The sequence below is a fragment of the Lathyrus oleraceus genome, chromosome 7, assembly GCF_024323335.1.
Source record: "Lathyrus oleraceus cultivar Zhongwan6 chromosome 7, CAAS_Psat_ZW6_1.0, whole genome shotgun sequence".
In the NCBI taxonomy this organism is placed as follows: domain Eukaryota; kingdom Viridiplantae; phylum Streptophyta; class Magnoliopsida; order Fabales; family Fabaceae; genus Lathyrus; species Lathyrus oleraceus.
Window position 1 is genome coordinate 2670657 of NC_066585.1, and position 72089 is coordinate 2742745.

General features: G+C 36.6%; 5 protein-coding genes across 6 annotated transcripts in view; 1 reads left to right on the forward strand and 4 right to left on the reverse strand.

Moving 5' to 3' along the window:
- LOC127105224 (translocon at the outer membrane of chloroplasts 64) overlaps positions 1-5866 on the reverse strand; it is a 6577-nt gene extending 711 nt beyond the window's left edge. Inside the window, exons 1-12 of the mRNA NM_001427014.1 lie at positions 5501-5866; positions 5256-5408; positions 4998-5122; positions 3722-3847; positions 3158-3340; positions 2843-2987; positions 2538-2706; positions 1876-2010; positions 1466-1666; positions 838-965; positions 713-764; positions 260-329 (exon numbers count right to left, since the gene is read on the reverse strand). Coding sequence (NP_001413943.1) covers positions 260-329; positions 713-764; positions 838-965; positions 1466-1666; positions 1876-2010; positions 2538-2706; positions 2843-2987; positions 3158-3340; positions 3722-3847; positions 4998-5122; positions 5256-5408; positions 5501-5712 — 1699 coding nt within the window. The 5' untranslated portion in view covers positions 5713-5866. The remainder of the gene's footprint in view (positions 1-259; positions 330-712; positions 765-837; positions 966-1465; positions 1667-1875; positions 2011-2537; positions 2707-2842; positions 2988-3157; positions 3341-3721; positions 3848-4997; positions 5123-5255; positions 5409-5500) is intronic.
- Positions 5867-25139: 19273 nt separating this feature from the next.
- On the forward strand, positions 25140-28034 carry LOC127105228 (ADP,ATP carrier protein ER-ANT1). Its single transcript, XM_051042392.1, has 4 exons — positions 25140-25376; positions 25639-25925; positions 26448-26819; positions 27343-28034. Exons 2-4 carry the CDS (start codon positions 25662-25664, stop codon positions 27652-27654), a joined length of 948 nt encoding a protein of 315 aa, XP_050898349.1. The 5' UTR covers positions 25140-25376; positions 25639-25661; the 3' UTR covers positions 27655-28034.
- Positions 28035-28524: 490 nt separating this feature from the next.
- LOC127105227 (tubulin beta chain) lies at positions 28525-30818 on the reverse strand. The gene is made up of 3 exons (XM_051042391.1): positions 29842-30818; positions 29471-29740; positions 28525-29361 (listed from the first exon to the last, which is right to left on the reverse strand). The coding sequence occupies exons 1-3, from the start codon at positions 30233-30235 to the stop codon at positions 28688-28690; spliced, it is 1338 nt and encodes a 445-aa protein (XP_050898348.1). The 5' UTR covers positions 30236-30818; the 3' UTR covers positions 28525-28687.
- Positions 30819-31153: 335 nt separating this feature from the next.
- LOC127105226 (pentatricopeptide repeat-containing protein At2g01390) lies at positions 31154-33968 on the reverse strand. Its single transcript, XM_051042390.1, has 2 exons — positions 33145-33968; positions 31154-32722 (listed from the first exon to the last, which is right to left on the reverse strand). The coding sequence occupies exons 1-2, from the start codon at positions 33941-33943 to the stop codon at positions 31716-31718; spliced, it is 1806 nt and encodes a 601-aa protein (XP_050898347.1). The 5' UTR covers positions 33944-33968; the 3' UTR covers positions 31154-31715.
- Positions 33969-47274: 13306 nt separating this feature from the next.
- Positions 47275-48649, reverse strand: LOC127105229 (uncharacterized). 2 transcript variants are annotated; one of them, XM_051042395.1, is made up of 2 exons: positions 48483-48649; positions 47275-48165 (listed from the first exon to the last, which is right to left on the reverse strand). In XM_051042395.1, the coding sequence occupies exon 2, from the start codon at positions 48161-48163 to the stop codon at positions 47450-47452; it is 714 nt and encodes a 237-aa protein (XP_050898352.1). In that variant the 5' UTR covers positions 48164-48165; positions 48483-48649; the 3' UTR covers positions 47275-47449. The 2 variants fall into 2 exon arrangements, with proteins under 2 accessions (XP_050898352.1, XP_050898351.1); XM_051042394.1 differs by having other exon boundaries at positions 47275-48169; positions 48483-48648.
- Positions 48650-72089: the final 23440 nt, after the last annotated feature.

The following is a 72089-nucleotide window of genomic DNA, read 5'->3' on the forward strand; positions in this document are numbered from 1 at the left end:
GAGTTCCATAACAATTAAAAGAAATACTAGAAACCCACAAACAGAAATCGATGGATCAAATTAAACCCAATGAGTGAGAGTGAAGTTAAATCATATATTTTAGATAATTTTAGAACCAGGTGAACTTTACCAGAAAACAAATATGTGGCTAACAATGCTTGCAGTTAGTAGCTACAGGTTGGTACACAATTATGAAACCCCTTCAGTTTTCTTGAAGAAATGAAAAATTATAAACAAATTTGAGAATAAAACATCTTACCATCAATTGCTTCTTTGTAGTAGCCTAGCATCTCTCTAGCCGTACCTCTGCGAAAGTAGGCCTTCACATTCTGTTCAAAATAATAATTAAGAAAGGACGTTACTGAAAATGCTCTTGGCAATCTCGTTCAAGAAAATATACAATACCCAAGAATGAGAACTAGTATTAAATTGAACTTTGTATGAAGAGTAAAAATTGAACAATAGCTCGAAGTATTGTTTTCCTTGCATTTTCCACACATATCCAAAATCTAATTCCTACTCCTTTTCTCCATGTTTTAGTTTCCAAGAGCAAAAACTATAGAATCCATTTATACAACTCAAATTGTTTTTATTCTTCACAACTGAATACTGATTCAATTATTACAAAGTCTTAATTTTCATCAAACATAGCCATCAATCAAAATAATGCAATAAGCTTCCAAGGATAAAATTCTTTCAAGATAAGAGTTACCTTTTTGTCAAAACTTATTGCTGTTGTACAATCTTCCTCAGCTTGAAGATAACTGGATTAACAGGAAAAAAAAGCATTAGTTTGCAGGAAACTTCAAGAGAAATAGACAAAGAATGACACACTACCTGCCCAGTTCTAGATATGCTTGAGCCCTGTTACTGTAGTATGTTGCATTATTGCCGCAAAGTTTGATAGCTTCGGTATAAAATCCAATGGCCTTCTGCCATTGCTTATCTTTGTAGGCTTGATTTCCCTGAATCGTTGAATTATGAATCCAAAAATAATGAGTGAAAAGAATAAGCATAAAAGGAACTGAGAATTAGCGACAAAACTATCAGATGCACCATAGTAAAAAGGGCAACATAATTATAGGGAAAAGTCAAGGATAAATCATAACACCTCAAAGAAAGCATCAACCTTTTGACATAAAAGATGCTTATGGAAGAAACAAATTTTAAGTTAACTTGAATGCATGGTTTATCCTCCAGGAGAAAGTAAAAACATGCCAAGATCGGAATTTATGAGCTGTTTGCAAAGTAAATGTCTCTGTATGAATATGGTGGGACAACAAAAGAGAGATCATAGATGCTAAAGAGACAGGCTGGGTAGTTTGTGGACTAAAAAATTAAAGAGTTATAGTTTTATAACAATATAGTTTTAAATGTTACTGGTGTCTGGTGATTTAGAATTATAACAATTGCAATAAAAGAATAGGTAACTGCTGAAAACTTTCTGATGTATTTACAGCAATACCTTTTCTTTCGAAATCTCAGCAGATTGTTCCTTGCTAACAACACTTTTTGAGGATTTACTTGGGGCAGCAATATCAGCCTGCTCTTGGAGAACTGTATACATGGTCTTAAGTGTGTCAAGCAAAAAGCGATCACCACCATGCCGAGCTATCAAGGACACTGAAACAGGATTCTTGTCAAAAAATCCCAATGGTACTGTGACCTGAAAGGATAAATTAGGAGAATATGAACAAAAGATGCATTACCACCGCAATTACCAAATATTTTACCCATTAAGTGCAGAGTAGTAAATTAAGTTCTATCACTAATGAAAATCAATCAGAGAGTGCAATGATGTTGATTGAGGAAACAAGTTTTGTAAAAAAAACAAAAGATAACACTAAGCAAATTTCATGAGGGTGAAATATTTACCTGACAGCAACCTGATATGCTAGCAATACTTAGCAGGCTCAATGCACGGCTCTGATAATCATGAGATAGGAACTCCTTTCCACCTAATTTTGGAGGAGGATCAGCTACAGTAGGGATCACCAAAACTCCTTCGTCCTTAAGAGCATTAAAATGTATTAAACTCAGAACCATTATATTTCCCTTTTTGGAATATAAATATAAATTACTAAAATATTAAAAAGAAAACTTTATAAGAATTAGTCTAATGAAACATAAATCCATTAAAAGTATCCACTTCAATAAATTGTATTTAGAATGGCTTCTTCCCAATGGATACCCCAACACACTTTAACTCATAAACAACTACATATTTTAATCCTCCCACAACACACTTTGTTTGTCTGTGAATATATTCTTGGTGAATTTTTATAAAAAGAAAATAGGAAATAAAAATTATTGGCAGTCCATACAATGGCAACCAACAATGTTCCATTCACCATTAGTTAGTTGAAATTCAGCACAGCGTTTAACAATCATATTAAAATTCACCAACTATGATATGTGAATGTACTCGTCTGTTTTTTTAAGAAAGCGAGAAGGATAAAATTAGAACAAGGAATCATGAAGATTGACTTTAAATCAAAAGGATTTAAGATAAATAAGGAACAGCGTAAAATGATTACCTTCAATAATGAGTTTACAGCAACACGCAACTCACTTCTAACAGATTTAGAGTTTTCGATCTCTAATTCAGACACCTCAAACTTTTCATGCAATTGTGCTGAAACAGCTGGATGAAGATCAGGTTTTACTATGCTCATCCACTCACTATGTGTATGTTCAAATTCATGTCTGAACAAATAGAGTGGCAAAAAAATGATCACACTATGATTCAATTTGAGGCTTCCGCAATAGTCATAATACAAAACATGTACAAAACAAGTAAACCACGTAATATTGGCAAAGTATAATGGTATTTCCAACTAACCTTTGTAAAGACTGCATAACATTGGCGAGCAATTTTAATGAAGAAGATTTTAGTACGCCATTTGATTTTTGGATGGAACAAGCCTTCAGGCTGGAAACTTTAGAACTTATATAGTCTTCAAAATTAATATGCTTCAATACTTGCTCTGAAGATAATTGATATTGAAAAAAAATTAAGAGAAAGCAATATAGTAAGAACAAGCACAAATTATTCAAAAACAACAACATGCCAACACACAAAATGAGACTGAGGCAAGAGCTATCAATGATTAACCAAAATGATAGGGATAATATTAAACTGAAAAGTGCACCATACTTCCAAAAAGCTTCTCAGTAGCTTTGATCACCACTTGAGAAGTCCTGTCAAGAGGAACATTTAGGTGTTGAAAACAGTCATCGGCTATAATTATTTGCCTGGGATTGCGTTGCATTACAAATGGTGCTTGTAAAAGTATATGCCCAACTCGACGCAATACATCAGGATCCTTTGCAAACCAACCTGAAAAGAGCATTTCGGGGGTAAAATGAGTTTCAAAACTGTAGCAGATGGTAGCAGTACAGCATTTGTATATATAAAGCCAAGAAAGTGCCAGTAACAATATGAAGAAAATTTAAATAAACGACTGTAAGAAAAAATCTGTTTAATCCTCTTCCTGGTATGGTTTAGTTTATCTTACGATTTTGCGTTCAAATATTTATAATCAAAATATTCTCAAAGAAAGCATCTAAAGAAGTCCCTACAAATTAATGAAGTCCAAACTTGCACTTAATTCTTTATACCATGCAAATATACTAATCATTCGAAGTAAATAAATAAATCAGCAACTTAAGCATAGAAGCCCATATATGAAACGAGAGTAAATAATGGAATCAATCATACCAACAGTGTCCAGACTTGTTGAAACGGGTATGATTCCAACATGAGAAACAGCACCGTGTGAAGGTCGAAATCCAAGTATCCCACAGAATCCAGCAGGTACTCTCACCCCTCCAGAAGTATCAACGCCTGTAATCACAATGATGTATCAAAACATTTGAGTTATATTTGTCCGGGCAACATGTGATTTCATGTTTTGATTACCTTATTCTGCAGTCATGAAATTATTGCAGCATCCCAAGACAGAAAAAGTATTTGCACAATCCATTAAACATTTAAATGTCTGGATTTAAAGTTCATTCTAAACATTTGAACACAACAACAAAAGTGTTTTCCTGTAGGGTGAACAATACTGATTGAACAATATTTTAATGCCTCGTCAAGAATCAATGATAGACCATTTTAATCTGAATTTCTCTTAATGGTTAAACTTATAGTTTATTTTGGTGGTGTCACTTTATCTCTAACTATTGGATTATCCTCCATATGTCTTCTGTGCCATTGGGAAGTCTGGATTTCCTGAAAATCCAGGAGTATATGTGTGTTGTTGTTGTTCATTCAATAATAAAACATTCTTTTCATTCCCAGTCAGAAGTCAGAACCAGTTATTATCACTCCTTAATCCATTCACCTTTTTGGAACTCATAGTTCACATACAAGTAATATGTCAATTTGGAACATGTGTAGACACCAACAAAAACCATAATTGACTAGTAATCTTTTTCTTTTAAATATGATTAGCAGTCATGTATAAAATGCAGTGCTGAACTTGCCATATGTCAATCTTGAGATGTAAAGAGAAAAAAAAAATTAAATATGTTTTTTGTTGTCCCAAAAAAATTATCAAAAAAAATTCCATCCCCATAAAATACACTTTTCAATCCTATTAAATTGTATTGCAAGTAATTTTAATTATTAGTTATTACATTTTGAATTTCTTCTGAAAATACACTTACTATATTTCTTGCAAGCATGTTTAGCAAATTATAAAAAATCCCTCCACAAAAAATGAATTCAAATTTTGATTTCTAAACTTATACTTTTGTTACTTTCATCTGAGTGTCTTAATTTTAAAAAGTTTAAATCTAATTCATCTCTTTAAAAAGTTAAGCTTAACATACCTGAAAAAACATTTAAAAACATAGGTTTACTCAAAATAAAGATTAAAACTGCTTGCATGATAGTTTTGTTAGAGTAAAAAATGAGATTATATTGTAGGGACAAAAAATGGAATTCTGTAATTTTATAAGATTGCAAATTGAAAAGTTAAGAAGCTGACCCAAAGAGAAATCGACGAAATTAGCAGCAACGGCAACGGCAGCACCACTAGATGAGCCACCCGGTACACGATTCGGAACAGCAGGATTGGTAGGCGTTCCGAAATGCTTATTTTCGCCACTAATGCTGAAACAAAAAATAACACACAATTATTATTATTAGTGTTATTATTAATATCTGATGAAGATGATGACAATAAAATCTAAAAAATCAAAGAAACAGAGTAAAACCCTAGGTAGGGTTTTGGGGAGGAACGAACCCATAAGCCAATTCATCAACAACGGTAGTTCCAATACATGTAGCGCCGGATTCAACAAGAGCGGAGACAGCAGAAGCCGTAGAAGAAGCAGGTTCGTGCGTCCTTGCCCATTCCGGATGCCCGAACGTCGACACATGTCCCTCTATATCAAAACTGTTGAACAAAACCAAAATCAAAATTGACAGAATTCAAATTGAAAGCTCTAACCATAAACAAAAATTAGGTTATTAGAAACGAATACATACATATCGGAAATGGCGAAATTGAGGGAGGAGAGTGGGTGAGGAGCTTTGGGAGGAGCTGGAGGCGGTGGAGGAAGCAACTTAAGCTTTAGAAGAAAAGCGCCGAAATCTTCTTTAACGGCTTGTGTAAGCTTTCTGGTGAGAACGTAAATTCCGGCTAAACCCAAACCGAGTATTACCCATATTTGGCTCGACGGAGAAGCCATTGATTTCATGATAAATAAACTTGTTTGATGTGTGATTGTTATAAATGGAACGACGCTTCCTCTTCACAAGCCGCCTCAAGTTCTTATGAGTTTTATCTATCTAACCTCTACTACTCTATCGCTTCTATCTCCTCGTACTAAGTACAAACCTTGGAGGTATAGTATAAATTAATTAATTAATTTTTCGTTTTATTATTACCGAACTTCACTCTCTCGTTTGGAATTTTTTATTTTTATTATTTATAAATTAAAATTAGCAGAAAATCATAACGTCCATGTTCAATTCAGAAAAATAAAATTGAGAATAACCTTAACTGAATATTAAACTTCAAAATTAATGACATCTTGGTAATTTTAAAATTGAACTTCAAGCATGACTCATATAAAGAAAATAAAGATAACAAAAAAAATTGTGAACAGTGGAAGAGAAGTGATTACCTATAAAAGAAAAAAGAAAATAGTCTATAGAAATTATATAAATAAGAAAAAGGTTTCATTGTAAAATAGAAAGATATGGAAAAGAACATGAAATATAAAAATACCTAGACAATATTATGGAAAGCTTTCTTGAATACCACATTAGTTGTTTGAGCTAAAGAATTATTGTCTTTGTTATGAATTAAGATTTTTAAACCATCATTGCTCTTGACTCTTGACATTGCGACATAAAGTTGATCATGACTGAACACATCTTTTGACAAATATAAACCAACAAAGTCTAAGGATTGTCCTTTAAATTTATTTATTGTCATAGCAAATGAGACAATAATGGGGAACTATCTTCTTATTAGTTTGAAAGGTTAAGGTGATTGAGAAGGTGACAAAGACATTCTTGGGATGTAAATAGTGTTTATGATATTTGTACCTGATATAATCTTAGCTTCGATGACATGATTTGCTAGCCTTGTAACGCTCAATCTTGTACTGTTGCACAAACCTTTATATTGATCTATATTTTGTACTCCCTCCGTTCCTTTTTAAGTGTCGTGTTTTGACTTTTTACACGTACCAAGACAATTAATAATTGTTGTTACTTTTTAAATAATGTTATGTTTTTTCCTACAATACCTTTAACTTTTTAGTAATTTATTTAATCTTTTTCTCTATATATAATAAATGATTAAAGATAACAATTAAAAAATTGTGAAGAGTGGAAGAGAAGTGATTACCTAGACAATATTATGGAAAGCTTTCTTGAATACCACATTAGTTGTTTCAGCTATTGTCTTTGTTATGAATTAAGATTTTTAAACCATCATTGCTCTTGACTCTTGATATTGCGACATAAAGTTGATCATGACTGAACATGTAACACCCTTCTAAAATACCCCAAATATTTAATAACAACAACAGGTATATATCAGAGTAATTACACAAAACAAGGGTGTCACATCTTCGAAAATAACATCTGTCATGCTCTTTTATTATATCAACCATAAAACATTTCAAAAATACGCAGCGGATAGAAATTATGTCAACCAATTAAAACGTATAACATATTACATGAAGAATAGTTCAACAACCGACAATAAACAATTAAAACATCCCGTCCCGATGTTACATCTATCAGAGCATGACCCATAACGGAGACTACACTAGACTCCAAGCACTAGCTTCTACTCAACTCATTGCTCGTTACCTGAAAAATAATTGTAAGGGTGAGTTCCTCAATCGATGTAACAAACATTATAAATTATCATGTTATGTTAAGTAATTTAACTCATTAATCACCCAATGTCAACACAACTCATATACATACTCAAGATCAATACCACTGATACACATACAACAACCCAACAGAATGCAACTCTAATGAGACTCGACTCGTCATGCATGTGGTATCATTCGGAGTAAAACTCCCAACTTAAAATCATTGCCATTTTAGTGGGCATCAAGGCATAAGCCTTCAACTTTCAACTTAAAATTTTGCCAATCCAGGCCAACGTGGTGTGAGCAAAGCTCCGACTTAATGCATATGAATGTACATGGCATACACGACTTTAAACTGTCAACAACATAATAATAATATCAACACAACAACGTTTTCAACAAAAATCAACTTATAATCAACTTTGGCTCATCAAGCCTCCAACTCAGTATTTTCAACAACTTTAACACAACTGATCAACATATTTGGATCAACATTTCATAACATAAACCCAACAAAATTATTCCTCGCAATCAACTAAAATAGGCCAATCACCAATTACGTTCACAACATTAAAATACCAATTTTTCTAATTTCCAACAGTGTTAACCGGTTAACGCCCTGGGTTAACCGGTTAACGCAGGACAAAAATACATTTTCTGGCAAAACGCAACAGTGTTAACCGGTTAACACCCTGGGTTAACCGGTTAACGCAGGCAAAACAGCAGTCCCTGCGCTAACACAAGGCAGAATGCAGAGTTTTCCGCATTTTCCGCCGTTGGAGGACTTCCGGACCTCCGATTCCAATTCCGTAAAAAGCTATACGTTCGGAAATTCACAACTAACCCAAACACATATTCAATTACAGCCTAAACACAGTTTCATCCAACGTAATTTTCCAGCATTCATAATCCCAATTAGGGTCAATTCAACGGCTATCACTACCCATGACATGTTAATCTATAATACCCATTAAACGACGATAAACCCCCCTTACCTGAGTTAATCCGGCAAATCTTTGAGCTTCAAGCCTTTCCGTTCTTCAACCTCTGCTCTTGCTCTTCCCCTTTGCCCTTTTCCACTTTTATATCGCTTCTCTGCTTTTTCACGTAAAACTCTTTACCAACAATGAAAACCCTTTTTCTTATTCCAACTTATATACTTTCCAAAATAATAATAATAATCCAATAATATTTCCAATTAATTAATTAAATTAATAAATATTATATTAATTCAAATTAAATAATTAGCCTTATTTTATTCGGGGTGTTACAACTCTCCCCCTCTAAAAGAGTTTTCGTCCTCGAAAACATACCTCAAGCAAATAACTCCGGATAAGACTCTTTCATCTGACTCTCCAGTTCCCAAGTCACATTGCCACCTGCTGGTCCTCCCCAAGCTACCTTCACTAAGGCAATCTCTTTACCCCGCAACTGCTTCAACTCTCGATCCTCAATCCTCATAGGCGATATTTCAACAGTCAGGTTATCTCTTACCTGTACATCATCTACTTGGATCACATGCGACGGATCATGAATGTACCTCCTCAACTGAGACACATGAAAAACCTCATGCAAATTCGCAAGTGACGGCGGTAAAGCGATACGATAGGCTACCTCTCCTATCCTCTCCAAAATCTGATAAGGACCAATAAATCGAGGTGTCAACTTCTTTGACTTCAAAGCTCGACCAACCCCAGTTATCGGAGTAACACGAAGAAACACATGATCTCCCTCTTGGAACTCAAGTGACTTCCTCCTCTTATCATGATAACTCTTCTGACGACTCTGAGCAATTCTCATCTTCTCCTGAATCATCTTAATCTTTTCTGTAGTCTGTTGAACAATCTCCGGTCCAACCACAGCACTCTCACCGGACTCATACCAACATAACGGTGTCCGACATCTCCTACCATACAAAGCTTCAAACGGCGCCATACCAATGCTCGAATGAAAACTATTGTTGTAGGTAAACTCAATCAAAGGTAAATAACAATCCCAAGCACCTCCCTTTTCTAAAACACAAGCCCTCAAAAGATCCTCTAGTGACTGAATCGTCCTCTCAGTCTGACCATCAGTCTGCGGGTGATATGCAGAACTCAATCTCAGTTTAGTTCCCAAAGCCTTCTGCAAACCTTCCCAGAATTTCGATGTAAATCTAGGATCTCTGTCCGAAACAATACTAGACGGAATACCATGCAAACTTACAATCTTCTCAATATACAACTCGGCTAATCTCTCTAACGGATAATCCATTCTGATCGGAATGAAATGAGCCGACTTCGTCAATCTGTCAACAATCACCCAAATAGCTTCAAAATTCTTAATTGTCCTCGGTAAACCAGAAACAAAATCCATACTGACACTATCCCACTTCCACTCTGGAATAGCCAACGGTTGCATTAGCCCAGACGGCTTCTGATGCTCAATCTTTGACTTCTGACAAGTCAAACAAGAATAAACAAAACTCGCAATTTCTCTTTTCATTCTCGGCCACCAAAATAACCTTTTCAAATCATGATACATCTTCGTAGCTCCAGGATGAATACTCAACCCACTACGATGTCCTTCTTCAAGAATACTCTTCTTAAGTTCGGCAACATCCGGAATACACACCCGATTACCAAATTTCAAAATACCATTTTCATCAACTCTGAATTCACCACCTTGACCCTGATTCACCAGAGTCAACTTATCAACCAAAAGCACATCGGATTTCTGACCCTCTCTGATCTCATCCAGAATACCACTTGTTAACTTCAACATTCCCAATTTAACACTATTGTGAGTACTCTCACACACCAAACTCAAGTCTCTAAACTGCTCAATTAAATCCAATTCCTTAACCATTAGCATAGACATATGTAATGATTTCCGACTCAATGCATCAGCCACTACGTTTGCTTTACCCGGATGGTAATTCAAACCAAAGTCATAATCCTTCAGAAACTCTAACCATCTTCTTTGTCTCATATTCAGCTCTTTCTGATCAAACAAATACTTTAAACTTTTATGGTCACTGAAAACCTCAAATCTTGACCCATACAAGTAATGCCTCCATAACTTCAGAACAAATACCACAGCCGCCAACTCTAAATCATGCGTCGGATAGTTCCTCTCATGAACCCTCAGCTGTCTTGAAGCATAAGCTATAACCTGCTTATTCTGCATCAACACGCCACCCAAACCCAACAATGAAGCATCACAGAAAACCTCAAATGGTTCCGACGAACTCGGTAATATCAGAATAGGAGCAGTAGTTAACCTTCTCTTTAACTCTTGGAAACCTTCTTCACAATTTGAGTCCCAAACAAATGCTTGCCCCTTTCTAGTCAACATCGTCAATGGTAACGCCAACTTAGAAAATCCCTCAATGAACTTCCTATAATAACCAGCCAAACCAAGGAAACTTCGAATCTCAGCAACAGACTTCGGAGCTTCCCACTTAGATACCGCTTCTATCTTAAAAGGATCAACAGCAACACCACCTCTTGAAATCACATGACCAAGAAAACTTACCTCTTCTAACCAAAATTCACACTTGGACAATTTAGCAAATAACTTCTTTTCTCGGAGAACTTCTAAAACCACTCTCAAATGCTCAGCATGCTCTTCTTCAGACTTCGAATACACCAAAATATCATCAATAAACACCACAACGAACTTGTCTAGGTACGGATGGAAAATCCTATTCATATACTCCATAAATACTCCAGGCGCATTAGTCACACCAAAAGGCATTACAGAATACTCATAATGTCCATACCTTGTTCTGAAAGCAGTCTTCTGAATATCCTCGGTTTTCACACGGATCTGATGATACCCAGATCTCAAATCTATTTTGCTGAACACACTTGCACCAACCAACTGATCCATCAAATCATCAATCCTCGACAAAGGATACCGATTCTTGATCGTCACTTTATTCAGTTGCCTGTAGTCCACACACAATCTCATAGTACCTTCTTTCTTCTTAACCAATAGCACTGGTGCACCCCACGGTGACACACTCGGACGAATAAATTTCTTATCCAACAGATCTTCCAACTGACTCTTCAATTCAGTTAACTCAACAGCAGACATACGGTACGGAGCCATCGATATCGGCCTAGTACCAGGTACCAAATCAATCGAGAACTCCACTTCGCGTTCTGGTGGTAATTCATTCACCTCTTCCGGAAACACATCAGGAAAATCACACACCACGGCTAGATCGCCAATCACCAGTTTATCTTTAGCCTCCAAAGTTGCTAACAGCATAAACAACTCTGCCCCATCAGCTACTTCTTCATTCACTTGCCTTGCTGATAGAAACAAACTCTTTCCCTCCTCAATCTCAGGAAAGACCACCGTCTTATCAAAACAATTGATAGAAACTCGGTTAAACACCAACCAATTCATACCCAGAATAACATCAATCTGCACTAGTGGAAGACACACTAGGTCCATCCCAAATTCTCTACCAAAAATACTCAAAGGACAATTTAAACAAACCGAAGTAGTAGTCACTGAACCCTTCGCAGGAGTATCAATCACCATACTACCAAACATCTCAGATATCTCTAACTTAAGTTTCACAGCACAATCCAAAGATATAAAGGAATGAGTCGCACCTGTGTCAATAATAGCTACAAGAGGAAAGCCATTAATATAACACGTACCTCGGATAAGTCTGTCCTCACTGGAGGTTTGAGTTCCGGTCAATGCGAACACCTTCCCAGTCTGAGATTTCTTTGGCTTCTGACACTGACTTCCAATATGCCCTTCTTCGCCACAATTAAAACAAATCACTTCCTTGTGCTTGCAATCAGCTATTGCATGACCAATCTTACCACAACGAAAACACCTCTTTACTTCAGCAGTGCATACATTACTCTTATGACCAGCCTGACCACATTTGAAGCAAACTATACCAGCAGGAGCACCTCCCCCACTAGCCCTCTGAGCCGGAGCAGCTCTTTGCTTCCCTTTTCCAGCTGGAGCATCATACGGCTTGCCACGATTTTGATGTTGCTTGCCTCTGCGGTCACTGACAATCTTGTAATGAGCATTATTGTCTTCTTCAAATATCCTGCAGCTATCAACCAATTCAGTAAAAATGCGTATCTTTTGATACCCAACAGCCTTCTTAATTTCAGAGCGCAGTCCGTTTTCAAACTTGATGCACTTTGAAAATTCAGCACCAGCACCAGTGTAATGAGGATAAAATTTGGACAGCTCCACAAATTTCGCAGCATAATCCGTGACAGACATGTTTCCTTGTTTCAGTTCAAGGAACTCAATTTCCTTCTTACCACGGACATCTTCCGGATAGTACTTTCTCAGAAATTCCCTACGGAATACATCCCAAGTAATGGCTTCACCTGCCACGGTCAACCTCTCGTGAGTCTCTAGCCACCAGTCATCAGCTTCGACTGCTAGCATGTGAGTACCATACCGAACCTTCTGAGCTGGAGTGCAATCCATAACACGGAAGATTCTCTCAATCTCTTTCAACCATCCCAAGGCTGCATCTGGATCATGCTTCCCTTTAAACACCGGCGGATTCTCTCTTTGAAAAGTCGCCAAGCTACGTGATCCAGCATCACCACCAGCATTTGGCAAGTTCTGCACAGCTTGTGCCATTGCTTGCATTGCGGCAGCCATTGCAGCGTCATTCCTTCCAGCCATTTCAACTTATCACTACAACACAACTTAAAAGTTAGACTAGTAACAATTACACAATTGTTAGACAGTAACGACACGACAACTGGCCGGACAGACCGACCTGCTCTGATACCACTAATGTAACACCCTTCTAAAATACCCCAAATATTTAATAACAACAACAGGTATATATCAGAGTAATTACACAAAACAAGGGTGTCACATCTTCGAAAATAACATCTGTCATGCTCTTTTATTATATCAACCATAAAACATTTCAAAAATACGCAGCGGATAGAAATTATGTCAACCAATTAAAACGTATAACATATTACATGAAGAATAGTTCAACAACCGACAATAAACAATTAAAACATCCCGTCCCAATGTTACATCTATCAGAGCATGACCCATAACGGAGACTACACTAGACTCCAAGCACTAGCTTCTACTCAACTCATTGCTCGTTACCTGAAAAATAATTGTAAGGGTGAGTTCCTCAATCGATGTAACAAACATTATAAATTATCATGTTATGTTAAGTAATTTAACTCATTAATCACCCAATGTCAACACAACTCATATACATACTCAAGATCAATACCACTGATACACATACAACAACCCAACAGAATGCAACTCTAATGAGACTCGACTCGTCATGCATGTGGTATCATTCGGAGTAAAACTCCCAACTTAAAATCATTGCCATTTTAGTGGGCATCAAGGCATAAGCCTTCAACTTTCAACTTAAAATTTTGCCAATCCAGGCCAACGTGGTGTGAGCAAAGCTCCGACTTAATGCATATGAATGTACATGGCATACACGACTTTAAACTGTCAACAACATAATAATAATATCAACACAACAACGTTTTCAACAAAAATCAACTTATAATCAACTTTGGCTCATCAAGCCTCCAACTCAGTATTTTCAACAACTTTAACACAACTGATCAACATATTTGGATCAACATTTCATAACATAAACCCAACAAAATTATTCCTCGCAATCAACTAAAATAGGCCAATCACCAATTACGTTCACAACATTAAAATACCAATTTTTCTAATTTCCAACAGTGTTAACCGGTTAACGCCCTGGGTTAACCGGTTAACGCAGGACAAAAATACATTTTCTGGAAAAACGCAACAGTGTTAACCGGTTAACACCCTGGGTTAACCGGTTAACGCAGGCAAAACAGCAGTCCCTGCGCTAACACAAGGCAGAATGCAGAGTTTTCCGCATTTTCCGCCGTTGGAGGACTTCCGGACCTCCGATTCCAATTCCGTAAAAAGCTATACGTTCGGAAATTCACAACTAACCCAAACACATATTCAATTACAGCCTAAACACAGTTTCATCCAACGTAATTTTCCAGCATTCATAATCCCAATTAGGGTCAATTCAACGGCTATCACTACCCATGACATGTTAATCTATAATACCCATTAAACGACGATAAACCCCCCTTACCTGAGTTAATCCGGCAAATCTTTGAGCTTCAAGCCTTTCCGTTCTTCAACCTCTGCTCTTGCTCTTCCCCTTTGCCCTTTTCCACTTTTATATCGCTTCTCTGCTTTTTCACGTAAAACTCTTTACCAACAATGAAAACCCTTTTTCTTATTCCAACTTATATACTTTCCAAAATAATAATAATAATCCAATAATATTTCCAATTAATTAATTAAATTAATAAATATTATATTAATTCAAATTAAATAATTAGCCTTATTTTATTCGGGGTGTTACAGAACACATCTTTTGACAAATATAAACCAACAAAGTCTAAGGATTGTCCTTTAGATTTGTTTATTGTCATAGCGAATGAGACAATAATGGGGAACTGTCTTCTTATTAGTTTGAAAGGTTAAGGTGATTGAGAAGGTGACAAAGACATTCTTGGGATGTAAATAGTGTTTATGATATTTGTACCTGATATAATCTTAGCTTCGATGACATGATTTGCTAGCCTTGTAACGCTCAATCTTGTACTGTTGCACAAACCTTTATATTGATCTATATTTTGTACTCCCTCCGTTCCTTTTTAAATGTCGTGTTTTGACTTTTTACACGTACCAAGACAATTAATAATTGTTGTTACTTTTTAAATAATGTTATGTTTTTTCCTACAATACCCTTAACTTTTTAGTAATTTATTTAATCTTTTTCTCTATATATAATAAATGATTAGGGGTAATTTTGGCAATACTACAATTAACTCTACATTGAACTTTGAAATGACACTTAAAAAGAAACAAATATTTTTCTAAAAAGTGACACTTATAAAGGAACGGGGGGAGTATTAACATTACAGCTGTGTCAACCTTTAGTTTCATGGAATGATTAGGCAATCTAGAAGTTTTCAAACAGTTTAAGAATTCTGGTGTCAAATGTTCGTAAGTATCATTGCCATTAGCTTTGGATCTACCAATGGAATCACTACTTAAAAACTCTTTAACTTCACTTGAAAAAAAGTAGATATCACTACTTAAAAACTCTTTAACTTCACTTGAAAAAAGTAGATAGTGTGTTAACAACACCATAATGAGAATTAATAATATGTAGTGGAAAAAATTTGTGTTCAAAAAATAATCACCTGGAAGAAGATTTGTGATGTAATCATTTATTTCATCAACAATCTCAGTAGTTAATGCTAAAATTGCTCTACTTTGTAGGAAATTTGTATTTGTGCAATTTTGAATGAGATTTTGGTAAGTACTTATAACAATTTTCTCAATGGGGTCTATGTAATCTGTAAGAAATAACTCCGACGGAATTGTAATTTCCGCATAACCATCATTTGATTCAGAAATTTGACAATCCCCTACTTTTTAAATTCATTCAGAGAACAATTGAATATCTGCTACATTAGTAGAGTTAGACCCAATTTGTAAACGCATATTTTTTGTTAGTTTTAGTACCTTGCAATTATCCCATATGTAGGAAGCATTAATGGTTGAATGCACAATATCAGACCTTGTTCCTCTTGGTATGATGGGTATTATTTGTCGAAAATCACTGATGTTGATAGAGAAACTCTTACTGGTGAATGAAAAATGTTTAGACGAAATATGAAGAATGAAATTGAGTTGGAAGACCAATGGTTAGAAATGAAGATTGAAAAATGTTTACCCGAGTAATAGGTTGTTTCAAAATTGAAAGGGATGTCTCCAATGCATGAGCCATTTAGCATAATAAGACAATGTTATTGGTCAATGGTTTAATATTTAGTAAATTACGTTAAGGGGTATTATACAAGTGTAATTTTAATTTTGATTAAAGGATAATTTAGGGTGTTATTAAGCATGTTCCATTATTAGTTAGGTAGTTAATCTAACTTATAAAAGAATTATATGATGAATTCGCCCCTTTAGGCTTAAAGAATCAGGGACAATTTTGACTATTCAATTCAAATTCAAATTCAAATTACATTATAATTATATATTTTGACATTTATTAAGTTATTACAAATTACACTACAATCAATATATTTTGACATTTATTGAGTTACCACAAATTACACTGCGTGAAAAACCCAAAAACCAAAAACTTTTTGCAATGTATTACATTTATGGTACACAACTCACAATACGCCTCAACCACCAAAATTCAGTCTTTTTAAAGACATCATCCCAACTTTATAACACATAATTTTCTATGAATCTATTATTGTGATTGTGAAAAAATCGACACTACTAAACTCAATAAAATATTATTGAGTTTGACAGGGGTAGAACATAAGAAGATGAGAAGAGAAAAAAGCCGACAAGATACCACCACTACAAAACATGCTGAAAACAATAGAGGAAGAAGAAGTTCTAACGGGAAAAAATCCAATCAGACCAGTCAACTTTTTCTTGGAGATCCACCGCTCTGGAATAATTGTTCACCGTTCAAACGACATCCCCTACCTTTCGTCCTCACCGGAACATGCTGCTCGCGCCATCATTTATCGTCAACTCCAATCCGTAGTCACCACCACTGAATGCTATCAAGCCATTGTGTCTCACCCTCACGGGACTGCAATGCTCAATACCAGACTTCCATTGTTCACCATGTCGAGCATACCACTGTATAATATTGAACCGCCGACAAAAATCAAAATGGTAGCTTAATTTTTTTCTCTTTAAATATAAATTCGAAATCGAGTGTGAATCAAGATAGGGTGTTTGAGGTGAGGGAAATAAGTTCGTTAAACAATGAATTATGACACTAACAATTAACATGGTTATTTAGTATGCTTTTATTTTAGTGGATTTATTTTCCATCTTCTATGTAGCTTGTTTCATTCATTATTTTTGTGACTAAGTTTGTTGTGATCATGTTGTAAGGCGATTAGAAAATTCACCTGAACATCTTTGGAAACAATATTACAACTTTAAAGTCGGTCTTATCAATGTGATAAAATAAAATACATGAAAGTGTTATTTATTTGCTTCAAGTCTTAATAATACACTATCGTGCTACCTCTCACGCTCAAAACAGTTAGTTCGTTTCACAAAGCATATACTAAAACTATAGTGCAGTTGTTGGCTCTTCTGTTTTTTATTCTTTCCACGTGTAAATTGTCTGGTTTTGCTAAGCCCCAAAATCACTAAGTTGGTCAACGATCTATGATACAAATAGAATGGTAAAGATAAAGCATCTTCATGAAGTAAAACGAAGAAGACGGTCATGGATAAGCATGGTAAAAAGTGGAAACCCAACTGATTATCCATTATTATGCTCTTAAAGCAGCTCTTTATACAACTCTCATTATAAATCATACTTCACCATTCACATATTTCACTTTTTAAGACCATGGCATTCGTCATAGACCTTATGACGTTCGCCATGAACGTGTAGTGTATAAAAATGAGGAAACCAACTTGTCCAGTCTTCACCCACTTCCCTACTTTTTCTCCACGAATTCCACACGACTTATGGACATTTTCCAGTAGCATATGACTATATATTGATGGTTTTCATCAGATTTCAACATCGAAGTTTGTATGCACAAGTTTGTTCTTAATTTTAAGCAGAAAATACATTCCAATGTGATAGATTGCTCGCATTGGGATAATATCACACCACAGTTCTTAGGATGTTTTATTGTAAGCTTGGATCAAATTAAGTGTGCCCGCATTAGAAGTTGTTTTATGTTCCGTTCTTTGTACTCAAAATTATTTTCACATTAATTCCAGTTTTTCAGATTCTTTATATAATTTATTTATACTTGTTTTGAAATTTATTCACTTGCAATGTTGCTGTTAATTTTCATTACCATGAATTGCATGTTTATGTTTAATACCATGTCCGAGTGGACTCGGTAATAAGATGGCGTAAACCTTTTTATAAATTATTTTTTTGGTTTTGATTTTTAATTTTAAATATGAAATTTTTTGCACGAGAGTGAAAGCATTAAGGTATCGAGTCAATACCACGAGAGTGCGAGGCTTGAACCTGATAGTAAAAATTGGACATTAATCATAAATACAGCGAGAGCGTTTTAGGATTAATTATAACTTATTGGTTTTCAAAAAATATTTTCTGATTAAATGGGTTAGTGAGAGCAAACATATGGTCTAGAAGTATATCTAGAGCCAACAACTGTGAGATAAATGTTTTTAAATTAATATTTTTCTACTGAAAAGTGATTTAATACATTAACAAACGTCAATAAATTATTGAGTCCCAGAGGTACACCGAGATCCACATTCCGGTCTCTCGTTTTTCATATTTTTTCTAAACTTTTATTTTAATTTTAGTTTTAATTTTCCATAGATTAATTTTTCATTGGCCTTAGATTTACATAGCACCAATATATAGCGATAAACTTGATTGTTGGTCCCTATGGATTCGATATCTTTTAAAACTATGTGATACAACTATGCACTTGCAGTTAGATAATTCTATAGACTCACTAAGTCGCGATCAAGATGCATAAATAAATAAAGAGACACACAATATATCATAATTCCTCCCAAACTGAGAGTAGTTCAGTCCCCTTGCAGCCCAAAAGATTTTCACTATAATCAATTGATTACAATTTTCTCGATCAAACTATAAAGAGACTTATCCTCAATCCCTCGAGCAAGAGACTTTATTCCTTGAACAACATGTTCATGACTTCCTGCTCAATCTCATGGAGAGAGACTTAATGCTTAATAAAACCATGAAAGATACTTCTTGCTTTGTCCTCAAGAATGAGACTTCAATGCTCAATTTATCCAGAAAGAGACTTCTTACTCTTATCTCAAGCATGAGACTTCAATTTTCAATTTATTCATAAAGAGACTTATTTGCTCAAGCACTCAATAAGAAACTTCATACATATTCTAAACAACAATTTAGGATAGTAATTACAAATGCACTTGATACTCTTATCAGTGGTGCATAGTTACAACACAGATTCTAATGTCCTTAAGATTTATAAGATTAACAATGATAAGAAATCTTAAAACTATATTGTACAAGCTACAAATGTACAAAAGTGTTCTTGATTATATCAGATCCTCTTTGTGTTGTGTGGTTCTCGTTGACAGTTTATTCAAAGACTTCCACGATATTTGAATCTTTAGTGCATTTATATTTTTCAACCAAAGTCAACAAACCCATGTTGATCAACTTGATCAATCATCTCCAGCACCTTTTTCATATCCTCAAACTTTATTTTATAGGATTATAAAAATAGTCGTTGGAAGATTTGAATCATAACGGACAAGCTTGGTGAAGAAGTATGCCAAGAGAGACGTTGGAAACTAGCATCTGGTTTGAAGCTTTGTCCATTGAATAATAACAACACTCTCAGTACCTTTCAAGGTACTATATAACTACCAATAGGGGTGGACATAAACCGCAAACCCGACCCAACCCTTTAATAACCGGAAAAAAAGAAGGTAATGGGCGGGTTCAAACGGTTTAACGGGTCCAACGGGTGATAATAGCGGGTTCAGTTGGTTTTAAATGGGCGGGCCGGGTATCAAATTCTGAACCGTGGGTACCCTAACCCGCCCAAATAGAAAAGCTAAGATATGTCATTTTGTTACTCTTTTACACTCAGTAGTGATATACTTCACACTCACATCCTCACAATTGATAAAAACCCTAGTTCAACTGCCGCCTCCCCTTCTCCTCCTCCACTTTCACCTTCTCACCTCCTTCATCTTACGCCTTCCTTCTACCTTCATAGTGTTGATGCTATATCTTTTGTTGAAGCTATATCCTTCCTTCTTCTTCCTTTTCTTCTTTGCAAGGTTAAAATTTTAATTTTAAATTTTACAATTCTGATTTTGAGTTTAGAGTTCTAACAATTTTTTGTTTTGATTCTTTATTTCATGTTCTCTAATCTTCCATTTCCAGATCAAAGGTAAGGGTTAACACTAACTTTTGAGTTTTTGCTGTGTAGAATGTTTCTTATGGTTAAGAGTTTATAATAGTTAATCATTTGTTGAACCCAATCTATTAGAATAATAAAATGGTAAGATTGAAGCGATCAAAAATCATAATTTTGTTGTACTCTTTGCCTCTCTACATTCTTTTTCACATTACAATAGCCAGAGAAATATGTTGGTTGATGTTGTTTTTTAATATTGTTTTTTATACCGTGGTTTATTTTTCTATCTGATTTGTTATTGTATTGTGTTGGTATTGGAATGTTTTTATTTTATAGAATAAAGTTTAGATTTTATCCCAGAGGTTGATTTTTAGCTGCATTTTGTCCTTATTGGATAAGGTCTCTGGTGTATTTTGTTATTGGATTATTTTGTTGTTATTGGATAAGATCTCTGATATTAGTGCACTGAATTATCAGAAATCATAGGTCCAAAATTATTTTTCTATTTGATCTGTTGGTATACTATGTTGGTATTATTGCATTGATATTGGTCCAATTATTTTGTTGTTATTGATTATTTTGTTGCTATTGGATTAATATTTTGTAGCTGCATTAAATTGAACCAAGACTCGGTGTATGTAAATATTGGTGCCCATGAATTTTCAATTGTTGAAATATGAAGAACTAAACATATTCTTGTTGTTTATGAGAGCAAGTGGTGCAGGAAGACTTGGATGTTTAAATATTTGGCAAACAAGTTTTTGGGAGTTTTAAGAAGTTTGATTTATTAATTTATATTTAAAAAAACAGGTCACTGATACTTGATTTAAACACATAAATGTTCAATATTATTTAGCTCAATCAATAAATTGCAACTTGAATTTTAAATGTGATATTGTTTTATATTTATCAATTTTTAATAGGTTATACAGAACAATAAAATGAATTGTAGTTTTTAAAAACAACATTGTTAAAGTTGTCTATTATTTATAAATGTTGAGTTAAAAATTTAAATTTTGTTAAAAAGTCTTAATTATATTGGGTCTTAAAATTCTACCAACCCAAATAAACCATCAGAATAAACCCGTAACCCGCTAAGACCCAACCCGCTAAAACCGATTTTTAATTTGGGTGGAATTAGGCCTTGATGTTCCATCCGCGGTTTGGGTTGGGTGGTGCTTTTGGGCCCGAACCTGCCCAACCCGACCCGTTGTCCACCCCTAACTACCAACAGACAGAGCATACTGAAGATGTCACATCATTATTTCTTGAGCCTTGAAAACGAAACTCTAGTAGACTTTGTCTAGAATTCAAGAGCTTTGATAAGGCAAGATTGCTTTGGTATAATGTACGAATCAAATGCTCTTCAATCTTTCAAAAGCTGGGTTGTCATCAAAAGCTGGATCGAGACTAGAGTCTGAAGCCTTTAGATGCTAATGAACAACTACAAGTTATAATCAATCAGAATCTGAATCACTTATTTGTGGATCTGAGTCTTTTGATAAGCTTGAAACCTTAGTATAGTTTGACTTCAGAACCTGCACACTTGAACAACTATTATAAAACCCCATTTTTCTTTAAATACATTATTATCATCAAAACCATTTAAGGGCATGAAAAAATCTTGTTCCAACAAATATACCCCTGACGGTTAAAAAAAGCTAAGTTAATATACATATGGCATTCTAGTCGATATACCTCTGGCCTTAAATGAAAGCCTAAGTTAATATACATTTGCATCCCGTTCAAGTTAACATACCTTCGACCTTAAGAGGTTTAGTTAACTTATCCTCGACCAAGTTAGGGTTTTGAATCTATACAGTACAAACCGACTCATTAGGGTTTTGAATCTATATAGTACAAACCTCAACTAAGGATAAGCTAAGATCCGCTTGGGGTCAGTAATTCTATTTGATGTCCATTCAGACAAATCAATTGTTATCAAAGGAAATCAAGAGAATTATGGGGCTACATAGCAAATTCTAAAATGACTAACATAGTCACAACTAAAACAATCTCATAAGGGCTAGAATATTATTGTCAAAGGATCCGGAAACCGTCAAAACATTACAAAAGATATTCGTAAAGGATGACTAACGACAAAACGATTATAAAATAATATTTCGATAAGAACGATCTCTAGTTTTAATTACACCATAAATTCTCGAGCATTGGACCCCAACTCACCTTGGTCATGTAAAGAATGAAGCAAGATATACTCAGGATTTGCCAACATGTGAACATCTGGATCTTTCAAGATTTGGTTACTATTAATATTCGAAAACCCACATGGACTATTACGATCCTAATAACAAGGCCATGCATTTGCATAATTAAAACGGAACTGCAACAGGTCGAGATCCCATTGGGGCTCTCCGACTTCTCCATGTTTATAACCTATTGAGTTCTACGGTGGCAACAGGTCGAAATCCCACAAAGGGCTCTCCGACTTCTCTATGTCTAGAAGACTAGAACCTACTGAGTTCTTCGACACCAACAGATCGAGATCCCACATGGACTCTCTAACTTCTCTATGTTTAGAACCTACTGGTATTATGACGCCAATAGGTCGAGGTCCCATAGGGGCTCCCTGACTTCTTTATGTCTAGAACCCAATGGGTTTTACGATGCCAACGGGTCAGGATCCCACTAGGGATCTTTGAGTTCTCCATATCTAGAATCTACTGAGTTTTACAACGCCAACAAGTCGATATCCCACAGGGGCTCTCCGACTTCTCTATGTCTAAAATCTACCGAATTCTATGACGCCAACATGTTTAGATCCCATAGGGGCTCTCTGACTTCTCTATGTATATAACCTACCGAGTTCTACGACACCAATAAGTCAAGATCCCACACGAGCTCTCTGACTTCTCTACATCTATAACTTACCGAGTTCTACAACGCCAATGGGTCAAGATCCCATAAGGGCTCTCTGACTTCTCTATGTCTAGAACCCGTCGGGTTCCACGACGCTAACGGGTAGAGGTCCCACAAGGGCTCCCCGACTTATCTATGTCTAGAACCCACTGGGTTGTACGATGCCAACGGGTCGAGATCCCATTAGGGCTCTCCGACTTATCCACATCTAGAACCTACCAAGTTCTACAACGCCAACATGTCGGGATCCAACTAGGGCTATCCGACTTCTCCATGTCTAGAACCTACCGAGTTATACTACGCCAATAGGTTGAGATCCCACAAAGGCTCCGACTTCTCTATGTCTAGAACCTACTGAGTTTTACGACACCAACGATTGGGATCCCACTGGGATTCTCCGACTTCTCCATGTCTAGAACCACCTACCGAGTTTCACGAAACCAATATGCCAGTATTCCACATGGACTCTCTGACTTCTCTATGTCTAGAACCTACTAAGTTATACGACACCAATAAGTCGAGATCTCACAGAGGCTCTCTAACTTCTTTATATCTAGAACCTACCGAATTTTTTGACGTCGACAGGTCGAGATCTCACAGGGGCTCTCTGATTTCTCTATGTATAGAACCCACCGGGTTCTACGACGCCAACGAGTCGAGGTCCCACAGGAGCTCTCCGACTTCTCTATGTATATAATCCACCAGGTTATATGACGCCAATGAGTTTAAGTCCCACAGGGGCTCCCTGTCTTCTTATGTCTAGAATCCACCGGGTTCTACAATGCCAACGAGTCGGTATCCCACTGGAGCCCCCCGACTTCTTTATGTCTAGGACCTACCGTGTTCTACGATGACAATAGGTTAAGATCCCAAAAGGACTCTCCGACTTCTCAATGTCTAGAACCTACCAGATTCTATGACGTCAACAACTCAAGATCTCATATGGGCTCTTTGATCTCTCTACATCACGAATCCACCAGGGTTTTCCGACTTCTTCATTAAAATCGTAGTTTTTTTCCCGATTTCATTAAAGTCATAAATCTTCCCAATATGTGCCAAGATGAATCCTTCAGGAACTGATTCATCATCAAGACCACTAATTTACGGGAGCTCACTCAATCAAAATGCATAAAATTAAAGTGCGTGTAGATCAAGTCTGTGCGATTCGGGATAAACTCAAAACCCCTCACCCTTACAAGCCTTGTGTTTTTGGGGTTATGTACATCCCATACATTGTAGTTTAGCAGAGATATTTATTTTTAATGTTGATTGAGATGGTCTTGCAGGAGCCCGAGTGGAACACATAGGTCGGCCCCTGATAGATGCCGGATGACCGAGTTAGTAGTAAATCTTAACGGTTAAGAGGCAGACTAAGGGTCGCATGGAGGTTACAAAATTGATGTTTGAACCGTTACAACTCATGATTAATAGTCATTAGTGGTACAACAGACGTTACCTTGAGCATTCAAGCATGGAAAACGTATGGGTAACTCATGATGACCTATTATGGAAGGAGTTTGAGGATTGAAGGGAAGATTATATAAGAGACTCCAAAAAGAATATCAAGGGAGGAGGACACAAATACAAAGAAGAACCTGAAAAATCACAAAAATGGTGGTCATTCCTCTCTTTTAAAAGAACCTCTCAACAACCCGATTACCATTATATTTTTGATTACAAAAATATTTATCAGAAAGAAATCCTATTACATTTAAATGAATTTCTCATAGTATATATATTAAAATTTCGTAATTTTTTATTTATAAATGAGATATCTTCTACTCGCTAACACCTAAGGAGAGGACTGGAAAATTGTTTCTCAAAAAATTTAACACGGTTGTATTCCGATGGATGAATTCGAATCTATTACGATTTCGTTTATGAATAAAAAACAATGATTTAAAATCCCAAGATAATTATTAACAACGTGCACCTATGGATCACGTGACGTGTTGTTGGGAGTGCAATTGAAAATATTTAAACGAAAAAGATTCCTACCCGCTTCCAAACAAAATCTCGAGTAACGCACCTTTCTCCACACAAAAAGCAAAAACATAATCGCGCTTTTCATTTTAACAAATTCACCAACCTCGCTTCCTCAATTTTTGGCACCGTGAAGATGAAACTTGTTCCATCACCAATGCAATCCAATTGATTCTACCTTTATTCCATTCTCTTCCGGTACTTTTTCATTCCCTTTTCAAACTTTACATTGAATTATTGCCTCCACAATTATTGATTTTTCTTACCGTATTCTGTTTTAATCCATTCAATTATCCCTTTTGATTCATTGCTTGTGATTATTTGTATCGGAAATCTCTGATTTCGTTGTTATTTCTATCAATTTGTGGTGGCATGATGGTTTTTGTTTAGACTTCATATGTGTAGTTGTAGGTGTTAGGTATGTATTCTATTGTTAATCAAGTTTTATTATACTTATCAGGATCAGTGAGGAGAGGGGAAAAAATGGTAAAATCACCACAATATGATAGATTTTCCAAGGATTTTGTAATGGGAGGCGCGGCGGCAATTATATCGAAGAGTGCAGTAGCGCCGATTGAGAGAGTGAAGCTTTTATTACAAAACCAAAGTGAAATGATTAAAAGAGGACAGCTCAAAAGACCATACCTGGGTGTGGCTAATAGCTTTAAGAGGGTCTTCGCGGAAGAGGGTCTGGTTGCCTTTTGGAGAGGTAATCAGGCCAATGTTATAAGATATTTCCCCACACAGGTCAGTTATTCATCTCATAGCATTACCATTATTGCTAAATGTCGTTAGATTTTTACTCCGTCTGTGAGGTAAATGCATTGCAGCCTATTATAGTTTTGTAGCATTCGTGCCAAATTATAAATCATCATAAGAGAGTAAAATAAACACGAATACTTATTTCCTGTGCCGCTAACTAAAAGTTTAGGTCAAATAGTAGAGTATATTCTTGTGTTCTTGCATTTTTGTATTCTCTGTCATCTATGGACCTTAGATATTGGTGTAAGAGTGAATGACTACCAATTTGCTTCCCTTGATCAAACACTGGTTACCTGGGGTCTTGGCGTATCTCAATTTCTTATCTAAAATCACTTCCACCGTTGTTACCCCTTGAAAATGTATGATGAGGTCCAATCTGTTCATTGTTGTTTATTGGCACTTGTATAATAGCCCATACTTTGTATTTCAATCAAATCTTGTGTCTCAATAATGTCTTTTTTTGTTTGTTAGAAATAATGTTTGAGCAAACAGTTAATTGGTCTATAGGCTTTCAATTTTGCATTCAAAGGTTACTTCAAAAGCATCTTTGGATATTCCAAAGAGAAAGACGGGTACATTAAGTGGTTTGCTGGGAATGTTGCTTCAGGCAGTGCTGCAGGAGCGACTACTTCAATGCTTTTGTATCATTTGGACTTTGCACGTACAAGATTGGCTACTGATGCTGTCGTGTGCCATGTTACTGGTCAGCGTCAGTTTAAAGGACTAATTGATGTATATCGTAAAACATTATCAAGTGATGGAATTGCTGGCTTGTACAGAGGATTTGGGGTTTCAATATTGGGAATCACCATGTATCGAGGGATGTACTTTGGGATCTATGACACCATGAAGCCTGTTGTTTTAGTTGGCGCTTTTGAGGTAAACATTTTTACACAATTTTTACTGAAAATTTTGCCATTTATTACCACTCGACGAGTAGTCTGGTTGGTCTGTTCTGTGCTGGTATGCAAGCCAATATTAGAGTTATTCTATACTGTGCTACTTATATTGATTTTTGAAACAATATATTTAGTTTGAAGATGCATCTTCAAGAGTTGGACACATGACAAGTTAGACAGCAGCAATTTGGAAAAATAAGGGCTCATTTACTTGCCTTTTTTAATGTTTTCATTTCCACCGAAACTAAAAAGCATCAAAGAAATCAAGATTCAGTTTTTCACTCAACATTTTCTTTTACAATTTTTCAAAACAAATTCAGTATTTCTAGAAATTTTGAAAATGTCAAAAACGCGTTCTCCCGAACAAGCCTTCCTTATTCTCTGTCACAATGGAGTCTTTTACCTTATTGTTAGCAATTTCAGATAAATTCATAAACCCTTCATAGATATATCCCTTTATTGTATCGCACTTCATTTATAGCCTTTTGATATATTTTCTGCAGGGGAACTTCTTTGCTAGTTTCTTGTTAGGTTGGAGCATCACAACTGTATCTGGTGTCTGTGCATACCCTTTTGACACACTGCGGCGGCGTATGATGCTAACCTCCGGACACAAGATCAAGTATAATAATGCAATGCATGCATTTCGTGAGATTGTTGGACAAGAGGGTTTCTTAGCTCTATTTCGAGGAGTTTCCGCAAACATGCTTCTTGGAATGGCAGGAGCTGGGGTGCTTGCTGGGTACGATCAGCTAAACCGTATCTCATCTAGACACAGCAACAATAATGAAGCAAACCAAAGAGTTCTGAAATAAATGACTGAATCATGGTGGAATTTTCAAGGGAGAAATGCATTTTTGGACCTAAAAAGCATATTTAACAAAAGTAACACAAACAACAAACAGTCTTGTGGAAATGATAGCAGCCAAAGGTACTTGTTCTATAAAAATCGGAACTTCAGCCAGAGCTTTGAACATGATTAACTTGGATTTAGGTCCTTAGATTTCATTCTCCCTTTTGTAAACTACAAATTCTTAAATTTAGATAGACTTTAGTGCCTTATTGACACACAAGGAAGGGCAGTTGATGCATATTTAAGACTGCAAATGCAGTCAACTTGTCTGTTCCAATGAATGCTGTTCATATGAGGTTTTTAAACTCATTGCCACACTTCAATTATTTAGTTATTACTATATGCAGATGCTATATCTAGAATTTGCATTGAATAACATCTCAGATAAGAATTTGAGGTAGTTTCATCTGCTTTCCTTTTTTTTTATATACTTTACACAATTTCCGAAACCTCATTATTTGTATATTAGACCACATCACCTGTTGAGGTAAAACAGATACAAAAAATGACTCTGATTTTAAACTTGGTATTCTTAAAATATCAAAATAAAAATTTATTGTTTTTTTAGACAATCCAATCAAGATCGGAGAGCTACCATTCTCATGACTGGGGAAAAAACCGAATGCAGAAAACAATTTGTTCAACTAATCTAGTGTATATATGTGTGATGATTTAGAGGCCGTTTGGAATTTTTTCTTAAAATGAACACTTGTCAAACTTTCTCATATAGCTTATTTAGTTTAATCTGGAAAGCTCAATCACAACTTAATGGTGTTTAGGTCTTAGTGTTAGTGACTGTTATTATATCAAGAAACTGTTATTGAACTGCATAAAATAGTAAATGAAAACAAGTAGAACTGCCAACAACCGCAAACCACAAACGTGACCATACATTTTGGAAACCAAAGAAGTTGAATATATATAATTTTTGATAATCAAAGAACAAATATATTAATGTCTTGCAGTATGCGAAGCATCAAATTTGTAGAACATCTTCAGCTTTGAGCATCCTCTTCTTCTTGGTAATCATCACCGTCTTCATCAACCGGGGCATCTTGGTACTGTTGATATTCAGCTACAAGGTCATTCATATTGCTTTCCGCTTCAGTAAATTCCATCTCATCCATTCCTTCTCCAGTATACCAATGCAAGAAAGCTTTCCTTCTGAACATGGCCGAGAATTGTTCACTCACTCTCCTAAACATTTCCTGTATAGAAGTTGAATTCCCAACAAAAGTCGAAGCCATGGAAAGGCCTCTTGGCGGTACATCACAGACGCTCGACTTCACATTATTGGGAATCCATTCAACAAAATAAGAAGAGTTCTTGTTCTGCACATTCAGCACCTGTTCGTCCACTTCTTTTGTGCTCATTTTCCCTCTGAACACTGCCGAGGCTGTTAAATAACGGCCGTGGCGTGGATCTGCTGCACACATCATGTTTTTGGCATCCCACATTTGTTGTGTAAGTTCTGGCACAGTTAGTGCTCGGTAGTTCTGCGATCCTTGAGATGTCAGAGGAGCAAAACCCACCATGAAGAAGTGAAGTCGTGGAAACGGGATCAAGTTCACTGCTAACTTCCGCAGGTCTGAATTCAGCTGACCTGGGAATCTTAAGCAGCAAGTTACTCCACTCATTGTTGCCGATATCAAATGATTCAAATCTCCAACTGGAAACAAATCGATTTGGTAAAGCATATTCAAGAAGAAAACAGTTATATGCGATCAATTGCCGAATAAATTATATTGTATCTTATACTATATGTTATAATTACTTACAGCTTGGTGTGGTGAGTTTGAGGGTTCTGAAACAGATGTCATAGAGTGCTTCATTATCAAGGACCATACATTCATCGGAGTTTTCGACCAATTGGTGAACAGAAAGTGTTGCATTGTAAGGCTCAACAACAGTGTCTGATACCTTTGGTGATGGAAAGACAGAGAAAGTGAGCATCATTCGATCAGGGTATTCCTCTCTGATCTTTGAAATCAGCAGAGTTCCCATTCCAGAACCTGTTCCTCCTCCCAAAGAGTGGCACACTTGAAATCCTATATTTATCAATCACAAAAACCAACATCTTTAATTAAATTCTGCATATTATTTTAATGAAACAGTATAGTATTGTGTCTACCAGAAGAAGTTTGGTTACCTTGCAAGCAATCACAATTCTCAACCTCCTTCCTTACTACATCAAGAACAAAGTCAATGAGTTCAGCACCCTCGGTGTAGTGACCCTTGGCGAAATTGTTTCCGGCACCAGACTGTCCAAATACAAAGTTGTCTGGTCGAAAAATCTGCCCGTAAGGACCGGTGCGGACGGCGTCCATGGTGCCTGGCTCAAGGTCCATAAGCACTGCACGTGGCACGTAACGACCAGTGGATCCTTCATTGTAATAAACATTCACTCTTTCGAGCTGAAGTTGAGAGTTCCCTATGTATTGTCCTAAGGGGTCAATCCCGTGTTCATCGCATACCACTTCCCAGAACTTTGTTCCTATTTGGTTTCCACACTGTCCTCCTTGAATGTGAAGAATCTCACGCATTTTCAGCACTAAATATCTAACTGATTTAGCAGTTGCGAAATGGAAACTAAACTGATTTTTCAACTGTCAAATTCTCTCCCTCTACCAGAGCTTGAACTTGGAAGAAGCAAAGGTTGGTTTGGTTGCATATTTATAGTGGAGGGTGAGCATGAGATCACATGGTGGATGATTGCCAGATGTAAGCCAGTGCTTGCAACACCGCCGGCCTATTCTACATTGCTAAGAAAGTCCACATCATTTTATTTGATGTAGTAATAGTAATAGTAACAAACATCACTGACATAGAGCAACTTGATAATAAGATATTAAGTTTATTTTGGGTTAGCTCTTGTCACTTTTTGTTTATTAGTATAATAATATCAGCATCTCTTTTGACAATATCAAGGGTGATGCCACTTGGGAGGCCTAAACGGCGTTTCTCTTGTCCATTTTCATTCCGAGAGAAAAAAATGGTGATGAAAGAGTTAAAAGAAAGTGACAGAGAGAGGAGACAGGATTTGAGGATTTGGGAGTACAAATCGTAGTCAAGAGTTAGGGAAAAAAGCTTGAACTATTCCACTTTGGGTTCTAGGAACTCAATTCACAAACAAAGCCTGCAATTTTGAAGAAAAAAACAACCAAGTTTTAGATATGGTTTAATAGAACTTTTTTGTTTGAACAAGTATATATTTTCATTTTGAAGTGGTCAATATCGAACTCTCAACTTGACTTCCTTATTACTTACTATACATTGATTTCTTGAAGAATTAACACACGCACAAACAAGCACAAAAAAGTATGAGGGTAAAATAAAGTACTACAATTGTGTGGCACCATTTCCTTCGAGAGAGGAAGATAAGTCCTAATTTTCCCATGGAAATGATAATGGGAATTTCACACTAAGATCTTGCTCATCCATGTAATTGACACATGCCCGGCTGAAAGAAAAATTACCATTGAATTAGACTGGTCTCCAAAAAATTTCATGGATGCCCATGATGGAGAAGACATACTTCGGAAGTACCCATGCTTATGTTGGGGACTTTTCAGTACTATGTGTGTAGAGCAGTGCCCCACATTTTAGCAAGCACATATCATGTCTCTGGATGGGACATCAAAGTTATGAGCAGCAGCATAGGAACATCCTTTACAGAGTTTTTGTTTTATGTAACATATGGCTGTCCTGAAGAACATGTACAGTTAGACCGTGTTGGCATCTAATCAACATGAAGTTCTGCTTCGGAATATCAGCCAATATTGGTTCTCGAGTTAACCTATTCCAAAGCATTCCCTGCAAGATGTTGCAAATGCAGACAGACATGAACAGTTAGACTGTGTTGGAATATCTCATGAACTTGATCTTGGATCAAACCATGCGCGACTTCTTGACAAAAAAGAAGCAAGCGCCTTACGGCATAAATTGCATATTTTCATTCTCCAATAGCAACTACTTAACATGCCCTCGGCTTGAATCAACAATGAGAATCTTAGTGCATCAAATTCAAAGTATTACATCCCCAGCAAATAGAAGGTTACATATCTTTCCCTCTGTGGAAAGATTTTCTCGAGAACCAATATTAGAATGTAGGCTCTTCTTTGCTTTCCTATGAAGTTCTGCTTCAGAATATCTGCCATTTTTTTCCAAACCAGCTACTAATATATTATAAGTGCCTAACGTAGGACAAATTCCTTTTCGACACATGTTTTTGTATATTTCAAGTGCCTTAGTAACTCTTTTAGCAGATAAGTAAACACTAATTAAAGCAGTGTACGAAGCAATGCACTTATGATTATCAGGTAATAAATTGAAAATCTTCGAGGCAATAGATGGCTGCCTAGCACAACCAAGCCTATAAATTAAAAGCGACGCCAAATAGATTCCAAGAGAATGCCCAGCTTTAGTCATTTCCCCAACAATTTCCACCAGTTTTGGAAACATATTTGATCTGTTTAACAATCCCACTAAGGAAATATATCCTGTTCTATCAAGACTTATTCCCAATGTTATACTGTACTTAAAAGCCAACAAAGCACCATCAGGCCGAGAACAATTACAATTTACCTCTATAACGGTTGAGATAACCTTATTTTCTACAGCTATTTTCTTATCCATCATCCCTTGAAGTAAGTGGTCAATAGCAACAACCTTTCTATTTTTCAAGAGAGCAAATAAAAGCTCTTTATCAATATTAGCAGAGGAATCATCAATGACTGTGTTACTGTCATTTGCCTTCTTCCTAAAGCTACAATCCAAATAAAAGTGTGGATTGACTTGCCTTAGAAGGGTATCACTTTCACCAGCAATTTTAAAAGCTTCCATTGCTTCCACAAAAATATGGTAACGAAGAACAAAATGATTTTCTTTCATATACCGAAGTATATGGGTCATGAACTCAGTCCCACCAACTTTAGAACACTTTTCAATCAGAATATTACACGCAGCTTTATCAGGTTCAACTCCAGCCTCTTGCATCCTTTCAAAAATCTCAAGAGCTTCTTTGCACTTTCCTAAAATGCACAAAAGCAAAAGCAAGAATTAAACTTTTCATAAACGAAATACTAAACAACTTAAGATACGTAATAAGGTGTAGCAGTTCGTTAGAAGTTTTTCAATTTAACTAGGCAAACAGTGCACTGCGTAAAAGCCTATCATTCTGATCAGACGGAACTTTTAAACCGAAGCAGTTTGTTATTCTAGTTATAAAAGATGCCGGCAAAGTAAATGCATCATTTTTCAAATGGTTTTATACTTAAATTAATGAGTTCTCAATAAATCCTAATAAGAATTCATGAATGTGAATGTCAATAGGATACTTATGCTTTACGGGCTTCTGCAAGTAAACTAATCCTTCCGTCAAAAAGACCAACAAAAAAACACGGTTGCATGCTCTCAGAGACAATATAACAAACAGGTTGAAGGCAAAACTAACCAGAGCCAATGAGATGATCCATAAGAACTGTATAAGTGAAGCAATTTGGAACACAACCAGATTGAATCATCTCCTTGTAAACACCAGTAGCTTCCTTAACTCTATGATTATGAAACAGAATCTTGATAAAAGCAGTGTAAGAAACAACAGTTGGGTAACATCCCTTTGATTTCATTTCATCCCACAAGGCAATTGCCTCATCCACATTCCCAGAACTGGAAAGCCAATGCATCATTGAAGTGTAAGTAACAGAATCAATCTTAATCCCTTTCTCTTGCATGTGATGAAAAACCTGTTTCATGGACGAAATCCTCCCTGCTTCACCGAAAATATCAAGCATGGTTGTGGAAGTGTATTGGTCGTGCTTGAACCCTTTGAGACGAGAGGCCCAATTGAAGAACAGCCATGATTTTTCCATTGGAGGGTGTGATTTCAGAACCTGATTCACAGTGTATGAGTCCCATTTCAAAGGGAGATTTTCAAGCTCTCGCTCAGCGGAATCCCAAGATGAATACTTTAGGGTTCTGTAAATATTCCCAATTACGTCCCTCATGTATTCTTTGGTAATAGGAGGAGAATGGGAACCATTTTTCTTGGATTTCATGGGTTTCTTGGTGGTGTTGCTGCGAAATGGAGTGATGGGTTTGTTTGAATGTTGATGAAGGGAATGAAAGGTTTTTGTGAGGTTTTTGAGAAATCCATCAAGGTTTGAAACTGTGATTCTGGTCATTGAAGACAATGATGCGAAACTTTGTTCCCCTTGGAAACACAAATCTGTTTTACAAAATCCAAACTCCATGCATTATTTCACTACTTGCGCAACAATTACTCGCAACATTACATTTTATAAAAATTTGATTTTTAAATTCATTCATAAATTATATATAACAATTATTCAATAAATTTTAATGTTAAAATTTGTTTATAAAAAATAACTGGAGGAAGTACATGTTTAATTAGTATGCTAGACTCTTTTAACTTTTTTTGGTTAAATATATTTTTTTCTTACAAATAATTCAAAATTAGGTTTTAATTTTTATAATTTTTTTTTCCGAATAATAGTCTTCCTAAGATTTTTCGTCATTTTTTTTGATTTCAGTCGTCTACTTCATCTAACAAAAGTTGACGTGACACGCAACGTCATTTAAAATCAACATTTTGTTTAACTACAAAAAATGCATTAGATTGCGGGGGTTATAAACCTCCTTAAATTTAATGATATTCTTCTTCTTCATCTTACTCATCCTATTCTGTTTCACTGTGTTGTGAATTCGCATGAAGAAAGAAAATATCTTTAGGACTCAAACACATATGAAAATTTCCCAAATCTTAACACTAACCTTAAATTTCCCTAAGGCATCTATGTTGTATATCTGTTTTAGATAACATTTACAAAAATATTACTTTGGATTGTTGAAAGTGACACTATTTGTTATATTGTAGGTTGGATAAATAGAAGAAAAAGTTGGAGTGCAGAATTTAGATGATAGCCAACAGGCTAAAAATTTCACTTTCAAGTGCCAATTAAAAAAAAACACTTGCGAATTGTTCGAAGAAATGCCTGGAAAAAAATAACTTATTACAATGTCATGGTCTCTGCTTCCTTTGTGGACTTGTACATTGTGATAATACTACTACTAAAGTGAATATGCTGGTGGAATATCCGTAAAATTTCATGTTGGGTTCAACAAAGTCTAAAGAGAATGGCTTATGGCCTTGGAGGGTAATTGTAAGCCTAAGAATTAAAAAGGTTTTTGATCAGTAAATTAATAAGTGTACTAAGCTGCCAAAGTAGTAATATCAGGAAGTCCTAGAATATCATTCTTGAGGACTGCATTATATAGTAGAGTTTGAGTTTAAACTCAGTTAAACAAAAGTAATTGGGGGATTGTGAGTTTTTTTTCTTCTGGAAAGAGTAATATATTGTCCAAAAAGTACATGTGTGTGCATGTTCCCCTTGCAATGGCAAGGAGACTCAGAGGTCCTAGTAGGTATATTATAAGTTTCATGGGTGAGGGTTAGCTCACGGCGACAAGTAGCCTTGTACGGTGGTTTTTTAGGCTATTTGAGGGACTAAATGAGTTACAAGTGTGCGGTTAGTTTGACGGTGTTAGGGCTACTATAAGTGTGAAGCTCTCTGAGTAGTAGTAAATGTGTATCACTTGAGAGTCCCCGTATCCTCTTGAGGGATAGTGTATTTATAGGAGTTCTTGATCCCTAGGGTTTCCTTGGGAAAGGTCGTCGCTCACCTAGTCAAAAGGTGGACAGTTAAATCCCTATCACTAAGGGAGACGTGAGGCAATAACGACTATGCCTTTTTCTTTATCCAAGACACGTCTTATCCCACGTTTCTTTTCTCCAGGGGCGAGGAAAACCTAAAGGTGAGGCGATACCCCCCTTTAGGCCATCTCACGTCGTTGCCCTTTCCTAGGATGGTCCTAAGTTGTGGTCATAGGCAAGGTTATTTTCAAATATAAAACCACACAGTCCCTCAGGTACAAGTCCTTCGGAAGAGGGCGAAGTGTTTTTTACCTGCGGCTATTGGGAGTATCCCGAGGATTGACATTTTCTTTTATGAGATTCTGTCATACCCCAAAATTTTCCATACCTTTTCTCATTTGATTTAACTCATGGCTCATTTTTCATCTGCATAGTCTTACCCTAGTCATCTATCATGAGATATTAATCTGCACCTGTATTTTTCAAATAATATCATTGATTCAAAAGATTCTTAATATTTATGATACAAGGCACTGAATTATGGTATGCGAGCTTATGAGTTTCATTATACTACTTTCATACCCTAATTTTTAACCCTAAGATACCACATACCATTGGCATCCTTGAAACACAAACAAGGTCACCTTTTGGCCTCTCTCTCTCTCTCTCTCTCTCTCTCTCTCTCTCTCTCATCTTTGGGGTTTTCTTTTGCAGGAATCATTAAGCATTTATTTGCTAGTGTTTTACTCTTGTGTTTATATGTTCATTACTCATCTAACTACTAATCAAAATAGCAAAAAATATGTTTTATTTTTCTGTAAGTTTATTGTGCAGGGTAGGGTTTCCCATCAAGAACATCAAACATGTTTCCTCAGCAAGGGTTTGTGTTGATTCCTCAAGTCAAAGTTTGGTCAACCATTTATTCTTAAGGGGATATCTTCCAATGCATGATCTCTAAAGTTCTAAATCACCTTTCAATCTCATTTTGTTCAAGAATACATCAAAGCTTTGTTGTTTACTTCTCAAGGAAAGTCAAATGTTCATGTGTTTATTTCCATGCCTTCTTTAACAAGTTACCTCAAGCTTTGAGAAATATAATCAAGAGATATTCAAGGATAACTTATTTTGAGTTCATATGATCATCCATATACCTTGTGATGCAATAAAAGTTGAAGTGCACAAGTTTATTCCAAGAGGTTTGACCAAAAAGTCAACATTTGAAGTCAAAGCTCCAAGGATCATAACTCTCTTCAATTATCAACATTTTTGAATTCTTCTTTTTTCATAGGACTCTTCTCATCATCCCCGACAACTTCTCTTTACATGACAAGAGCCAATTATGCTTAGAGGATCATCAGAAGTTTGGAGACATTATATGTCATTTTTGGACTTAGTGGAATTTGACCCATTTTCAAGTGACTTTTCCTCAACTTTCAAGGATTGTAACTTCCTCATTTTTCAACATTTGGGGCTGATTTGTGTTGCATAATATCATTTGTGACTCCATCTACAAGTTTTTTTCAATGATCAAGGTCAAATTGTGTTTGGAAGACCATGAAATTCATTGAGACATTATGTGTCATTTTCAGCCATTGGATACTCAAATTTTTTAAGTTATATGACCAGTTTTTCTTGCCAACTTCAACATGCCATAACTATGTGCTCAAGCATCCAACTACAACCTTTCTTGGCATATTGTAATCTTTTCTATGATGTCAATATATTGCAAAAAGAATGAGATCAAAAAGTCTCATGAGCAAGATGCCCCATTGAGTTGAACATGGTGATTTGGAACTGAAGAAATCACCATTGCCCGAAATAGAACTTCACTAATCTCAATTCCAAGCCAAATTAGCATGTAGTTTGGACCTAAACATGTTTAACCAAGTCTCTAGAACTTAATTGACCCTTGAAACACATCATTTGGCTGAGTTTTGATGAGTTGCAAGTCACACTTTTCTCATATTCGGATCAAATTCGTTTTGCATGAATTCAACATAATTCCACACATATTTGGATCCAAACACATTCCCTATACATAGAGGTAGCTATTGCATTCATTTCCAAGCTTTGGAGAGCCAAGAAACCCATGTTGTAATCTAAAATTTTCCAGAAAAATTCAACTATCGTGTTTTGAATTCCAGGTTATTTCAACCCCGTTTCTTGATTCCATTAGCACCTTCGGCATCCTCTGAAGCTTTTGCAATAATTCCCAGGCTATGAGACCTTATGAAGTGCTATAACCAGATCGAGCTTCATCAAATTCTGGTCACCATTTGAAAAACATAATCATGATCATCATTTAAACTCAAACAAGTTACCACAATGTAGTCCTTCACTCTCTGATGCTTTCCCCTAACTTATCCGGTGTTGATTGATCGTGTTCATCATTTAATTTTATTTTTCGTGACTTGCTTGCTTCTGAAATTCCCTGTGCTCAGTTTAGATAAATTAAATTAGTGCATAAGGTTGAATTCGGGATGAGAAGAGGATCACAATGGTGGTGGTTTCGTGTTATGAATTTACCAAACGATGAAACTCCGGTGAGAGACCAACAGAGAAGATGACTGGAGTGTTCTAGGTCGTCTGAGTTTGGCCATACACGTTGGACAACTAAAATGTTTTCATTGGTTCGTTTTGAATTGGATCTCGTGTGTTGTTTGCGTTGCATTCCATTGTACGCCATAATCTAAGGAGTGTTGGATCTACCACGTCAATTAATGAGGCGTGATCCAATGCTGTGTGTTTTTATTTTATTATATTTAATTTCTTTTTCTTTTAAAATTCATAGAAGATTCATTTTACATCCAAAAAATCCCAAAATAATTTTTAAAATTCTCTTTTATTTTTCTTCATCTGATTTTTATGTTTTCACATTTTATTTCACTAATATTCCATTTTCATGAATTTTCTCTTTTCTCATTTGTTTTAATTGGCTTAATAAATATTTTTCTGCATTTTAAAATTGTGGAAAAATTATTACATGCTTCTTATTTTATTTCCAACCTTCCAAAATATTTTTGGCCATTTATTTTGTGTTTTGAAGGACCTTATGAATTTTTCATTTTATTTATTTTAAAATTCATTTAAAAATACTTTTTGTGCTTTTTTATATCATCTAATTTCATTTTATATTTGTGTGACCTTTGTGAACTTCTATTGGCCTTGGGTCATGATGGTTTGGACCATAAGTCTCATCAAACTCAATGGATCTTGGGTGTTGTTGGGGTGAAAACCATAATCCACCAAAATAGATGATTGATTTTGATGATGACTTGATCAAACATTTGATCCAATTTGGGTGTGATCTCTCTTGTCCCCTTCTTCTTCATCTCTTTCTTTTCCCTTTGGTCAATTGGATGACTTGTGTCTATCTTGATTATGATGTGTGGATTGGTGCTTGACGAACTTTCATCATTTAAAATCTACCTCTTAGTTGATCATGGATCATTTAAGGTACTTTGGATTGATGCATAAGTTTGTCCTAAGTGTCATGAAATATGAATTGAAGTCATCGACCATTCTCCTAGCCTTTGTGCTTGATCATTTCTCTTTTTTTTGTATGGCATGACTGTAGGAGAATGATTTACATATCATTTCTCTATCATGTATTAAAACTAACATTATTATTGACTGACCTCAGATAGTTATAACTTCTACGTAAGTCAAATTACTATTGCTTAACATAACGCTAAATTTGTCCTGAAAGTAAGGCATTTTCATCAGCGAGATTGTGAGTCTCTTATTCCTCATGGTATTGTGTGAACATATTGTTCCCTTTTCAGTTGTGAGAGTTAGTGGTATACTTTTGATTTTATCCAAGTTGGAGCCCTTCTCATGATGATGTATAGGTCCGTATTTTCATGCTTGTTGGTGAATAGTTGAGTGTTCTCTAAAAAATGACGAAAACCATCTTTTTCTTATCATTAACATAATTTACTAACATCTTATTGCATTAGATTTATCTTAATGCCATTTATTTTATGCCTTTATTTCTTGTTATTTACTTTATGCTTTTATTTAGCATATCATATCATATTGTTTTATGGCTTATTATTTGTTCTTTGTCCATTTGGACTTTCATTTCCTTGTAAAAAACATTAATAAAGAAAAAACCCTTAAAAAGTTTTGTTTCCCCTGATTCATGGATTTGAGGTTACTATCCTTAGCAATGTTATGGAGTTATGGACTTAGAGCTAGGCCTTTGACCTTTGCTTTGGGAGATTGTGATTTGAGACCTTGGGATTCATCTGATACCTTTGACTTTTGACTTCTTTTGGAGACTTGGTTGAGTTACTTTGGTTTGATATGATGCCTGATTATTCTTTGCTTATTTGGCTTGTTTGAGGCTTAAATCCAAGAGAATTTTTGTTTGACTTATGTCATAAAGTTTGCTATCTCTTGGTTAGATCTTTCCTCTTTAGCTTTTACTTTATGCTTTAGGACAGTCTCTTCTTCTCCCCCTTTCTTTAATTTTCAAATCTTATCCCTCTTTTCAAAAATCTTATTGATTTCAAACTTGAACCACTTTCTTAATAAACCTTGACTTTTGTCAAGTGATTTTCAAAACCTTTTCTTAATAAATGCTAATACATCTTAAGCATATTCAGACTAATTTCAAAAGACTAAGAAAATGCATAACTCATTCAAATCATTTTGTGCCCTTTGTGCATTTTGCCTTTTAAAACTTCTTTTCACAAAGTTTAGACATGAGTCATTTCCATAGTTGAGATATAATTATCCTATCCCCCATAACATTAATGATAAATCTTTTCCATCTAAGAGAGATAGTAGCATACTTGTTGATCTTTATCCAAGTTGGAGCCCTTCTCATGGTGATGCAAAGTTCTCATACTTGTGGGTGGCTAGTTGAGTATTCTTCTTAAAATGACAAAATGTCTTTTCATTAAAAATAAATCAAAACAAATATCTTTGTTATTTTTACCACAAACTACTTGGTTTTAATCATCCATTTCACTTTGTTGGTACGTAAGCACGAGGCTTTAAAAGTCTTGGCAAACAAAAAACTTAAGAAAAAACATACTTCTTTTCCCATCTTCACAATCTCTTGCAAACAACACATTTTTCAAACCAAAATTTACATATTTTTCGAAGAGATTCCCGTGAAGTACCATGGATGTTTAGGGTGTCAATACTTCCCATCTGCATAATTAACCCCCGGAGCCTTATCTCTTTTTATTAGTTTTGTTTTAAAACTTCTTTGGATTTTGTTCGTACTTTTTCCTTTTTCCTTTGGAAATAACAAAAATACGGTGACAACTCTTGCTTTATGAGTTAATTTAATCAATAGTTTAATCTCAAAATTTTTACTACTACAACTACATCTTGACTATTTGGGCACAACAAACTTGTGGTTGATCACTTTTTTTTGCCTAAGTCTTTGGGAATCTCTAATTTTGGTCTAGTCATGTTGGTCATAGATAGAAGAATTTGGAAGTCCTTTGCAAGTTTGGCTTTGGTCAACAAAGTCAACCATGAGAGGTTGAATTTTTGTTGAACATTTTATTATGAGATCTTGCATGTTGGTTATTGGTCCTTTTGTTTGGTTAAGGCATTATTCAAATTCAAGGATTCAATTCAATTTAAGTTCAAGATTTAAATTCATAAATTGGAGGGAAAGATGCATTTCTTAAGAATCAAGTTACAAATCATATTCAAAGGCCAAGATTCAAGTACAAACACCAAGAGGTCATTATAAAGGGAAAATTTACAAATCACAAAAAAAAAATCCATTTTTGACCTAAGGTTGACTTTTGGTCAAATAGTTGACCAAAGTCAAACTGACCACCTATTCCTACTTTTATCTTCATCCTTAAGATCTTCCATCTTTGTGCCACCAATGTCTTCAAAATATCTTTATGTTCTTGATGCCATGCCAAACTAAGTTTTGTGCTTCCACTATGTCTACAACAGCCAACCCTGCAAAAAGATAGGCTACATTAGCATACCCACAAGCCAAATATACCATGCACACTTCACTGCACATATCAAAACATAACAACATGATAAAGTAGTTCATTAAGCAAGTCCAATTCATCTTGGTTCAGTACTAAAAAATCCTATGCCATACCTAGCAACATACAATACCCTATCCAAAGCACCATCCAAACTTTGTCAACACAATTGCTAACAATCATGACTTCTAAACCTATAACCAATCATCTGAGTCAAGCATAAACAAAACAAATTGCAGAACTCAATTAACATACATTTAAACTTACTAACCCCAACACATTACTTCAAGACAATTTTGAACCAATTGAAAGAATAAATCAGACATGAGACAAGTACACATCATGTTACACCTAAATTGGTTCATTAGCTCAACAAATTCAACAAACTTCCATTATCCAACTGTCATCATCACAAGCTAACTAACATTTCCATTTTATTTTGGTTCAATTTAACTACTAAATTATTTAGTTCAATGGACTAAAAGTGGAATTGCATCTGACTCCCACCATCTAACCAACACCAATCATCTAACAGAATAACACAACACCAACTGCCTTCCTGTAACTTTTTTCTAACAACTAATTCAACTCACCTCTAACTTCTAATACTAACTAATTAACAATTAAAATCCTAACTATTTTAACCTAACAAAATTTTCAATTAACATGTAAATAGTTCAACTAACTAATACTATAGCACTCACTAACTACTAATTACCATAATAATTTAACAAACCAAATAATTATTTCCTCACTAACTACTAATTACCATAACAATTTAACTAACCAAATAATTAGTTCCTCACTAACTACTCATTACCATAACAATTTAACTAACCAAATAGTTAGTTCCAATTCCAATAACCTGACTAACAAGTTTTCATAAGCATATCAGTTCAGATTTCCATAGATAACAAATTCACTAACATGACCTCTAATTAACACCAAGTCCCTAACAATTAATAATTTGATCATTCTAGTAGCATCCAATTGTTTTAACATAATCCTACTAACAAATTTTTCAAGCTAACATGTAACTAGTTCAAACTAACTGTCAAACATCAACTAATAGCTAACAATACCCTAACTGTTTTTTAGCTGCTAAAACTTCCAACCTAAACTAACATTTTCTCCAATCTCTAACTACTTACCATAATAGTTCAGACCAACCAAACTAACACAACACTAACTATTTCCTAATTTATAAGTAAGAAAATCAGTTCTCGTCTAGTAGACTATCTGAAAGTCAGTTATCGTCTGACAAACAAAACACCAGTTCCTATCTGGTAAATCTATTTTCAATTGTCTTCTTCATAACGGTTTGCATATATGAGGCAAAATGGTACAATAGTACTGTCCTTAGCCCACAAAATCAGGGTAGTGGCGAAAAGGGTGAACTTGTACTATGTACTATTTTCTTGATGCAAAACCTTTTGATCTTATCTTCTAATCTTCAGAGGCTTCTGATTAAATGATGTTGAAGTATGATTAGAAGGATCAAGAGAAAAGTTGACAGAATCTTCAGAACCTTGTTGTTCAGAGTCTTGACACAATTCCTCAGAACCTGATCTTCAGATCTTATTCTTCAGAATCTTCAAAACTTGAGCGCATAATCTTAAAGGCTTGATAATCCTTCAGAGGCTCTTCAATCAGAGTCACAGTCAGAAGTTTTGGCATGAATGTTCATTAGAACCGTTGTCTAAGAGCTTTCTAGAACTTGACAATATTATGTAAAGCACTTGTATCTCTTTAGAGTCAGAGTGTGTTAATTCTAGAATCGGATGACGTAACACGCCATTGCTCCAGAGTTGGAACCTGTTAGAAAAAGTTACACACTAGATAAAAACCGTTAGTGTACAAAATTGTTCTCTAAGAAACAATGCATTCCTATCATCAAAACGAAAGGCCAAATGTAGAACCAAATCTTGTTCTAACACAACCTTCTTCAAAACCTAATACAACACTTCATCTCCTTAGTTTCATTTTAAAATAAACCTGCAAACTTCAAACCTTCAAACTACACCAACATTAATCTCCCAACCATCCATAACAACCACCATGAACACCATTTAACTTCCACCACCCCCAAAGTAAAATGCGGTACACCTTCTATAACCTCATTACTACACAACCAATACACACCTCAAATTGGAATCCAAACAACAACCCTCACCGTGTTGCTCTCTCGACCTCCATTAACACCACCTCTTATCTCCCTCCTTAACACCATAAACACTCACTTCAAAAACCAAGTCTGGTGACGCCCTAAACAACTCTAGCTGGATACTTATCTCCAAACAACCTTCAACCACCATATACTCTAGTCTCTCTATTGCCGGCAACTGCCTTATTTCAAGCTCCACCATAACAAACTAAGACAATCGAACAACTATTCGCAACCACGTCGTTCATCCACCAAACGCGTCCCCACGCTAAGAGTCATACTGCCATTTGCCGATAAAGTTTCCTAGCCTCCGCAACTTCCTCTGACATCAGAATTCTAGGAAGTTACTTCATCCATTACATCCAGGCTTCTGCCTTATCGGAATATAGCAATCAAATAGTAACCAGACGTATGACTTCCTGAAAGAGAGTAACAACCAAACTTTTTTCTTATGGGAAGTTATTTCTTTCATGCTGATGGAAAGTTTTATACGTGTTAAGATTATTTTAAGTCTTAAATTCAGGAGGAGCTTGCAAATCTAACTCTGACTTTCTAAGCTGAAAAATAATTTTTAATTGTATAAAATTAAGGGGGAGCATACAAACCTCACTTTGATATTTTATATGATTAAACAAGTAAAAATTGTTCATCAAAATACATGATTTTGTCATCACCAAAAAGGGGGAGATTGTTAGAACAAGATTTGGTTCTGCATCTGACCTTTAGTTTTGATGATAACAATGCATTGTTTCTCAGAGAATAATTTTGTATACTAATGATTTTTATCTAGTGTGTAGATTTTGTTAATAGGTTCTAACTCTGAAGCAGGTTGATTATTGACTTAAGTCTGAAGTAACAAAGGATACAATAAAAAAGGTATAAGATATATTCAACCTGCCATTTAATTGCTGGCTTGTTTGTTTTCATATATTTTATTTATAACTTTTGTTTTTATTTACTTTATTTAGTTATTATTATTTGTTTGTTAGTAGAACTAGGTATTTTAATATTATTAGTTGGATTTGTTTTCGGTTTGACCCAATTGTTTGCTTAAACACCCTCACGCTTTATGTTTACACCCCCTTCATTTGTTTTGTTTTATTAATCATGTTAATTATTATTATTATATAATAACTATTTAATTGATTAAATGTTTAATGGATTTTACTTTTCAAAATGATCAATTGATTAATTAAATGCAGTTTAATTAATTAATTAATGTCAATTGATAAATGGATCACTTGATCAACTTGTTTAGTCGATCTCTTTATGTCAGTCATTTAATAAGATGATCTCTATCTATTATTCATACCATATCACGTATAAATAATCTAAGTAATTGCTGGTGCTTGGTTCATTGCGTTGCAATTTTGAAACTTAATTCCAATTTAGCTTTCGAAAATCGTTTGAACGCATATTTTTTTTTGCCCGACTTCTTATAGAGTGATTCCTACATTAATCCACTTTAAGTTAGTCTAACTTAGAGCTAAACTTATTACTATATACTTCAATTTATTTCTAGTCTATTGACTTTCTCTTGAGTCTTTTTACAATGAGATCTTTGTCTATTTACAATTGCTTATGAGCTTGTATTTTTAGTCATTTTATTATATCCCCATTCAACAAAATATACCCCCATTCCTGTAACGTGTAATAATTTTATCGCTTTCCTTTATTTTTATTGTGTTAGTTGATTGTTAACTCAAGATTAAAATCAACCACATTCAGAAAAGAACAAAAAATAACGCTCGATCCAATGTTGAACCTTTTTTCCCAAATCAAATTCGAATTAAATGCAATGCGAGTGCTTGATCCAATGTCAAACATCTCTTCTGATTAATTCAAAATCTTTTTATAAAATAACACTTGATCCAACGTCAAGTCGTTCGTTTTCAAGCTTTTCAATAAAAATGAAAGAGAAAGTGTTTGATTAGGTTTAGGACTTTCTATCTCGCAAATATTTGAACACTGTTGTAGAGCTCCATGTTGGAATATTCATCTTCCATATTAAAAAATAATAATTATTTGAATTAATTCAGTTGCCCTATAGAAGAAAAATGATCGATTGGGTATCTACATTCTCCTTCCTGATTATTTGGGCATTACTGTAGAACTCCATGTGTGAATAACTGTCTTCCATTAATGAACTTTGACCTAATTCGCCACACATTTTCATAATAACTCTTGGATGAAAAGAGAGTGATTGGGCTTAGGCCTCTTCCTTTCCGGACATTTGAATACTGTTGTAGAACTCCCTGTTTGAATGTCCGTCTCCACCTAAAAGCAACTTAACCCATCAAACTTGTTTTCCGCCCTTGTGCGACTTTGGAAATATTTTTAGAAACAAGTATGATGTATTCATATTGACGTGAAACAAACAAAGACTTCCGTCTCTAAGAACGAGCAGCAAGCAAAGGTTTAACCACTCGATATGTCTAAAGGATCACTCCTTAAAAGCAATCAATCCAGTAGTTCTTTGTTGGCAAGAACTACGTAGTCTTGAGTTCTCCATAACACTTGTAGATACGTAGGAGCAGAATTTTAAAATCTTGTCAGACACCCCTTTAACAAAAATCCTTACTTTCTTTTTTCTCACTCGATAAGTAGAAGATCACAAGCGATATCACGCTAACACTCTTTCACGAAACTAACTAAATGTGTCCCGTTAAATACAACGGATGTGAGGGGTGCTAATACATTCCCTCTGCATAATCGACTCCCGAACCTGATCGGGTTGCGACAACCAATTCTTTTTGTTTTTCGTGGGATTTTATCGATATTTTTCCTTTTTCTTTTCGAGAATAAATAAGTTCGGTGGCAACTCTGTTTGTAGTATTTTGAGCGTTCCTTACGCTCGGGTATTTTTTGCGTCGCGACACTTAGCTTAGATAGTTGCTCTATTTGTAGCTCTGCCTGCAATTGTGTTACCATTTCCCCTTTATTTCACTGCAAAAAACGAAAAAAAACCAAAATATCAATTAAATTCTAGAAAATTTTAAATTTCCAACATTTCGTCAGAAATTCTGAATTTCCAGAAAAAAAAATCCTTTTTCTTAAATGACAGAAATTAAAAAAAAATGCATATAAAAATATCAGGAAATTTGAAATTTTCTAAAAAAATGCATTAAAAAATACCAAAATTTTTAAAATTTTCGAAACTAAAACTTACTATTTTAGAATTTACTATATCACACTTCATTTTTTGAAATTTATATAAATTTCGAGTGGATATTGAAAATAATTAAAAAAATTTACAAGATTAATATACTCAATGTATTAAATTTAGAGGATATCCGATATAATTGGGAGGATGGCAAGATCATTCATAAACTTAATGTCTTCAAATTTTAAGTAATGACTCATCAAAACTAAAGTCATTCATAAACTTAATGTCATAGTAAAATTTTAAGTAATCTCATCAAAACTAGAGCCGGCAATTATAAGACTTTTTCAAAGTTGTGATTTAACTTTAAAGACCCCAAAAATTTAAAAGCGTTAAATAATAAACTAGGTTCAAAATAAATCAGCCCCCAAAACTAAAGACCCCAACCTTTTTACTCAAAGTTTTTTAATTTAAAAATAATTTTTTATTTTCATAGAGAATATAAATTAGAAAAAAAACTAATTTTTCATAAAAAAAGAACCTTAAATCCCCTAAATTAGACCCCTAAAATATTATAACAAAAATTAAAAAGAAACTTTGTCATGTAAGTTTCATGCTCAATCAATAAGATTGTCAAATCCTATACAACATGAAACTAGGAAGAAAAATAACTAGGAATCAAATAGTTTAATTCGGAAGAAAAAAATTACACCAAAATATAACATTCCAGTATAAGATAACTTAGATACATTGAGCAATAAAGTTAAAAAAAGAAACCACAATAGGTGTTGTATGAGAGTCAAAACTTGGAGTCATAAAAAAACAAACTTGTAATTCACTCATTCAGAAATCTAACCATTTCTGATAATAGACACATGTTGCTGGAGAGATAGTGCCATCCGGTGAACAAAAGGTCATTCTTTGACAAGAAAAACATGGAAAGGAAGTCAAGTCAGCAGTCTTCTTTTCCCCTCTAACTCCACCTTTGCTTTTGCTTATGTAACAAGTTTTGCCAACAGAAATAGATGCAAATTCCCCAAATCCAGTACTTATCATCTGCGTGATCTCATCATCCAAAACCAAAGTTTGCAAAATCTCTTCCATTTGTTTTGTCGTGACTTCAGTATTAAAGACTCCACTCCGTTTAATCCACTCCAAACATCCCTCACATGTGGAAACTTTCTGCATGAAAATGCATTTCAAACACACATCTTTTAGACTGTTTATATAATCTATATCAAGTTTCCCATCACTATAAAAATGACCACCGGTGATTTCCTCGGAAGGCATAAATTCTTTTGCCATGTAGTGCTTTCTACCTTTGTTTTGAATCGTAGTAACTTCCTTTATCATATTCTTGGAAATAAGTGTCTTGAGGGATTTGTTGACCACAGTAGTAGGAAGGTTTGTTTCTCTTTTCATGTCTCCCGTCCATATCCCTATGTTTTCCCGGCTTCGTATGAGGTTAAAGAGTAACCGCTCTTCATCTGTCAACACCGGCTCCGACACTTTTTGCCGTTTCCGTGGAGGGAAAGCAGATTCTTGCAAACGATTCATTCCTTCCTTACAAGAGAAAAATATCAGAGTATGAAAAACAGAATTCTGAAAACAGACACTTTTTAAATTTTAGAAAACAGAATTAACTGATGAAACCCTAGAAGTTGAAAAACAAAATTTGAAAATAACTGATACTAAAATCGGGTGATTAAGCATGTCAAACTTATTCAGTCCGGTGAATTAAACTGGAATAAAATCAAACACAGTGAAAGCTTATACAGAGACAGTGTTGAAGATCAATTTTTAAAACTAGAACAAAGAAACGATAATCACGAAACTAATGGAATAATTTGCATAGATAGATGCAGAATTCAGATACCTCGGCGGAAAACGGAGATCTGAAAAATGAGAGCTACGAACACGAACACCGATTCCGATCTGCTACGCTCACTACTCGTTATACAGGTTAAATCGCAAAACCCCTAATTCTGTTGCGATTTTGTTTTTGACGGATCAAAGATTCAAAACCCTGGTTTCGTGTCAAGACCCGTTTCTAAATGTCGGGTTGGAAGCCCAAAGCTAGTTTTATTGAAGCCCGTTTCATTTGAAATTACACAATTATTATTCTTACCCTGTATATTGTACTCCATTTATAAAGCATATGGAATTCTCATTTTAACCATAACAAAGTTTAAATAATTGAGGGATTTCTGTTTTTTAAATAAAAAATAAAAAATTCAAAATATAAACTTGCTTATACCAATTCCTTTTCTCAAACTCTAATATTTGTGTTTTCCAAAATAAAATATGGTCAAAAAAAGTAATAGTATGATTGTTCTATTTCCAAAATATAAACTTGCTTATACCAATTCTTTTTCTCAAAATCAAGAATGTGAACTATAGAATTGTACTTTGTATGAAGACTAAAAATTGAACTATAGCCAAAATATTTTTTTCCTTGCATTTTCCATGCATACCCAAAATCTACTTCTTTCTCCTTTTCTCCTTGTTTTAGTTTCTAAGAGTAAAAATTATTGAATCCATTTATACAACTCATTGTTTTTATTCATCATAACTGAATCCTGATTCAATTACTACGAAGGCTTAATTTTCATCAAGTATATGTATTTGGAATGACTTAATTTTCATCAAGTATATGTATTTGGAATGACGACAAGATTGTCACAAGTCAATAATGACAACGCTATCAATCAAAATAATGAAATAAGCTTCCAAGGATAAAAAAATTTCAAGCTAAAAGTTACCTTTTTGTCAAAAACTTATTGCTGTTGTACAATCTTCCTCAGCTTGAAGATAACTGGATTAATGGAAGAAAAAAAAACATTAGGTCGCAGCTATGAAGCCCGGACTCGGACACGGGATACGACACGGACACGAGGATCCCGCTAATACAAAAATCATAGGATACGGACACGAGAACCCTGCTAATGTAAAAATCATAGGACACGGACACGGTTATATATATCTTATATAATAATACAATTTATGAGCAAAATTTGTAAAAATTTAAAATGAGAAACAAAATTCATGTTATTTAAGATAAAATAATCAAAAATTCTTTCAAACCTGATAATTGATATTTATAGATACCTTGTGAATACCGAAGCAATGGTGTGCAAAGATGAAAATAATCGGAGAAGATAAAAGAATTTTGTGGAGACAAAAACAGTGAAATATAAAAAAAATAAGGAATTCTAATTGTGTTGGTTTTACCATAAAGTAGTGGAATATGAAAAAAATCTATTTATTTTTTAAGTTTTGAAAATTTTTGAGTTGAGTTTTTATTTATTCTTTTAAATCTGGAATTTTCTGAATTGGATCGTGTCCTTTATTTGAAATAAGGTGTCGTATCCGTGTCCGTATCAATTAATTTTTTTTCGTTGGACTCTTCAAAAACGTGTCCGACACGGCGACATGCCGATTGAATGACGTGTCAGAGCTTCATAGGTTCCAGGAAACTTCAAGAGAAATAAACAAAGAATGACACATTATCTGTCCAGTTCTAGATACGCTTGAGCCCTGTTATTATAGTATGTTGCGTTGTTGCCGCAAAGTTTAATAGCTTCGGTATAAAATCCAATGGCTTTCTGCCACTGCTTATCTTTGTAGGCTTGATTTCCCCTGAATCATTGAATTATGAATACAAAAATAATGAGTGAACAGAGCAAGCACAAAAGGAACTAAGAATTTAGAAGCAAAAATATCAGATGCATCTTAATAGAAAGGGCAACATAATTATAGGGGAAGGTCAAGGATAAATTATAACACCTTAAAGAAAGCATCAACCTTTTGACATAAGAGATGCTAATGGAAGGAACAAAATTTAATGTTAACTAGAATGCATGGTTTGTCGTCCAGGAGAAAGTAAAAGTGTTCCAGGATCAGAATTTATGAGTTGTTTGCAAAGTAAATGTCTATATCTATGAATGGTGGGAGGACAAAAGAGAGATCATAGATGCTTGGCATTTAGAACTTATATAGTCTTCAAAATTAATATGCTTCAATACTTGCTCTGAAGATAATTGATATTGGAAAAAAATTAACAGAAAGCAATATAGTAAGAACAAGCACAAATTATTCAAAGTTACAAATGCCTGGATTTTAAATACATTCTAAACATTTGAGTTATATTTGTCCGTGCAACATGTGATTTCATGTTTTGATTACCTTATTCTGCAGTCATGAAATTATTGCAGCATCCCAAGACAGAAAAAGTATTTGCACAATCCATTAAACATTTAAATGACTGGATTTAAAGTTCATTCTAAACATTTGAACACAACAACAAAAGTGTTTTCCTTTAGGGTCAACAATACTGATTGAACAATATTTTAATGCCTCGTCAAGAATCAATGATAGACCATTTTAATCTGAATTTCTCTTAATGGTTAAACTTATAGTTTATTTTGGTGGTGTCACTTTATCTCTAACTATTGGATTATCCTCCATATGTCTTTTGTGCCATTGGGAAGTCTGGATTTCCTGAAAATCCATGAGTATGTGTGTTGTTGTTGTTCATTCAATAATAAAACATTCTTTTCATTCCCAGTCAGAAGTTAGAACCAGTTATTATCACTCCTTAATCCATTCACCTTTTTGGAACTCATAGTTCACATACAAATAATATGTCAATTTGGTGCAATGTGAGGTACCATTTGGAGAAATCTCATGATCCAATTCAATCCAACAATGCATGGCTTAAGATCCCACATATCATTTGCATCTTTTGCACACAAACAAGGTCACATCTTGGTCCTTTCCTTTATCCCTCTTTGGTTTGCTTCTTGCAGGGATCACCAAGCACCTCTTTATTGTTGTCCTACCTCTGTGTTTATGATCACGACTTAGTAAGTCTATGAGAATCGTGACTGCAAGTGCACAGTCATATCACGTAGTTTTAAAGATTATCGAACCCACAAGGACTAATAATCGAACGTATCGTTATCTAATATTACTATGTAAATCTAAGGCTGATGATCATTCTAAGATTGGAGGATGAAGAAAATAACTATAACGTAAATAGAAGATTAATAAAGATATTTGATAAAGGGATATCGGTATGTAACGCATCAAACTTCAGGGATTCGATAGATAGTTGGTGTAATCTTATTGATCAAAATATTCTTCAGTAGAAATTATTTATAAAAAAGACTTAGTCTCACACTCTCGTTTTTATTGACTCTGACCATCCTTTTAAACCAGAATGCTTGACTCTCGCGGTCTCATTATGAATTTAAAATTAATTTTTGAATATGAATAAAGTCTAATGAATCCTAAAGCGTTCTCGTTGTGTTTAGGATTAATGCCTAGTTTCAGCTATCTGGTTAAAATCTCAAACTCTCGTTCTTATTGACCATAACCTTTGTTTGTTTTGTACTCTCGTACGAAAACAGTTTTGAGTGAAACAAGAAACTAAAACCGGAAAATAATATTTTATAAAAGCCTACACCAATTATTTACGAATCCCGTCGTTTCGACGGTCTTTACATACCGATACCTAGAGGTTTAGCCGGACATGGATCCGGTAACAAACATGGTATTCAGACAATCAAGCATACAATAAGGCATAAATAATTAAAATGGCAATAAAAATAAAATCTGGAATATAAATCGAGAACTTGAAATAAATCCTGATTCTTCAAATTAAACAATGCCGACAAGCTTTGGAAATCGAGTACACCGTTACAATCAAATTCATATGCGTAAACAATAAGTTGCAATAGTCCCTGATGTGGAGAATCTATTGCTTTTACAAAGTAAGAAACTACCTAAGAAAACTAACCAAAAGAATCTGACTGAAAAAATGCACACTTGAAAAGAAAACCGACCCCCCATTTATATACTTTTAACTCCCCTTAATTGTAGCATTCGTTGGTTGAAAAGGTAAGTGGAAGTCATGGCTAAAATTGTGGAGGTCGTGGCTAAAAAGGTGGAGAGAAAATAAGGGAGACCAGATTGATGGCGGTTGCCACAACCCTAATATGATCTCCGTGGCGAGCGCTACCTTTTGAGGGATGAGCGCCACCACTTCCTTGCTTTGTGGCGGGCGCCACCACTCCTTTTAGGTCATGTGGCGGGCGCCAGACGTCCAAGTGGTGGGTGCCACATGTCCATTTGGTGTAGTGGGCCTCGTGCTCTCTATTTTTCTCCATTTTCTTATCTTTTTCTTTCCTTTTTTCTATTTTTCACTTTGCTTGCTTATACATCTCTTATTCGATAAATACCTGCAATAAACATAAAATACTGCATAATAATAAGTGTTAATCAAGTAAAAAGCAATGCATATGAAGCCAAATACACGATAAGTTTTCACGTTATCAAACTCCCCCATACTTAATCCTTTGCTTGTCCTCAAACAAATCCTGCCTACATGAATAAAAAGTTTAGTAATATCTTTACAGCATAAAGTATCAAGACTCGTAAAAGACACAGTTGCATTCGGATACTCATTCTAGTCTATAAAATCTACTTTGGTCAAAAATTGCATCAACAAGTACTAACTTCCACACTAAGGGTATCGTTGGAACACATAGTCATAATAGTGCAACCATAAGTCTCCCTCCTATAGAAACCAATCCGAATCATGTCGTCATGCCTAAGCCTAGCTTACTAATCCTTCTTATTATCCTTTTTCATTCTGGCGCAATCACATTAAGCCCGTTATCCTTTCACATTCATAGCAAGTAATCTGTTAGTGACTATGATCTCATCATTATTTCTTTCTTTCTTTTTCGCACTTTGGCTCAAATAACAGTTAAAGATGGTTATACCGTTGGGCTAAATGACCGGGTGAGGGTCATCTAACTTAGAAGGAACAACATTTTTCATACATTTCATAACTTTTCTTCTTTTAAGCCTGAGATCATACACTTATTTGCATCGACTTCTCGCGTAGTGTGTGCTTAGGATGGTGTTGATTGCTAGATAAACTACTTAAGGAATATTAAAGGATGGAATTTAAGGCTATGACATGACAAGTACTCAAATCGATCTTATACTTGGGAGATTTAAGGTGTTAAAATGATACCGATCTTGTAAAGTTTTTTTAAATCTCTACAATTTAACCTCAGTTTTATTTATAGGTTAGAACTTTCAAAAGATGTATTGTATCTTTAAGTCTAGATTCTTGCAAAACAAATTGCATGACTTAAGCAAATAGGAGAATTAGTAAATAACGGAAACCACTCATAAAGACTCGACATCACATTGATATTTGACTCGACTCACACTTAACAAAAGTAAAACAGAAATAAAATAACAAAAAGAAATAACAATAATTTAAATCTACCTAGAAAGCGATAAATAAAAGCAGTAAAGCTTCCTCCCCCATACTTAAACCTTGCACTGTCCCCAATGCAATGAGATAAGATAGGAAAGAAAGGTAGAACCTGGGTAGCCTTCTACTGGCGCCTTCTGCCACATGTTCGGGCGCGTCCACCATTCACAGGCTGGTGAGGTGGGGCGTAGTCTTGTAGATCTTCCACACGCACTAACAATATTTCCACTTCATATCAAGCCAAACATGTTCTGTTCGATTCTGAAAGCGTAGTCGTTCTGGTCATGCTGCACCTGACGAAGGATTTGCAACATTTCTGTTTGCTGAGCTTCCATGTTTTGTATTTGTAGGTCGCGCTGGGCGTCTAGTTTGCTACACCGCAGTAGTTCAACATAGATCTCATCAAGAGTGGCAGGTGCCACATTTCTTCTTCTGAGTCTTTGGCTGAAGGATGTACCTGCAACATTTTCAGATGGCATGTGTGTGGTGTGTGGGTCAGTAGCGTGAGTAGCTTGCTCCGGAATATAATCCTCGTTGGTGTCCCCTCCAGCAGCTACATTCTCAGGAATGTGCGCGGGGACCAGATCATTAATATAACAAATTTTTTCCTGGTTATGCACATCTGTGCGAGTTGGATTTGGGAGGATGAAATGTTGTAACATATTATTTGCAATTATTAGATTAAACTTACCGTCTCTCCTTTGTTTCACCAATTTCATGCTCCTCACCATGTCAATGTCAATGGCATGATGCGGGAGCGGGGTTAGCCGAGAGAATTTTTCTTCGAGTCCTAGGACTCTGGCTATGAAGGTTATTAAACCTCCAAAAATAATCGGCCCTCTCTTCACATTGACAATGGCCTGCATGTGAGAGAACATAAAAGGGATGGTATTCACCTTTTGTGGCAGAAAAGTGGCGAACAAATAAAAGAGTTCTTTTTCGTTCACCTTGTTAGAGTTTGCTCGGCCAAAAATGGTGGATGCCAATATTTGGCAGAAATATCGAATAGCCAGGTGTAATACCCCAAAATTTACCCTTCATTTTTCTTGGAAGCATGGGATTGTGTCTTACATTTCATTAGCATCATACTAGGTCATACCCATTGCATACTGCATCAGTGACCTGTGAAATCAGGGTTTGATTGCTCACTCCTTAACCAGAAGGAGCCCACACAAAGCAAGATTGAGAATTGAACTTCATTCTCCAAATATACAAGCCTCAAGGGTCTCAAGGGGTTCCATATGTCTTATTATGGTCCTCAGTTCATCAGTGGAAGATTCAGGGCTCTCAGAGTGTGTATCTGGATTTAATCAGAAATCAGGGTTTCATGGCTATCTGCAACAGGCAAGGTTGGTTGGAAGTGAAAGAGCTCATTCATGTCATGATTATAGATGCATCTTGGCCTAAGAAGATTCACAATTATCACAGAAAGATCCATTGGCAATTAGTGCAATCAGTTCCTGATCAGTTTGCCCTAAAACTAGGGTTTGGTATAAAATCGGTTTATTTCTGATTCCTTGGGTGAACTCATTTCCATGGCCCTCCATATGTCCACAAGGGTCTACATACAAAAAATCAGCTCTTTATTTGAGCTAGAGGTGCTTCAATTGATCAATGGAATCGGGAATCAGACAGATTGGGAAAAGTCAACTGTGGGGCCAGAAAAGTCAACTCTTGACATTTTGAAAGTGGAATCTCAAAATTCATGCCTAAGGGAGCCTACATGTGAAATTTGATCAAGGTTGGATCATGGATTCATCATTTAATCAGGAGTTTGAAAAGTTACTAAATTTGGAAATAGTTGACTTTCCATTTAGGGCAAGTTTTTATGGTTTTTGCACCCACTTTAAGCCTATATTCCATCAAGATGCAAGCTCCATTTTAAAATTTCTCCAACATGAAAGTTGTTCCTATTGTTTCAAGCTTTCTAGAAATATAAAGTTTGTTTCACTTGGATTAAAATTGAGAAAATTATGCTTGGTCAAAGTGAGACATTATTTTAGGACACTTAGAAAATTTTCTAAGTCCAAAATTTGCAAAATTTGTCAAGACTTATGGGCCAGTTTTCTTGCACTTCAAGGCATATTTTCAAAATTTTTTATTCATGACAGTTATACCTTGATATATCCTCTTTCACATCCTTTTGGAATCATCCCATTTGGATTATTGGTTTGAAAGGTACACTCATCTAAAGTTGGTATCATAGACTGAATTTTTTGGCAGCATTTAGGCCAAACTGGCCCAACCATTCTGCAGCTGTAAGACCTGAACTTTATGGCCATTTTCACCTCTTTCCACTCATCATTTTAACTTGTGTTCAACATGAAAGATGTTAATCTCCATGCCCTCTTTCTACTGTTTGCATTGTCTTGCCATTTGGACATGTATTCATCAAGATATAAAGCCTCAAAGTCACCCTGTTGAACTGTTTTTGTGCTACACAAGCCAAACCATGCCATGTTGCACAAACCAACCAACATACTTTTTACCTCATTTGGCCATTTGCTTTATGTTCACTCACTTAAGTTTTGCCACATTTAGCCATTTCTTTTCACACCTCATTTTCACATATGTTGTTCATGAATCCAAACAAATCTCTCAAGCCCATTAAGAGCACTTTAAACCCTACATACATAAGGTTCAAAACCCTAATCTGTAAAGGGAGGCTGCCACTATTTTCAAGCAAGCAAGGCAAGAGGAAAAGACCAAGTTTCATTTCATTGCATTTCCACAAGTTTCTTGAAATTTCAAAGCTTCCATTTCCCTTCCATCCTCTCCAACATCAAGAGGCAGTGGACCTTGCATCCACTAGGTAAACCTTTACTCACTCTCTTCCATGGCTTTGTTCATTTCATTTCATGCTTGTTCACAACTATTTGTCATACCTACCATGCTTGTTTCATGTTATTTTTCATTTATGCCATGCTTGTTCCATGATTATTTTTCATGTAAATAATATGCTATGCATGCTTACAAAGCCCTCAACATGAGGCATTGCTTTTAACTTTAATTTTGTAACATTATTTTTTGTTGAATCCGGGTGCATGAAGCCCCCTTGTTGTTCGCTTTTCACCATGTTAGGACCATTATTTTTAATGAAACAAAGTACCATTGTGTTCTACTCGTTTCAAACTTCAATTTTGTTTTTTATACCATCCCATTTCATGAACCATAAAGTGAGATTTGTTGTGAGAAAGATTGAGAAAATGGGTTGCGTTTTTGCGTTTTTCTGCATTTTTGCATGGGAATAGAGTTTGTTCTTCATGCAGATGACACGTGTCGCGTGGCAGCCCCTTGGATCGCGCGGTCAGCTCTTGATCCCACCCTTCCATTTCGTTTTTGTCTTCTTGTGACTTATGGCAAGGCTGACCAATTGATTACAAGTTGACATGTTATTTTAATGTTACATTTATTTATGCTGTCACACTTAAATAATACATGCTGGACCGGGCCTGGGCGCTTAGATACTATTCATACCCCCCTTCATGGCCCATTAATCCATTCATTCATTTATTTTCATTCTTTTTTTTAATTCTTATTTTATTTTTCTGTTTTGCTTTTTAATCAATAAAAATATCTTATTTATTCATAAAAATACCAAAAAATATTTTTTACTTTCTTTAATGTTTTATTTAATTTATTTAATTTTTATTTTCATATTTTATTTAATGTTAATATTTTATTTTAATTATTTAGTTCAAATAGTCCATTTTAATACACATTTTTTCATTTATTTTATTTTCATGACTTAAAATTATTTTTAATTTCTGATTTTTGGGATGAGGGTTGATCAATGTCTCATGGTCAACTTGACCTTTTATTGGAATTTTATTTCCCATTTTTAATTTATTTTGGATTTATTTTTGACCTAGTTGGTTGGTTGACTTTTCCTTTGACTTTTGATTTATTTCAATTAATTTATACACTAATTTTCATTATTTTTGAAATCTTTTTGGGGGATGATGATGTCCTGACCCCATCTAACTTAGTTTAATTTTTCATAATTTTTGTGATTAATTTACTATGTATTCTTGATTTATTTCTAACCTAGTCTTGTTGTTTGACTTTTGGTTCGACCTTTGTTTTGATTTAATTAATTCAATAACCAATTTTCACTATTTTTGAAATCTTTTTGGGGGATGATGATGTCCTGATCCCACCTTAGTTAGTTTAATTTTTCATAATTTATTTGATTAATTTACTATTTATTTGATAATTTTTAAGCTGACTTGACTTTTCAGTTGACTTTTCTATGATTGATGTTTGACTTAGGGATTGCTTAAGGCAATTGAAGAGATATTTTGATCCTCCCTTGTTCATCTCATATGCCACATATTAGAGGCCTTTCATCTTGAATTTATTTGATCCTTCCATCATTTCCCGATTAAATTATTCATTGATTCTTTGTGTGCATAGTTTCACCTGTCTGACTCATCCGATATTTTTTATACTTGTTTCTTTCATCCATGCTTCCATTGTTTGATTGCTTAATGTAACACCCTTCTAAAATACCCCAAATATTTAATTAAAATAGCAATATATCAATCAGAGTAATTATGCAATTAAGGGTGTCACACAATCATTTCACACCACTCACCAAATAACTGTCATGCTCTTTTATTAATTCAAAATATAAAGCATTTGCACAATACGCAACGGATAGAAATCAAATCAATCATGCAAAACATGTAACACATTACATGTAAAGTTGTTCAACAACCAAATCTGAAAACAATTAAAACATCCCGTCCCGATGTTACATCTACCAGAGCATGACCCACTAAGGGACTACACTAGACTCCAAGGACTAGCTTCTACTCAATCACTGCTCGTTACCTGAAAAATAGTTGTAAGGGTGAGTTCCTCAATCAATATAATAAGCATTATAAAATATCATGTAATGCTAAGTAATTTAACACATATCATCACCCTAATCAGATCACACATTTTCAGCAACGACAATATCAACTCATGATCATCATCATCATCATCGTACTCAAACTCAACACAACCATACAACACGCATATAATATTGGAATACATCCATTCATATTATATGTCATACATACATACATTATGCAATGAGACTCCATGCATGCGGTACCGACTATTCGTGAACATATAGTTCAACCTCACCGACCAAATCCAGGTACGGCTACCAAGCCCACTAGTCCCACTCATTTGAGACCTAGTGACTCACTCACTAATTCCTCACCACGGGAATTAGCTACCACCCCAAGGGCTATGATATGCACGCTAATCACCTAGCATGCAAACATCAACAATTATCCACAATGATTCACTCACTAATTCCTCACCATGGGAATTAGCTACCACCATAAAGGCCACAATATGCAAGCTAAATCACTTAGTCATGCAAACACCAACAATCATCCACAATGGACATACGCTCACACTCTAAGCCATAAACAGTCCATTCATAATTTCATACATGATAGATACGTTCACCACATTATGCATATTATCATACATCATCAACATATTCACCACATAAACATATCATGTCATACCACATAATCAATCACAGCATTAGCACACTCTACTAATACCTATACTACTCGAAACAACGGGAAATGATCCCTACTCTATCATACATCAGCTAAATTACATTACTCAGCTGAACAACCAAAAACTGCACAACAACAGCACAGAAAAATCACAATCCTGCCCATACGCGTATTGCCTAGTCCCATACGCGTATGGCCCATTTCTCAGCCAATCCCATACGCGTACCACCTATCTCATACGCGTATGCTACGCGTACCACTTCCCCATACGCGTACCAACAGAGACCAAACCACGTTCAAAACATCATCTTCCTCATCCATACGCGTAATGCCTAATGCCATACGCGTACCAGACCATCTCATACGCGTATTGCCTAGTGCCATACGCGTATGACCAGAAACCAGATTTCCAGATCTTCTATTGTTTTCTCTGCTACGAGATCTCCCAATTCCAACCTCTTACAATCCAATTTTACACAATAATCGTTCCTATCACCTAACACGAATTATCCCCTATTCGATTTCACAAATTCTAACATCTTTACATCTAATTCCTACGAATTCCTTTCAATCATAATCCAATTTTTCATTCATCCAATATTTCACAAATTTCATCATGCATCATTCTAATCAGAGTCAAATCAATGGTTTATCACTACCCACTACATGTTATCCCATAATACCCATTAAACGACGATAAACCCCCCTTACCTGAGTTAATCCGACGAATCTTTAAGCTTCAAGCTTTTCTCTTCTCCAACCTTCTTCCTCTTGCTCTATCTCTTTGCCCTTTTCCTCTTTTCAGCCGCTTCTCTGCTTTTTCACGTAAAACCCTTTCTTTACCAAAAATAGACTTTTTTTTCTTATTTCCAACTTATATATATTTTCCAATAATTATTATTCCAATAATAATAATAATAATAATAATCCAAAAATTTCAATTATTTAATTAAATTAATAAATATAATATTAACTTAAATTAAATAATTATCTTATTTTTTATCGGGGTGTTACAACTCTCCCCCACTAAAAGAGTTTTCGTCCTCGAAAACATACCTCAAGCGAATAACTCTGGATAAGACTCCTTCATCTGGCTCTCAAGTTCCCAAGTCACATTGCCACCTGCTGGTCCTCCCCAAGCTACCTTTACCAACGCAATCTCTTTACCCCGCAACTGCTTCAACTCTCGATCCTCAATCCTCATAGGTGATGTTTCCACAGTCAGGTTATCTCTCACCTGGACATCATCTACTTGGACCACATGCGACGGATCATGAATGTACCTCCTCAACTGAGACACATGAAAAACCTCATGCAAATTCGCAAGTGACGGCGGTAAAGCGATACGATAGGCTACCCCCCTATCCTCTCCAAAATCTGATAAGGACCAATAAATCGAGGTGTCAACTTCTTCGACTTCAAAGCTCGACCAACCCCAGTTATCGGAGTAACACGAAGAAACACATGATCTCCCTCTTGAAACTCAATCAAAGGTAAATAACAATCCCAAGCACCTCCCTTTTCTAAAACACAAGCCCTCAAAAGATCTTCTAGTGACTGAATCGTCCTCTGTAATACCCCAAAATTTACCCTTCATTTTTCCTGAAAAAAAAAAAAAAAAAACGAAAAAAAAAAAAACGAAAAAAAAAACGAAAAAAAAAACAAAAATTTATTTAATTAATTAATTAAATAAAATAAATAAATAAATAAAATATAACAAATTATTTTGGACTTGGGTCTCCCTCATTTGAGCCCATTACCCACGAAAATCAGTCTATAAATACTGAAGTTTCAGTAGAGGAAAACACACTTGGAGTTACACTTGGAGTTACACTTGGAGTTACACTGGGAGATTCACTGGAGAAAGAAGGAAGAGAAGCAAAACCCTGAGGAAAAGATAGTGAGAGAAAAGCCAACAAAGTTCAGAGCAACCTCCAAACCCTGAAGGGAACTCAACTTGTAAACCTCACGGGCGCAACTCAATTTCAATCAAGCTCTCCAATCAGGTTTGCCCTATATCCATCATCTTTATGCCTTTTATTTGAATGCTCTAAATGTATGAGGTATTATGGGTGAATTTGATACCTTTTTGTGAGCCTTTTGTGAATTTTGATGGAATTATTCATGTGGTTACATTTTGATTTAGGGGCAACTCTGGGTTACCCTATTTTGTTTATTCTAACCTGTCTTGTGTTTCCATGGCATTGTTTTCTCTTGATTTCATCCTACTACTCTAACCCTTTGTCGAGTTTTGTGAGGGCTCACATGGCTTTCGCAGAGACACTCGCGTGGTTTCCCACTTTATTTGTGGGATACCCCCTGGAGTTTATTCTGATTATTCGTGTTGACTGATTTCCTTTGACGGTCCAGCTGGAGACATTTCAGGGTTTCTTGCCCCTTTAACTACTATAGCTTCGGATCTTTATCCGTGTGGTAATTTTTTCCCTTTCTCATACTTTATCGCTTTCTTAGCTGGAAGACCTCGATAGGAGGCAATGTTTGAGCCCCTTGGTGGCATTTTACTTTGAGATACATGTTTTGTGTTTTGTATTCATATCCCTGCAGGTAGCGCGGTTCCTTCGTCAAGGACTGCCTTTTTGCCCTCGAGCATCCCAAACCCTAAAACCCAAAGCAACACGTTTACTCCTTCTACTACAGGCGAGTAAGTCTCCAAAGGTCGAGCATCCGGTAGATTGCGTAGTGACGTCGTTCGTCCAAAACCCAATCCATAACCCCGTAGTTAGCCGAACTACGGCTTGCTCTGATTCTCATTCCAGATGAGATACGTAGGCATAAGACGCGATGTCTTAGCGAGCACACATCCCCCCAACCCATAGGCAGCCGAGCTACGAAGACTCTGATTCTCATATTCAGATGAGATACGTATGCAGTGGATGCGACATCCGCGCGAGTCATTTTCATTTAACCCTTTTTTTTTGGCAAACAGCACAAGATAAACCCACACCCTTTAGACGAAAACCACAAAAGTGGATCCCGTAGAGTACTACGGATGCGTAGGGGTGCTAATACCTTCCCTTCGCATAACCGACTCCCGAACCCAAGATTTGGTTGCGAGACCCCATCTTGTCCTTTCCTTTTTTCAGGTTTACTTCGAGCGTTTCCTTTCCCTCCTTGGGATAAATAACGCACGGTGGCGACTCTTCTGTCATTCTCTTTCGCCGGTTGTTTTTTTCGCACACTGTATTTTTCAGGTTGCGACAGCTGGCGACTCTGCTGGGGACTTTAAGAAGTTGACCTCTTGCTGGTCCATCTTCCCTAAGCGAGTCCCTCCTAGCTTTTGTAGTTTGTTTGTTTATTGGGTGTTCATGCTTTTGTACAGTTATTTATTTACCTGCTTTACCTTATTACATTGTGTACATATCATTGTTGTATCTGTTTCTGTTGGCTGGCTGCTTGGTGATCTTTGTGAGATGAGTTCTATACCCGAACTCGAGTGCACTTAAGATAGGAGAATGGCATAGTCCTGTCAACTTGTGTGGAGTATTCCTTAGCGAGTTGACTTGCAAGCCCATTCACTTGGTGGAGGTCATGTTGAGATCAATAATGTCACATAAGTAAGTTGTGGTTAGACATTACTTGTTCCAATATAGACCTAAGAAGCCAAGGACCTTAGTTTACCTAACCCATCTTGGCCTATTCGTAGGACGTAGTGCGAAAGTCGTTCAAATGTAAGATTTGATACGATTGTTACGCGATACTACACTCATAAGAGTCTCTCTTGAGAATATTGTTGGAATACGAGTAGTCGTTCCTCTAATAATATCCGAAAGATGGGATTATGACTATGGGAACCTTTTGTAGAACATGTTTGGCAGGTTTGAACCTTAGTACACTCCTTTTGGGTGGTTCTTAACCTAAACTCCATGCTCGTGACTTGCAACAAACCCTTGATTCATGGTTGATCCGATCAGGTATCCTTAATATCAATGAAACTCGGGTGTTGATAAGGTGTAAACCATAATCCGCCAAAATGGGTGGTTGATATTAAGGATAACATGATCCATCCCATGACCTTTGTTTGGCGTGCTCTTAATTTCTCTCCAGACAGTGCAACCTGACAGATGTTCAAGCAGATACAGCAATCCTGATTGACATGCCACTGCATTGCATTCACATCATCACATCATTTGCATTCACATCATTTAACACATGTTTATCCTTTTCAAGGGGGTTTAAATCTTCTTCTTGATTCTAGTCGGGGTTTTCTTCTTACGCTGTTTATCAAATGTGAGACTGGAATCAAGGAGGTAGAATACCTTTTGGAATTGATAAACATGTCATTGCATTTGCATAGTCATCCGCATGTCTTGCATAACAGGTACCGCCACAGTGTTCTCAGTGTGTTTGGTGTTCCATCAGCAGGATAGCTGACTCAGGCATTCACCGATACGGTACCCGCAGGAATCAACAGAGAGTAATGGAAAGCCTACAGGCAGAGCTCGCCGAGATGAAGATTCGCATGAATCAATTCATGGATTTGGTTCAAGGGGTGGCTCAAGGACAGCAGGAGCTTAGATTGTTGGTACAGAGGGATCCCCCTATTACTCAACCGGAGACGTTGGCTGATCCTCCAGCTGGAGAGGCTAATGGACCCAATGGACCGGGGCCTATCTCAATCCTACATGTCACCTCCGGTCTACAACCCATTCAGGATGGTCAGGATGATCAGTTTCCCTTGCTTCAGGAAGACTTTGGCATGGACCCCATGTTTAGGAGATTGGAAGAAAGGTTGAAGGCAGTGGAAGGACAGAATCCTCTGGGAGTAGATGTTGCTGACTTGGGGCTGGTCCCAGGCGTGAGGGTGCCACCGAAATTCAAGGTCCCGATATTTGACAAATACCATGGCAGCTCTTGCCCCAAAACTCACGTGCAAGCCTATTTCCGTAAAATGGTTGCATACTCTGATGACGAGAAGCTACTTATGTACTTCTTCCAGGATAGCCTAGCTGGGGCATCCTTGGAATGGTATATGAGGCTGGACAGAGCCCACATCCGTTGCTGGAGGGATTTGGCAGAAGCTTTCGTGAAGCAGTATCAGTATAATGCAGACATGGCTCCGGACAGAACTCAACTTCAGAATCTGTCTCTTAAAAGCAATGAGTGCTTTAGGGAATACGCTCAACGCTGGAGGGATACAACTTCCCGTGTTCAGCCTCCTATGTTGGAAAATGAAATGGCCAACATGTTCATGAATACGCTGCCTGGACCTTATCTGGAGCGTCTGGTGGGGTGCAATGCTTCCAACTTTGCTGATGTGGTCTCTACCGGAGAAAGGGTGGAGAATTACCTAAAGACCTATAAGAGCCAAAATGGAGTTGGATCCTCATCAGGGGTGAAGAAGCCGTTCATTCAGGGACAGAAGAGGAGAGAAGGGGATGCAAGTGCCATATCTTCTTATCATAACAGGGATAACCGGAGGAATAATTTTCAGAATTATCATCAGCAACCGTATGTTGCGGCTGTGACCATTCCAGCTGCAGCACCACTACAACAATAACAATCACAATGTCAACCAGCTCAGTATCAACAGCAGCAACAACCGGGTAACAGACCCGCTTATCAACAGAGGCAAAGGATGATGGACCGGCGTTTCGACACCCTTCCAATGTCGTACGCTCAGATGCTTTCTAGTCTTCAGCAACTACAACTTGTGCAATTGCGCACTCTGGCTCCTCCTGTTGGTAGACTTCCGGTGGGTTACGACGCCAACGCTAGGTGTAGCTTCCACTCTGGGGCACCTGGCCACAATATTGAGAACTGCAAATCTTTTAAGCACGTAGTTCAGGATCTCATAGATTCAAAGGCCATCGACCTTGCACCAGCTCCGAATGTCGTCAACAATCCCATGCCCCAGCATGGTGGTGCGAACGTTAATTTGGTAGAGGGAGAAGCCAAGTCCATTAAGGATGTGTTGAAGTTGAAGACTCCATTGTTGATATCAAAGGATGCTTGCTGAAGGCCGATGTCTTCCCCGGTTGTGGGAAGGGTTGTTTGGATTGTGCTACTCAGGGCGGAGGTTGTTTGAAGTTACAGCAGGGTATCCAGGTCTTGCTCGACAAAGGTATCCTCCAGGTTGAAGATTTGTCTGTCCAAGAGTCTGTGGAAGAGGTTAAAGCGGGTGCCTCTATCTCATCCTTTAAGCAGGCACGGGCCGTGGTGGATTCAGGTGTTGCTCCCGGTTGGGGGCGTCTGTTGGAATTACCAGTGAAAGAAGATAAGTTCGGGATTGGGTATCAGCCAGCTCTAACTTCTACAACTTCAACACTTCAGACTCATCAGGGGCCGATCACTTTCTCCAGTGCTGGCATCATTCAGTATGGTCAAGTCTCTGCAGTCAACGAAGAAGAGGGGGATAGTGATTGTGACATTGACAATTGGGTGCGTCCGAGGATCCCGGGTGAAGTCATCAACAATTGGTCTTCTGAAGAGATTATCCAAGTCACTCTTCTTGAAGAGTAATTTTCTTTGTTTATTCATGCATATCCAAGTCTTACGTTCCTCCCAGGGCGTAATGACTCAGTGTAGGGCCCACCTATGTGACACTTGCATTTTTTATCATAAATAAAGGACGTCTTTTTGCATTCAAATATTTCGTTCCCTGTCTTTCTATTTTTGCAGTTTTTCAAAATAAAAAAAATGGCAATGTTTTGTTTAGTTTTCACTTCTTGTTCACACTCATAAGCACATACCATCACTCATGCAGATGCACAACACCGGATCCTATTGATAACGGTTCTGCTATGGCTCGCTTCGACTTTGAAAATCCAATCTTTCAAGCTGAAGAAGAGGGTGATGAAGACTGTGAACTCCCTGAAGAACTTACCAGGTTATTAAAACAAGAGGAAAGGGTTATTCAACCGCATCAAGAGTCTGTTGAAGTGATTAATCTCGGCACCGAGGACACCAAGAGAGAAATCAAGATAGGGGCTGCTTTAGAAGACAATGTGAAGAAAGGGCTGATTGAATTGCTGCAAGAATACGTTGACATCTTCGCCCGGTCTTATCAGGACATGCCTGGGCTGGACACAGACATCGTGGTACGCCGCTTGCCTCTCAAAGAAGGTTGTCCTCCGGTCAAGCAGAAGCTCAGAAGAACAAGACCAGAGATGGCTGTCAAGATAAAGGAAGAAGTGCAAAAGTAGTTGGATGCAGGGTTTCTAGCAGTCACCAATTATCCGCCATGGGTTGCAAACATCGTCCCAGTACCTAAGAAGGACGGAAAGGTACGGATGTGTGTCGACTACCGGGATCTGAACAGAGCTAGCCCTAAAGATGATTTCCCATTACCTCACATCGACGTTTTGGTGGATAATACAGCTCAGTTCTCGGTATTCTCCTTCATGGATGACTTTTCTGGCTATAACCAAATCAAGATGGCACCAGAAGACATGGAAAAGACAACTTTCATAACCCCATGGGGCACCTTCTGCTACAAGGTGATGCCGTTTGGTCTGAAAAATGCCGGAGCAACATATCAGCGAGCAATGGTGACTCTGTTCCATGATATGATTCATCATGAAATCGAGGTTTATGTGGACGATATGATTGCCAAATCTCAGACAGAAGAAGAACATTTGTTGAATTTGCAGAAACTGTTTGAGCGTTTGAGGAAATTCAAACTGAGACTTAATCCGAACAAGTGCACTTTCGGGGTGAGATCGGGAAAATTGTTGGGTTTTATTGTTAGCGGAAAAGGGATTGAGGTGGATCCTGACAAAGTAAAAGCAATACAGGAAATGCCTGAGCCAAGAACAGAGAAGCAAGTCCGTAGTTTCTTAGGGAGGTTGAACTACATTTCAAGGTTCATCTCTCACCTAACAACCACGTGTGAGCCAATTTTTAAATTGTTGAGGAAAGATCAGGCTATCAGGTGGAATGAAGATTATCAAAGGGCTTTCGAGAAGATAAAAGAGTATCTACAGAAACCTCCGATCCTTATACCTCCAGTTCCTGGGAGACCTCTGATAATGTACCTATCAGTGACCGAGAACTCGATGGGGTGTGTATTGGGACATCATGACGAGTCTGGTCGAAAAGAGAATGCCATATACTACCTTAGCAAAAAGTTTACCGACTGTGAAATCAAATATTCGCAGCTTGAGAAAACTTGCTGTGCTTTGGCCTGGGCTGCTCACCGACTGAGGCAGTATATGTTGAACCATACTACCTTGTTGATTTCTAAGATGGATCCAGTGAAATACATATTCGAGAAGCCAGCTCTCATCGGAAGGGTCGCTCGTTGGCAAATGATTTTAACAGAGTATGATATTCAGTACACGTCACAGAAGGCCATCAAAGGGAGTATTCTGTCAGACTACCTTGCCGAGCAACCGATTGATGATTATGAGCCAATGAAGTTTGAATTCCCTGATGAAGACATCATGTTCCTCAAGATGAAAGACTGTGAAGAGCCAATTGTTGAGGAAGGACCTGATCCAAACGAAAAGTGGACTTTGTTGTTTGATGGGGCTGTCAATGCTAGAGGTAGTGGAATTGGTGCTGTCATTACAACTCCGAAAGGTGCCCACATACCTTTCACCGCTCGTTTGACTTTTGAGTGCACAAATAATGAAGCTGAGTACGAGGCCTGTATCTTGGGTATTGAGCAAGCCATTGATTTGAGAATCAAGACTTTGGACATCTTCGGAGATTCAGCTCTGGTGATCAATCAAGTGAATGGTGATTGGAATACTCTCCAGCCCACTCTGGTCCCCTACAGAGATTACACGAGAAGACTTTTGACTTTCTTCACAACGGTAAAATTGTATCATATACCTCGTGATGAGAACCAGATGGCAGACGCACTTGCTACTCTATCCTCCATGATCAAGGTAATTCGTTGGAACCATGCTCCCAGGATCGATGTGATGCGCCTTGACAAGGCCGCGTATGTGTTTGCTGCTGAACTGGTAGTCGATGACAAGCCTTGGTATCACGATATCAAGTGCTTTCTGAAGAATCAAGAGTACCCTGCAGGGGCATCCAACAATGACAGAAAGACTTTGAGAAGATTGGCAGGCAGTTTCTTCTTGAACAAAGACGATGTGCTGTATAAGAGGAACTTCGACATGGTTTTGCTCAGATGTGTGGACAGACACGAGGCGGACAGGTTAATGCAGGAAGTTCATGAAGGATCCTTCGGTACTCATGCCGGCGGACATGCAATGGCTAAGAAATTGTTGAGAGCGGGTTATTATTGGATGACCATGGAATCAGATTGTTTCAAGTATGCTCGGAAGTGTCATAAATGCCAGATTTATGCTGATAAGGTGCATGTACCGCCGAATCCTCTGAATGTGATGTCTTCGCCGTGGCCGTTTGCCATGTGGGGCATTGACATGATTGGAAAGATTGAGCCGACTGCTTCCAATGGGCATCGCTTCATCCTTGTTGCCATCGACTATTTCACCAAGTGGGTCGAGGCAGCGTCGTTCGCGAATGCCACCAGACATGTGGTTGCCCGTTTTATCAAGAAAGAAATCATTTGTCGCTATGGGATTCCCGAAAGAATCATTACTGATAATGGTTCTAATCTCAACAACAAAATGATGAAGGAGTTGTGTCAGAACTTCAACATTCAGCATCACAACTCTTCCCCTTACCGCCCTAAGATGAACGGCGCTGTTGAGGCGGCAAATAAGAACATAAAGAAGATTGTGCAGAAGATGGTCGTCACGTACAGAGATTGGCATGAGATGCTACCCTTCGCCTTGCATGGGTACCGTACTTCAGTACGTACATCGACCGGGGCAACCCCTTACTCCCTTGTGTATGGTATGGAAGCAGTCCTACCTGTTGAAGTGGAGATCCCTTCTCTAAGAGTCTTGTTGGATATCAAGCTAGACGAAGCTGAATGGATTCGGACAAGGTTCAATGAGTTGAGTCTTATCGAAGAGAAGCGAATGGAAGCCATTTGTCATGGGCAGTTGTATCAGAGTCAGATGAAGAGAGCCTTTGATCAGAAAGTGCGTCCTCGTTGTTTCCAAGTCGGAGATCTAGTTTTGAAAAGGATCCTTCCTCCTCAGACAGATCACAGGGGCAAGTGGACTCCTAACTATGATGGACCGTATATTGTCACCAAGGTTTTTGATGGTGGGGCTTTAATGCTTGCAACTATGGATGGTGAAAACTTCACTTCCCCTGTGAACTCAGACGCAGTTAAAAAATACTTCGCATAAAATAGACCCGCTGGACAGTAAAAAGAATAGTCCAGGCAAAAAAATGGGCATCCCGACGAACCAAGAAAATGAAAAGGTTCGGGCAAAAATTAGGGATTAAAAATGAAAAGATCGTACACCCGGTAAGTTGAAAACCTGAAAAGGCAACTTAGGCAAAAATGGGTATCCCGGTGGATTGAAAACCCGAAAAGGGCGATCCAGGCAAAAGTTAGGGATTAAGCGAATGACTGCGTTCTGAGTAGTTCTAAATCTCATCTCGTGCCAATGACTAGAAATTTTTGAAGGATAGGAAACAGTCCAATCACTCTTTCAGAAGGCTGATTATCTGGAGGATCTTGAAGACGAGCAAGTCATAGCAGAATTGGAACCCAATAGAAATCCATTTCACATTGCCATTAGATTAATTTCTGTTTTTATCTATTGTGCGATTACCTCTTTCCAGGGATTGCTTCCTAATGTAAATGCCTATTCAGAGGCCATTCAATCAATAAAATCATGTTATTCAGTATATCTCTGTTTTCATTTTCATTTTACTGTTTTGTTTGCAAAAATGACGTTCGAATTTTTGATAAACATTGCATCATGACACATAAGGGCTTTACAGGTACATGCTTAATAAACATTTAAAATTGCTGTAAATTTTAAGTGCTTTGGATTGTCTATTCAGAACAGATACCCTCGGGGCATTTCCTTAAAATCCCCTGCAGATGATCGTGAATATCTTCCCCAGCGAAGTCACCAACAGACGAATCTGGTGTCTTATCCCTGCAGAGCTGATCAGAGTGTTGGATTCCCCAATCCCCAGCAGGTTCTCACCATTGTACTTCCTCAAGCGTTTGTTTCAAGACATACACTCCCCAGTAGAGTTGACAGTGTCAGACTATATATCCCCAGCGGAGTTGACAGTGCCAGACTGTATCTTCCCAGCAGAAGTGGCTGCTCCTTAGAGTTCGATGCCAGATCGATAATCCCAATGCCAGATCCATGGTTTCTTTCCTTAAAGCAGAACCTCGGTACCGTATCAGTGTTTGCTCCCCCTGCTGAGTCATCTCTCGCAAATCGTGGTTGCCAGGACCATTGTAGCTTTCCTCAGCAGCAGGCTTGCAATGCCATTCTTTCCCCGATCAAAGTCTCGGTATGGCCAGAACACCGCATGGCTAGTCATCTCCCCACAGAGTTCTTTGCGCTGTGCATCTCCAACAGCCTTGCCAGGGTCCAGAAGATGGTGATCATTTCTCCAGCAGATCCCTTGCCTCAGCTTGGCATTCTACCCAGCATTTCGCATCCCTGCATGTAGAATCATATTGCATTGCATCCTTCCAAATCGCGTAGCATTTCCATTTTCATGGAGCATTACGCCATTGAAAAATTCAAACATACGCATGTAAGCATAAAACATTCTCGGTATCCCAAGTGATAAGCTAGAAGTTGTTTCCAGTACTCAGACTGAAGATTGTTCATGACTTACCTTTGTTATCCCCAGCAAGTGTCATTGGCCCATGCGCCGCCTCTATTATCATTCCCTATTTCTGCCAATGCTGACAGGCATGAAGTTTTCCGGTATCCAGACCGAAGTGGCATTCAGGCCAGTGTTCCGATGTTCAGATCGAAGAAGTTTCCGACGTTCAGGTCGATGCAACTTGTGGCATTCAGGCCAGTTTTCCGGTATCCAGACCGAAGTGGCATTCAGGCCAGTGTTCCGATGTTCAGATCGAAGAAGTTTCCGACGTTCAGGTCGATGCAACTTGTGGCATTCAGGCCAGTTTTCCGGTATCCAGACCGAAGTGGCATTCAGGCCAGTTTTCCGGTATCCAGACCGAAGTGGCATTCAGGCCAGTGTTCCGATGTTCAGATCGAAGAAGTTTCCGACGATCAGGTCGATGCAACTTATGGCGTTCAGGCCAGATTTCCGATATTCAGATCGAAGTGGCATTCAGGCCAGTTTTCCGATATTCAGATCGAAGTGGCATTCAGGCCAATTTTCCGATATTCAGATCGAAGTGGCATTCAGGCCAGTGTTCCGGTATCCAGACCGAAGCGGCGTTCAAGCCAGTTTTCCGATGTTCAGATCGAAGAAGTTTCCGACGTTCAGGTCGACGCAACTTGTGGCATTCAGGCCCGTTTTCCGATGTTCAGATCGAAATCCTTTCCAGTATTCAGACTGATGAGCGGCATTCAAGCCATGGTTATTTCTGTGTTACCATTTATTTTGGTATCCAGTTTAACATTCTTTTTCGATATTCAAACTGACTCTCACCGTACCAGACGAATTCTTCTTTCAAGACCACCTCTTTGCCGATTCTGACAGACATTATTACTTCACTTCACTTCAGTGCAAATTTTTGGGCTTTTATTGTATTCAATCCCTTGATACCTCGAAAGTACGAAAGCAGCTGCCATCTTCTTTCCGGGTCTCCAGTTGATTGAATAGGGGCAGCTGTAATACCCCAAAATTTACCCTT

Coding starts and splice junctions, on each gene's coding strand:
- LOC127105228 (XM_051042392.1), top strand. CDS start 25,662: ATGGTAAAATCACCACAATATGATAGATTTTCCAAGGATTTTGTAATG. Junction 25,926..26,447: donor TAAGATATTTCCCCACACAG/GTCAGTTATTCA, acceptor ATTGGTCTATAG/GCTTTCAATTTTGCATTCAA. Junction 26,820..27,342: donor TTTTAGTTGGCGCTTTTGAG/GTAAACATTTTT, acceptor TATTTTCTGCAG/GGGAACTTCTTTGCTAGTTT.
- LOC127105227 (XM_051042391.1), bottom strand. CDS start 30,235: ATGCGTGAGATTCTTCACATTCAAGGAGGACAGTGTGGAAACCAAATA. Junction 29,741..29,841: donor GAATTGTGATTGCTTGCAAG/GTAACCAAACTT, acceptor TGATAAATATAG/GATTTCAAGTGTGCCACTCT. Junction 29,362..29,470: donor CAAACTCACCACACCAAGCT/GTAAGTAATTAT, acceptor ATTTGTTTCCAG/TTGGAGATTTGAATCATTTG.
- LOC127105226 (XM_051042390.1), bottom strand. CDS start 33,943: ATGGAGTTTGGATTTTGTAAAACAGATTTGTGTTTCCAAGGGGAACAA. Junction 32,723..33,144: donor GGATCATCTCATTGGCTCTG/GTTAGTTTTGCC, acceptor TGTGCATTTTAG/GAAAGTGCAAAGAAGCTCTT.
- LOC127105229 (XM_051042395.1), bottom strand. CDS start 48,163: ATGAATCGTTTGCAAGAATCTGCTTTCCCTCCACGGAAACGGCAAAAA.